The following is a 72089-nucleotide window of genomic DNA, read 5'->3' as shown; positions in this document are numbered from 1 at the left end:
TGGTCGAAGGTTGTTTTTGTGACTGGAAGCCTGTGTCCAGTGGGGTACTGCAGGGATCGGTGCTGGGTCCCTTGCTGTTTGTGGTCTACATTAATGATTTGGATGTGAATGTAAAAGGTATGATCAGTAAGTTCGCAGATGACACGAAAATTGGTGGGGTGGTAAATAGCGAGGAGGGTAGCCTCAGTCTGTAGGACGATATAGATGGGTTGGCAAGATGGGCCGAATAGAGGCAAATGGAATTTAACCCTGAAAGGTGTGAGGTGATGCATTTTGGAGGGACTAACAAGGCAAGGGAATAAACAATGAATTTGTAAGACCCTAGGAAAGACAAAGGATCAGAGGGACCTTGGTGTGCATGTACATAGATCCCTGAAGGCAGCAGGACAGGTGGATAAGGTGGTTAAAAAGGCATATGTGATACTTGCCTTCATTATCCGAGGCATAGATATAAGAGCAGGGAGGTTATGATGGAGCTGTACAAAACGCTGGTTAGGCCACAGCTGGAATACTGTGTGCAGTTCTGGTCGCCACACTATAGGAAGGATGTGATTGCTTTGGAGAGGGTGCAGAGGAGATTCACCAGGATGTTACCTGGGCTGGAGCGCTTCAGCTATGAAGAAAGACTGGACAGGCTGGGGTTGTTTTCCTTGGAGCAGAGAAGGCTGAGGGGGGACCTGATTGAGGTGTACAAAATTATGAGGGGCATAGATAGGGTAGATGGAAAGGAACTTTTTCCCTTAGTAGAGGGGTCAATAACAAGGGGGCATAGATTCAAGGTAAGGGGCAGGAGGTTTAGAGGGGATTTGAGGAAGAACTTTTTCACCCAGAGGGTGGTTGCAATCTGGAACTCACTGCCTGAAAGGGTGGTAGAGGCAAGAACCCTCACAACATTCAAGAAACATTTGGATGAGCACTTGAAATGCGATAGCATACAAGGCTACGGACCAAATGCTGGAAAATGGGATTAGATTAGACAGAGCTTGAAGGCTGGTGTGGACGCAATGGGCTGAAGGGCCTCTTTCTGTGCTGTATAACTCTATGGGGGAGAAATTGGGTGAGTAGCACCACCTGTTAGCGCGTAAAGAGGCAGTCAGTGGCTGTAGCGCCACTGGCTCCGTCTCCCACGATATTCAGTAGGGGCGCTAATGGTGGCGTTAGGATTTTGCACTGCGCCGCCACCGATGATGGCATCGGTGTGCGCAGCGCCCCATTCGTGCCTCGTTCGCGATATTTGGTAGCGAACGCCGCAGTTGCACCACTCGCTACCCGCGCCTGGTTCACGGGGCCTTAATGTGCCGGCGGCGGCACAAGTTAAGGTGGAGGTGCGGGGCGGCCGCATTTTTGGCGGCCGCCTGCCAGCACCTCCGTCCCCGGCCTCCTAACCGCCCCCCCCGCAGCATTGCCGGCTGTTTCCCGAGAGCCCGGCACTTCTCCTTGGTGCCGGGCTCATTTGCCGGCACTCGTGATCGGGGATCGTGCTGTTGCAGGCACCTCCCCCTTAACAGCGGGAGGAAGGCCTGCAGTACCGCAGCGTGCCGTGCCACAGCATGTGGCGCTGCAGCATGTTGCGCTGCGATAATCAGTTTCAACACCCTAAGAGGGACGTGGAGCACCTTGAGCCTCACCCCGTGTCCTTCGAGCGGCACTGAAACTGAATTTCTGGCGATCAGAATTACTCCGATCGCTGCGCTAAATCCTGCGCTTAGGCGACTTTTACGCCACTTTGGCGCCCCAACCCAATTTCTAGGCCTATGACTCTATGGCCTAGAATTTCACTATCGCCGCACCAGGTCTTTAGCGCCTGAAATTTAGCGCTCGCCCGGATTCCCGTAGCGCCCGCCTGAAATTCAGTTGCAGCGCCCCAAGACGGAGGCGGGCGCTATTGCAGGGTTTGGCCGCCTCGCTTGGGGCGCTGAAAGTCAATTTCAGGTGTCCAGCTGCCGCTGCGCCACCCGATGCGGTGTGGCAGGCTGGGGTACTGCAGGCCTCCTCCTTCTCTTAAGGAGGAGCTGCCTGCAGCCGTGAGATCGCCGCTGGATTCCCCCGGCAAATGAGCCCGGCACCATGGAGAAGTGCCGGGCTCGCAGGGGTCAGAGATCAATGCCGCGGGGGGGGGTGGTGTGGGAGTCCGGGGAGGAAGGAGCGGCCAAGCGGCCGCCGGGAAAGCGGCCGGCCGCACCTCCACCTTTACGCCCCGGCCTCTCGGAGCTGCAAGGCCCCGTTTTACAAACGCTGCTTGCGCCCGCTACGGGTGAGGCGGCGGCAAGTGAATTTAGGCGTTGGGCCGGCATCGCGTTGGAACTGGGGCGCTGCGCACACCGATGACGTCATCGGTGCCGGCGCAGCGCTACCGGCTAACGCCACCATTTGCGCTACACTGAATTCCAGGCTACCAACAGCGCCGGCGTTAAAGACCTCTTTAGGCGCTAAGTGGGCGCTAACACCACTGAATTTCTAGGCCTATGACTCTATGAGAAGATAGGAGCAGCAGTAGGCCATTCGGCCCCTCGAGCCTGCGCCGCCATTCAATGAGATCATAGCTGATCATCCAAATTCAGTACCCTGTCCCTGCTTTCCCCTCGTATCCCTTGATCCCTTTAGCCTTAAGAACTATACTCAACTCCTTCTTCAATATATTTAATGAGTTGGCCTCTACTGCCTTCTGTGGTAGAGAATTTCACAGGTTCACCACTCTCTGGGTGAAGAAATTCCTCCTCATTTCTGTCCTAAATGGCTTACCCCATATCCTTAGACTTTGACACCTGGTTCTGGACACCCCGACAATCGGGAACATCCTTCCTGCATCTATCTGTCCAGTCCTGTCAGAATTTTATAAGTTTCAATGAGATCCCCTCTCATTCTTCTAAACTCCAGCGAGTATAAACCCAATCGACCCAATCTCTCCTCATACGTCATTCCTGCCATCCCAGGTATCAGCCCTCCATGGCAATAACATCCTTCCTCAGATAAGGCGACCAAAACTGCACACAATACTCAAGATGTGGTCTCACCAAAGCCCTGTACAACTGCAGCAAGACATCCTTGTTTCTGTAATCAAACCCTCTCGCTACGAAGGCCAACATTGGTCAGATGGGCGGAACAGTGGCAAATGGAATTTAACCAGGAAAAGTGCGAGGTGATGCACTTTGGGGGGACTAACAAGGCAAAGGAATACACAATGAATGGAAAGACCCTAGGCAAGATGGAGGGTCAGAGGGATCTGGGTGTGCAAGTACACAGATCCCTGAAGGCGGCGGAACAGGTGGATAACGTGGTAAAAAAGGCATATGGGATACTTGCCTTCATTAGCCGAGGCATTGAATATAAGAGCAAGGAGGTTATGATGGAGCTGTATAAAACACTGGTTAGGCCACAGCTGGAATACTGTGTGCAGTTCTGGTCACCACACTACAGGAAGGATGTGATCGCGTTAGAGAGGGTGCAGAGGAGGTTCACCAGGATGTTACCAGGGCTGGAGCGCTTCGGCTATGAAGAGAGACTGGGCAGATTGGGTTTGTTTTCCTTGGAGCAGAGGAGGCTGAGGGGGGACATGATTGATGTGTACAAATTTATGAGGGGCATAGATAGGATGGATGCTGAGGAGCTTTTTCCCTTAGTAGAGGGGTCAATAACTAGGGGGCATAGATTCAAGGTAAAGGACGGGAGGTTTAGAGGGGATTTGAGAAAGAACTTTTTCACCCAGAGGGTGGTTGGAGTCTGGAACTCACTGCCTGAAAGGGTTGTGGAGGCAGAAACCCTCACAACATTTAAGAAGCATTTGGATGTGCACTTGAAATGCCATAGCATACAAGGCTACGGGCCAAATGCTGGAATATGGGATTAGATTAGGCAGGGCTTGATGGCCGGCGCGGACACGATGGGCCGTAGGGCCTCTATCCGTGCTGTATTACTCTATGACTCTATGACTCTATACCATTTGCCTTCTTAACCGCCTGCTGCATCTGCATGCTTACCTTCAGCGACTGGTGCACAAGGACACCCAGGCCTCTTTGCACTTCCTCTTCTCCCAATCTATTGCCATTCAGATAAGAATCTGCCTTTCTGTTTATGACACCAAAGTGGATAACCTCGCATTTATCCACGTTATATTGCATCTGCCATGCTTCTGCCCAATCACCCAACCTGACCAAATCATACTGGAGTTTCTCAGCTTCTTCCTCACAGCACACATGCCCACCCAGCTTTGTGTCATCTGCAAACACAGAGATATTACATCTATTCCCTTGTCTGGACCGTTAATATATATTGTGAATAGCTGGTGTCCAAGGACCAATCCCTGCGGTACCCCACTAGTCACTGCCTGCCACTCGGAAAAAGACCTGCTTATTCCAACTCTTTGCTTTCTGTCTGCCAACCAGTTCTTTATCCAAGTCAATACCTTGCCCCCAATCCCATGTGCCTTAACTTTACATGCTAATCTCTTATGCAGGAACTTATTGAAAGCCTTTTGAAAGTCCAAATACACCACATCGACTGGTTCTCCCTTATCTATTCTACCAGTTACATCCTCAAAAAATTCCAGGAGATTAGTCAAGCATGGCGTACCTTTTGTAATTCCATGTTGACTTTGTCCGATCCTGTCACTGTTTTCCAAGTGCTCTGCTATTACATCTGTTATAATGGACTCTAGCATTTTCACCAATACCGGTGTCAGGCTTACTGGTCTGTAATTCCCCGTTTTCTCTCTACCACCTTTTTTGAATAGTGGGATAACATTAGCTACCCTCCAATCCATGAGTACTCTTCCAGATTCCATCGAATGTTGGAAGATGATCAGCAATGCATCTACTGTTTCTAGGGTCACTTCCTTAAATACCCTAGGGTGTAGATTATCAGGTCCTGGGGATTTATCGGCCTTCAATCCCGTCAATTTCCCCAACACCATTCCCTACAAATACTGATTTCTTTCAGTTCCTCCCTTTCATCAGACCCTATGTTCCCCGACAACTTTGGGAGGTTATTTGTGTCCTCCTTTGTGAAGACAGAACCAAAATATCTATTTAATTGGTCTGCCATTTCTTTGTTCCCCATTATAAATTCCCCTGATTCTGACTGAAAGGGACCTACGCTTGACTTCACCAATCTTTTTCTTTTCACATATCTATAAAAGCTTTTACATTCAGTTTTTATGTTCCCTTGCTAGTTTACTCTCATATTCTATTTTCCCCTTCTTAATTAATCCATTTGTCCTCCTTTGTTGAATCCTAAACTGCTCCCAACCCTCAGGTTTACTGCTTTTTCTGGTCAATTTACATGTCCCCTCCTTGGATCTTATGCTATCCCTAATTTCCCATGTTAGCCACGGTTGAGGCATCTTTTTTGTTTTATTTTTATGCCAAAATGTGATGAACAAATTCTGTAGTTCATCCATGCGGTCTTTGAATGTTTGCCATTGCCTATCCACCATCAGCCCTTTGAGTGACATTCCCCAATCAATCCTACCCATTTCGGGCCTCATACCATCGTAGCTTCCTTTATTTAAATTCAGGACCCTAGTCTGTGAGTCAACTACTTCACTCTCCATCTTAATGAAGAATTCTATCATATTATTATTGCTGTGACCTAAGGGGCCTCGTACAACAAGATTGCTAATTAATCCTCTCTCATCACATAATACCCAATCTAAGATGGCCTGATCTCTGGTTGGTTCCTCGACATATTGGTCCAGGAAACCATCCCGTAAACACTCCAGGAATTCCTCCTCCACAGTATTGTTACTAATTTGGTTAGCCCAATCTATATGTAGATTAAAGTCACCCATGATGTCTGCTGTGCCCTTATTGCACGCTTCTCTAATTTCCCTTTTAATGCCATCCCCAACCTCCGCATTACTGTTTGGAGGTCTATATATCACTCCCACTAATGTTTTCTGCCCCTTGGTATTTCTCAGTTCTACCCTTACAGATTCCACATCATAAGAGCTAATATCCTTCCTTACAATTGTGTTAACCCCCTCTTTAACCAGCAATACTATCCCATCTGTATCCATTCTTCAACAAACCAGATTGAGAATCGAACTATAATTCACTTTTCCCAATGATAACTCGATCCACCGTTGGATAGACTGTAAGAGGGGACATAGAGATGGGGGCCAGCTCAGAAGGGAATGCCATTGCAACACTCCCGAGTAAACTCGCATATCCCAGTACAACAAACTCAGTGTCCCGCTACAGTATATCAGTACATTCTTGGGTCACTGTACAGCGCACTCACTGGTCCTGTTATTGCACACTCCTGGTCCCAGTACACCACATTCCCGGGTCCCGGTGCTCCACACTCCCTGGTGCTCGGATTCAAAGTCCGGAAAAATCAGGGGACCAGGCCACTTAACGGGCTGAGTGGTTTAACTGAAATGGAATAGACCTGCAGCAGTCCCAATTCATCACGGTTTATAGTTTTTCATAAAGGGCTATACTTTACATAAATCATGGAATCTTGATAAATTCTCACCAATATCAACCACACCAGAGATTATCATTCCACAATCTATGCTGTTTTTTGTGCCGAAGCTCATATATTGCTGTTGCAATCAATTGTCCAGCAAAACTTGACACTGTTAATTTAATCCAGCTGTGGGTTTAAACAGTGTGTTCAATGGGTTAACCATCGCTATTTTAAATGGGTTAGTACATGGTTTGTTGAATGCGCTAATATCCGTTATATTGGTTTAATATCCGGTGGGTTAAATGGGTTAATAGTGGACTGCGAGATGTTAACCTGACAGCTACAAGATTGCCCTAATAATAATTCCCCAGAAAGTAATTCCCACGTTTACAACTGTAAACTGTCCTTGTATTTTCCATAATCATGTTCTTCTTGCTCGATTCATACAACGACAACAATATCACACAATTTCTGATGAAATGTCATCGGCCTGAAAAATTAACTCTGTTTCTCTCTCCACAGATGCTGCCTGACCTGTTAAGTACTTCCAGCATTTTTTGCTTTTATTTCTGATGTCCAGCACGTGCAGTATTTTGCTTTTGAACAATATTAAATACTTGAATTTATATAGCGCCTTTAACACAGTAAAACGTCACAAGGTGCTTCACAGGAGCATCATCAGACACAATCAGACACCAGGGATATATTAGTACAGGTGGCCCAATGGATGGTCCAAGAGATAGGGTTTAAGGAGTGTCTTGCAGGAGTGGAGAGAGGTAAAGAGGTGGAGAGCTTTAGGATGGGATTTCCAGAGCTAAGCGCCTCAGCAGCTGAAGGCACAGCCAACAATACGGGAGCGATACGGGACATGCAAGAGGCCAGCATTGGAGGAGTGCATTGTTCATGTGGCATTGATGATCTGGAGGAGGTGTCAGAGATAGGCAGGGGTGAGGACCAGGAGCGATTTCAACAGAGGGATGAGAGTGTTTAATTCGAGACATTGCTGGACCAGGAGCTAATGTAGGTCAGCGAACACGGAGAGGATGTGTCAATGGGAATTGGTGCAAATTAGGATACGAGCAGCAGAGGTATGGATGAGCTCAAGTTACGGAGGTCCAAGTTGGGAGGCCAGCCAAGAGTGCTTTGGAATATTCGATTCTAGAGGTAACAGGCACAAATGAAAGTGTCAGCAGAAGATAAGCTGAGGCAGGGGCGAAGATAGGCAATGTTACTGAGGTGGAAGTAGGCAGTCTTGCAGATGAAGAGAATATGGGCTTGGAAAATCATCTCAGGGTCAAATATGACGCCAAGGTACTGAATAGTCTGGTAAAGTCTCCTATTATAACCTTTTTACCTTTATCAAATCTGCAAACCTTCCTCCTTTTCCCTTGCCTTTCTTACTTGAATACCCTGTAGCCAGGAATATGAAGCATCCAATACATTTTTCAGGGCTCATTATCACCACTACATTATACATTATATTTCCACGTGACTATTTGCACCATCAGCTCACCAACCTTATTATGGAAACTTCGTGCGTTTAAGGATATGCACTCCAAATCTAATTGAGACCTCTTTGTATTTTCTATGATCTCACTAAATGTTGTATTACTTCTAATCCTCCGCATCGCACTAGTTAACTTTGCCATGAGGATATTGGTCCCACCTCACTTGAGGTGCAAGGTGTCCATCTTGAACAGCCCCTCCTACCACAGAACTGGTCACAATTTCGCAGGAATCTGCAGCCTTCCCTGCTGCACCTTGTCTGTAGCCACGCTTTAACCTGCACTATCGTTCTGTTTCTACTCTCACTGGTGCGTGGCACTGGGAGTAATCCAGAGATTATGACATTTGAGATCCTGCTATTTAACTTCCTCCCTAACTACTTAAACTCTGACTCCAGGTCCTCAACCCTCTCCTTCCCTATGTCATTGGTTCAGACATGGACCACAATCTCCGGCTCCTCCATTCCAACCCGCACCCCCCACAGAATGTTCTGCACCCTCTCCATGATATCCCTTACCCTGGCACCAGAGAGGCAACATACCACACGGATGTCATGCCGATGGTAACAGAACTATCTATATGTCCCCCTGACGATCGAATCCCCAGCTACTGCTGCAATTACAGTTTGGATGCCCCCGTGTGTAGCCCTTTGCCTCACGGTGTCAGACTCTGGACTGCACTCCTTCGACAGGTTGTCAACCTTACTGGTATTCAAATTGGGGACAAATATGGGAAATTCCTCTCCGACACCCCCGGCGATCGAAAATTGTCCAGGAGATCACTCTGGCCCTGATAATTCCTTGCACTACCTACCTTTTGGTGCAGTTAATCTTCACCCCATCCAGAAACAGGTCTAGCTCTCGGTTGAAGGAGTTAGGTGAATCGGCGTCCCCTGCACGAAATGGCAGCCTGATCTGGAGATGCACAATTCCCTGGGAAAAGGACAACCTCCTGACATCTCACCTAGATCTGGCCTCACACATCTTAAAATTGTGACCCCTGGTCCTCCCTCACCTTTGTAATTGTAATATACTATCAACTGGAATATAATCTGTTCCCTTTATTATCTTAGAAACCTCAATCACATCACCCCTCAGTCTACGCTTCTCTAATGTGTACAGTTTCAACTCTTTTACCCTATCTTGATAGATAAGATGCTGCAAACGAGAAGATAATCTAGTGGCCATTGTCTGCACCCTTTTTAAAGCCTCCTTATCACCCACCATATGAGGAGTCCAAAACTGGACACAGTATTCCAAGTGAGGCCTGACGATGGTTTATACATGGACAAAATGGTCTTTATCGCCTCATAATCAATTGTCCTATGAATGAAACCCTGAACTACTTTTGGTCTGGCAATCGCTTCATGGCATTGCCCATGGACATTTAGAGATCAGTTGTATAGAAGTTCTCGACTGTAGTGATCGAGGCAGGTCTCATAGTCAATAATCCTGTGAATGTCCTCTTGGCTCTAGCAATCAATTCATGGGAATACCCATGAACCTTAAGAAATGCATTCACTGGAAACCCCAGATCTCTTGCTTGCCCCACTTGTTGAACTGATTTTTCCTAAAGGGTGTATGTATGTTAAGCATTCGCCCAGCACACGTGAAAAACACAGCACTTTTCCAAAACATACATCATTTTCCAGTCATGAGCCATTCACCCAACAACTGAAGAGCCACCTGAAGCAGTAAAAAATCATCTACTGCCCGGAAACTCTTGTAGATCTTATTATCATCTGCAAACTTTCAGATTGTGCCCCCAACACCTACATCCAGATCACAGATAAAAATAATAAAAGGCAATGGTGTCGACACTGAACCCTATGGGACACCATTGGTGACTGGTTTCCAAACAGATCCAAAACCATCGGTAAGTTATGTCTGCCTACAGCTTTCTAGGCAGTCCTCAATCTCGTTCAATATGTCACCACTAATAACAGAGGGGGAGCGATGGAGACTGGGGAATGGGGGCTCGGGTAATGATGGAGAGTGGGGAATGGGGACTCGGGGAGAGATGGAGAGTGGGGAATGGGGACTCGGGTAGAGATGGAGACTTGGAAATGGGGACTCGGGGAGAGATGGAGAATTGGAAATGGGGGCTGGGGGAAAGATGTAGTCTTGGAAATGGGGGCTCGGGGAGCGATGGAGAATCGGAAATGGGGGCTCGGGGACAGATGGAGAATCGGAAATGGGGGCTGGGGGAAAGACGTAGTCTCGGAAATGGGGGCTCGGGGAGTGATGGAGAATCGGAAATGGGGGCTTGGGGACAGATGTAGACTAGGAAATGTGGGCTTGAGGATGGAGATATAGACTGGGAATGGGGCTCGGAGAGAGATGGAGATTGTGGAATGGGGGATTGGGAGTGAAACTGATTGTGGATTGGAGGTCAGGGGAGAGAAGGGGTGGTCCACTGGTGGGGAAATGGGGTACTAGTGAACAGAAACCAATCATTCTCACGGGCAGAAGCAGATGGGAAGGGAGGAGGAAGCTTCTTGAACTGAGTGATATTAGACCATGGGACCCTTCATCTATGTGGCTATTGAGATAGGGACTAAAACATCATTTCAAAGGGAAAATGAGAAAGATTTGAAAAGGAGGAATATGAAATGATCTGGGGGGTTAATGAGTTTACAATAGTGAGTGCTCACACCGGGCCCCAATTGCCTCCTCCTGTGCTGCAATTCCTGCCATTTTATGAAAACTCCCGTTTATTGTATCCGAGTTCAGGGGGTGGTTTAGAAATGTTTGTAATGAGCTGAGCACCGGACGATGTTCTCTGTGAGCCCACGGCCCTCTGTGCCATCTCTCGGATTGGTTTAAGTCGCTCTGTGTCACAAAAATTTTGACGTGTGAAGAATAAGAACAGATCAGCTCTGAGAGAAGCTCGTGGTTCAGAGTTGTCAGAACTGAGTGCAATTTCAGTGAGTTGCCATCATTTATCGGTGTAATCAAAGTCAGTCCTTCCACTGGTTTCAGTTTTGTGAATTGGTCGCCAACATTGATTTTCCTCCACCCCACCCTCTGATATCCCTTCTCCCCCAATCTCAGTTCACCTCCTCCCCACCCTTGGTTTCCCCTCCTCCCCCACCCTCCATTCCCCTCCTCCCCCACCCTCCATTCCCCTCCCTCACCCCCCGGTTTCCCCTCCTCCCCCACCCTCCATTCCCCTCCCTCACCCTCGGTTTCCCCTCCTCCCCCACCCTCCATTCCCCTCCCTCACCCTCGGTTTCCCCTCCTCCCCCACCCTCCATTCCCCTCCCTCACCCTCGGTTTCCCCTCCTCCCCCACCCTCCACTCCCCTCCCTCACCCTCGGTTTCCCCTCCTCCCCCACCCTCCATTCCCCTCCCTAACCCTCGGTTTCCCCTTCTCCCCCACCCTCCATTCCCCTCCCCCACCCTCGGCTACCCCTCCTCCCCCGCACTCAGTTTTCGCTCTTCACCTACTCACAGGTGGCCTCCTCATTCTTGGAATTTGTCCCACTACAGCTGCTGGCATGAATCTTCGAGCCACAGCACTCACCTAAAATGGAGCTGACCTTTGTATGGTAATAGCATTTGTAGAAATCCTGCGATCAAATGTCATGTCATCAGCAGGTGACATGATAAAACCTCCATCAATGCATCAAACCAGATTTGGCACCACGACTGCCTCACTGTTACACCATCTGCTCTTGGTCAACACTGTTTCCTCCATGGCGACCTATTAGCACCTACTTTTCAAACAAAATTAACCCACACAAATACTCCCTCCCAAACACATAATGTGAGGTCCCACTACTCAATACCTGCCATGTCCACTTCTTACTTTATACATGCCACAATCGCAATCACTTCATATTGTAGGATTTCGCAATAATTTTGAAATTTTCTACAGCTCCGAAGATTTATTTTTGATTAAAGAATACCTGGGTAGAATACACCTTTAAAAATCCAGGGATCAAAAATGGCCATCAGATCTCATGGCAGAAGACACAACACAGCCTGTGTGCTGTGAAAAGGAAAATCAAAGATGGCTGTCCGACCTCGTGGCAGAAGACACAACACAGCCTGTGTGCGGTTAAAAGGAAAATCAAAGATGGCTGACAAAGGATTTTTTTTTTAAACCCAGCCCCTGAAGTAGAAAGGCATTTAAACCATCAATCAAATGCGGTTTGGGAAACTGCTACAATGTTGACTCAAATGATTAAGTGCTCGAGACTGTCAGCATGAACCAAGGAAATGTGTTTACATGAACCCTTTACTATATTGACTTAAGAGATTAAGCACTTGAGACTGCCAATCAATTGCGGTTGGGTGTGACCACAGGACAATGAGATTGTTTGCACTAACCTCCAAGGGCTGTTTACTCAGCAATTAAGGAAATAGACATGTTTTCTTCAAACGGAGGCAGCTTTATTCAACCCATCACAATGAATGGGGATACATTCAAAAACCCATCACAAGGGAAATGGGTAATTCATCCAAAACCCATCACAATGAATGAGACAGATCGATTCCCTTTTGTATAGCCCAGATACATCCGGATTTGGGCAGGAAGATTTCGGATCCAAATTGGGTTTAAGATGGCTTCTCAGGAAGCCATCTCTCTCTCTCTGCAGCCTCGCCTCCATGCCCTATCTACAACTCAGGAGCCCGCCCAAGGGAATAGAATACCAGCAGTTACTTTTAAACACTGGGGTATCTCCATTTCAGGGTGGTGAAGAATCTAAGACCACAGGGGCACGGAGCAGGCATTTCATTGGTGAGCATAGTTTTCCTGGCCCATCACAACGCAACTTAGATCGGTATTTAGGGGTGGGAACTAAGGGGATTTTGTTAAAACTGTAATTTTAGTCAATTTTCCCTCGTTGTGTCCGTTTTCTCCTCCCCTGTTAAGTAACAGTGTTGCACTAAGCAAAAGAGTGCTGTAGTGGACACTAAGGGGGAGAAATTGGGTGAGTAGCGCCACCTGTTAGTGCCTAAAGAGGCAGTCAGTGGTTGTAGCGCCACTGGCTGCGTCTCTGGCAATATTCAGTAGGGGCGCTAATGGTGGCATTAGGCATTTGTGCTGCGCCGCCACCGATGACATCATCAGTGTGCGCAGTGCCCCATTCGTGCCCCGTTCGCGATATTTGGTAGCGAACACCGCAGTTGCGCTGCTTGCTACCCATGCCCGGTTCAAGGGGCCTTACTGTGCCGGCAGCAGCGCAAGTTAAGGTGGAGGTGCGGGGCGGCTGCTTTTTCAGCGGCCGCCTGCCAGCACCTCAGCCCCCGGCATCCTAACCACCCCCCCCCCGCGGCATTGCTGGCTGTTTCCTGAGAGCCCGGCACTTCTCCTTGGTGCCGGGCTCATTTCCCGGCACTCGCGATCGGGGATCGCGCTGTTGCAGGCACCTCCCCCTTAACAGTGGGAGGAAGGCCTGCAGTACCGCAGCATGCCGTGCCGCAGCATGTGGCGCTGCAGCACGTTGCGCTGCGATAATCAGTTTCAGCGCCCTAAGAGGGATGTGGAGCGCCTCGAGTCTCGCCCCGTGTCCCTCGAGGGGCACTGAAACTGAATTTCTGGCGTTCGGTTTCACTCCGATCGCTGTGCTAAATCCTGCGCTCAGGCGACTTTTGCGCCACTTTGGCGCCCCAACCCAATTTCTAGGCCTAAGTGTACTGTGAGAAGTAAAGTGCTGTATTTAAGTAAAAGAGTGGTGCACTAAGCAAAAGAATGCTGTAGTGGACAATAAGTACTGTGAGAAGTAAAGTCCTGCACTAGTTAAAGGTGCTGGCCTAGAAATTCAGTGGGTTGCGCCAGCCGCTAACGCCATAAAAGGGCTATATTTCCGGCGCTAGACACTTAGGCCTAGAAATTCAGTTGGCGCCGCACCAGGGCTTTAGCGCCGGAAAGTTAGCGCCGGCGCTAAGTCCCACTGCGCGCGCCAAAAATTCAGTAGCGCCGCGCCCAAACGGCTGCCGGCGCTACTGAAGGGTGTTTGCGCCTGAAAATGGGCGCTACCTGCCGCATTGCGGCGCTATTCCGGCGCTGCGGCGCCCGATGCGGTGCGGCAGGCTGGGTAAGTGCAGGCCTCCTCCTTCAGTTAAGGAGGAGCTGCCTGCACCCGCCCGCTGGCCGGTAAAATCTTCACAAAAATGAGCCCGCACCTCGGGGAAGTGCCGGGCTCGCAGCCCAGAAGCATCTGTTCCGCGGGGGGGGGTGGAGGAATCCGGGGAGGGAGGTGCGGGCAGGCGGCCGTTGGGAAAGCGGCCGGCCGCCGCGCGACCTTAATGCGCCGGTGCAAACTCCTGTAAGACTCGGTTGCCAGAGTCTTATTTGCGGCTGCCACGGGCGAGGCGGCCGCAACTAAATTTCGGCGCTGGGGCCCGTCACCACGGCAACCGGGACGCTGCGCACACCGATGACGTCATCGGTGCCGGCGCAGCGCAACCGGTCTACCGCCGATGGTAGGGCCCCAGCGAATTTCTGAACCGGCTGTAAGTCCAGCGCAATGACCTCTAGCACCGCAAAATGGGCGCAAAGCCCACTCAATTTCTAGGCCTTAGCACCTGAACGCAGTCCGCTCTGCGCCGACGCCCAAATTCAGTTGACATTTAGCGCCGGCGCAAAGTGTTTGCGCCTGCTCAGGTGCGCGCGCAGCTTATGACGTCATATCATCGCGCAACGCTGTTTGTGCGCCCCAAACCAGAAATTCAGTGGCGCCCGCCCAATGTGGGCGTGGCGCTGCTAAGAACTGTGAGGTGGAACGCAAAAGAGGCCCTGTGGGCCTCGGGGAGCGCAAATTAAAGGGCACTAACATTGACCTATAAAGCCCAGCCATTTTGCTGCAATGACTTTACTGCTTTGGATTTCTGGACAGGGACCAAGGGACAGAGGTTACTGATTTGGGACAACATAGGAGAGGTAATTTTGGCTTCTGGCCAGTGCTTTGACATTTGATTCATTGTGATTTATCTGTTCTCAACTTTATTATGGGGGCTGTAAGGGGGGCCAACCCTCAGTTGCAGCTTTACGTGCGAAGGGCTCGCAGACGCTGTGAGAGAGGGCCAGCCATGCCTAGACGCAGAGGGGCCATCAGGCGTCGGCAACGTAGGCCTTACCCACTCAGGCAATACTGGCAGCAGGTGTCCTATCTCACCATGACTGCGGCGCATTGTGTGAAGAGGCTGCGCTTCAGAAGGGAGGTGGTTGCAGAGATCTGCCAGCTGCTTCACACAGATCTGCGTCCACAGCTGATGTGCAGGACGTCTCTCTCGGTGGAAGTGAAGGTCACAGTGGCTCTGAACTTTTATGCAAGCGGCTCCTTCCAAGCCGCTGCTGTGGACATAGCGAACATCTCCCAGTTCGCTGCGCATCGCTGCATCCGGCAGGTCACCGATGCACTTTACGCGAGGAGACACCAATTCATCTCCTTCCCCATGGCCCGACAGAGGCAGGAGCAGCGTGCAGTCAGATTTGGCAGGATCGCGGGCTTCCCCATGGTGCAGGGCGCCATTGACTGCACGCATGTGGCTATGCGGGCACCTATCCACAATGCCGAGGATTACCGCAACCGGAAGGGCTACCATTCCCTAAATGTACAGCTGGTGTGTGACCACAGGCAGCGCATCCTAGCTGTCAATGCCCGCTTACCAGGAAGCAGCCACGATGCATTCATCCTGCGCCAGACTACTGTGGCTGACATGTTCGAGGCACAGCCTCCACCAAGGGGATGGCTTATCAGGGACAAGGGCTGCCCTTTGTGTACATGGCTCATGACCCCGCTCCGTGCGCCCAGGACCCCAGCGGAGGAGGCATACAATGAAAGCCATCAAGCCACAAGGAACATCATCGAGCAAACGATAGGCATCCTCAAGCAACCGTTCCGCTGCCTGGATCATTCCGGAGGATCTCTTCAGTATTTGCCGGATAGAGTCTCCCAGTTCGTCGTCGTGTGCTGCATGCTGCACAACCTGGCTATCCGCAGGACTCAGGCACTGCCACCTGGCATTGCACCACCACCTCAGGAGGACGAGCAGGAGGAGGAGGAGGAGGAGGAGGAGGAGGACCAGCCCAGGAGGGAGCGACAAGGGCCAAGGGCCATCCGCCGGGGGCTTATTGATCAACACTTCTAGGCCCCCTGTCAGGGAATGGCCTGTGGCAATGAACGCACCTGAGGCAGCCACTCCGCAAGCCCTCAGCCGGTTAATGCAACAACCACTTCAAACATGACACCTGGACATGCTGAATAAATCAAAAGCTTTATTTCACAAACTCAGGGCCCTTCCCACATGAAACAGAAAAACAGACAAGACCCTCAAAAAACAGTCAAAAACATCTGTCACTCCCAAAACCTGGGGAGGACTAACAAAACTTGCCCATCCAAAAGGCCTTCAACAGCGGCCTTACAAAAATAAACCCCCCCCCCACAACAGAGACACCCCCATGAAAACAAAAAATTCCTTGATCCTCGGCCTTAACAAAATAATGCCCCCCACAACACAAGCCCCCCAATATAAAAGAAACCGCTCTCACCACACTCTAATGGGTGTGCCGAGAGGGCGAGTCCTTAGACAGGCTTCTCCGGCCCCTGGCCGACCTGCTGCTCCGCCTCAACCTGGGCCCTGCGGGTGTGGCGAGGCTGGGGGAAGGCTCATGAGGGCCACAAAGCCTGTCGGCAGATGCCCTTGGGGGTCGGCCTAGACGAGGCCTGGCCCGGGAGGGGCCGCCTGCTGACTGCTGCAGCTGTGGCTGGGCAGCATCAGTCTTAGCAGCAGCTCGTCGCACCTTGGCTGGGGGAGTGGCAGTGTCGGCAGCACCATTGGGGGCAAGCTGGCTGATGGCAGGTGCGCGCTGCTCGCCAGAGACACTGGCACTCGGCCGGGCTGGCAGTGTAGCAAGCGCAGCAATCTGGGGGAGGCCAGACCGCTGTGCTGCAGCAGGGCGGCGGGTGCCATGGCGATGCCTCCATGCCACAGCGAGTGTGGCAGAAATGAGTGCCCGAACTGCCCTGGTATATGCCCACATCAGCTCTGCCAGTGTCTGGACGGCACCACTCATCTCGCGAGTCGCGTCCTGCGCTGCCGCCAGTTGCTGCACACTTGCGTCTTGCGCTGCCGCGAGTTGCTGCACACCCCTGTCGTGCGCAGCGGCCAGTTGCTGGACACCCCTGTCGTGTGCTGCCGTGAGTTGTTTGAACCCCCTGGCCTGTGATTCCCCGAAAGCCACCACACTCTGAGCCAGGGACTCAATGGCATGAGGCATCTGTTCGACCACCCCCATGAGCTCTTGGTGGCGCCGCTCAGATGCCGCCGACATCTCATCGAGGACGCGCACCTCCTGGGCGAGGACCGTGTCCGGACTGGAGGGCAGACTCTCCCTCCGGGGAGAAGGCTGCCGAGCTGGCCGACCCTTCCTGCGTGCGTCGACCCCACTTGGGCCAGGTTCTGCCCTCGCCTCCAACTCCTCCCCCCTCTGGGCAGAAGGCCGGCATGCTGCCGGAGCCTTCCCGCATGCGTCCACCCTACTGGGACCAGCTTCGGCCCTCCCCTCCAACACCTCCCCCCTCTGGGGGGAAGGCTGGCGTGCTGCCGGACCCTTCCCGCGTGCGTCCACCCTACTGGGACCAGCTTCGGCCCTCCCCTCCAACACCTCCCCCTGGCTCTCCTGCAGGCCAGACGTCTCCCCTCCATTACCATCCCCTGGCGCGGAGGAGGGTTCCCCCGATGTTCCGCCTTCCTCCTGGTCCTCGACGTCCTCCTCCTCCAAGGGCCTGGCTCTCTGCGCTTCAGGGACCACCTCCTCCTCACCAGCTGAAAGCAGGAAGGCACAAGAGTAGCTTTAGAGTGAGGACAGGCCGTCAGCGAGGGAGGCCTGAGTGGTGCATTATGCGCATTTGTCGGTCAGTGGGAAAGGATGTAGATCTGAAGCGCGAGGGCAACGAGAGAGGTGCAACCGGTCATGTCCTTACCAGTGGGTACCAGTACAGGGTCCGCCTCGCCGATCACGACAGGGCCAGTCACCCGGCCACGCATGAGTCGTGCCATGCTCTCCTCCAGATCAGTGAGCGCCTGGTACTCGGGACGGCCTCCACCAGTGACAGCCTGGCTCCTTACATTGCTCGCCAGCTTGGCCTGCAAGAGAAAGGACGGCCTCTAAGTACAGTGTGGTGCCCTGTCGCTGTGTGCACTGCCTCCCATGGTGGAATAGCTTGGCCAGTGTGGTGCCCTGTTGCTGGGTGCACTGCCTCCCATGGTCGAATAGCTTGGCCAGTGTGTTAAGTGCAGAAAGTGCTATTGATAAACATGCAAGTGCCATTGCTGCGGGAGGAGGGCTGCCCATTAGGCCTTTGAGGTCCCTTTGCCCATAATGTGAGGTGCACATGCAAGGATGAGGGGGACACTGGAAAGGGTACTCACCTTCACCATCCGAGTGAGGTCGTTGAACTTCTTGCGGCATTGGTCCGCACTCCTGGGGACATCGCAGGTGGATGACACCCTGCGGGAGATTTTGCCCCAGGCTCTCCTGTACTGGCTCCTGGGAGCCTTCCTGCCACTGTCCGGGCACAGGATCTCTCTTCTCTTCTCCACACCATGAATGAGCACACTCAGAGCATGCTCTGAGAAACGCTGCGCTCGCTCACGGGCCCTCTCCATTGCTCCAGACGCTATTTTGGCACACCAGTAGTGCTGAGGCCTAGCTGCAGGGCTCCAGTATGCAGGGTGTGGCAGCAGTCAAAGTTGACCCTTCCCCCTTTAAGAGCTGGCCGGCGTCAGGGTGTCTGCTGTCAATCAAAACATGACCGCACCTGCGCTGCGCCCGGCTTCAGCGTTATTAGGCCGCATCACCGGCTTAGCGCCAGAACACAGCATTTCAACGCCAGTTTCAGCGCTCGGCCAAACTTAGGGCCAACTCTACTGAATTTCGGCGATGTGGCCTACACTTTCCGGCGGGCGCTAACTTTAGCGAGCGCCCGACTTTAGCGCCCCAAAAGTGTCCAGACTGAATTTCTAGGCCGCTGTATTTAATAAGAGTGCACTGTATTAAAGATGCTGGCCTAGAAATTCAGTCTGGACACTTTTGGGGCGCTAAAGTCAGGCGCTCGCTAAAGTTAGCGCCCGCCGGAAAGTGTAGGCCACATCGCCGAAATTCAGTAGAGTTGGCCCTAAGTTTGGCCGAGCGCTGAAACTGGCGTTGAAATGCTGTGTTCCGGCGCTAAGCGGGCGATGCAGCCTAATAACGCCGAAGCCGGGCGCAGCGCAGGTGCGGTCATGTTTTGATTGACAGCAGACACCCTGACGCCGGCCAGCTCTTAAAGGGGGAAGGGTCAACTTTGACTGCTGCCACGCCCTGCATACTGGAGCCCTGCAGCTAGGCCTCAGCACTACTGGTGTGCCAAAATAGCGCCTGGAGCAATGGAGAGGGCCCGTGAGCGAGCGCAGCGCTTCTCAGAGCATGCTCTGAGTGTGCTCATTCATGGTGTGGAGAAGAGAAGAGAGATCCTGTGCCCGGACAGTGGCAGGAAGGCTCCCAGGAGCCAGTACAGGAGAGCCTGGGGCAAAATCGCCCGCAGGGTGTCATCCACCTGTGATGTCCCCAGGAGTGCTGACCAATGCCGCAAGAAGTACAACGACCTCACTCGGATGGTGAAGGTGAGTACCCTTTCCAGTGTCCCCCTCATCCTTGCATGTGCACCTCACATTATGGGCAAAGGGACCTCAAAGGCCTAATGGGCAGCCCTCCTCCCGCAGCAATGGCGCTTGCATGTTCATCAATAGCACTTTCTGCACTTAACACACTGGCCAAGCTATTCGACCATGGGAGGCAGTGCACCAAGCAACAGGGCACCACTCTGGCCAAGCTATTCCGCCATGCGAGGCAGTGCACACAGCGACAGGGCACCACACTGTACTTAGAGGCCGTCCTTTCTCTTGCAGGCCAAGCTGGCGAGCAATGTAAGGAGCCAGGCTGTCACTGGTGGAGGCCGTCCTGAGTACCAGGCGCTCACTGATCTGGAGGAGAGCGTGGCACGACTCATGCGTGGCCGGGTGACTGGCCCTGTCGTGATCGGCGAGGCGGACCCTGTACTGGTACCCACTGGTAAGGACATGACCGGTTGCATCTCTCTCGTTGCCCTCGCGCTTCAGATCTACATCCTTTCCCACTGACCGACAAATGCGCATAATGCACCACTCAGGCCTCCCTCGCTGACGGCCTGTCCTCACTCTAAAGCTACTCTTGTGTCTTCCTGCTTTCAGCTGGTGAGGAGGAGGTGGTCCCTGAAGCGCAGAGAGCCAGGCCCTTGGAGGAGGAGGACGTCGAGGGCCAGGAGGAAGGCGGCACATTGGGGGAACCCTCCTCCGTGCCAGGGGATGGCAATGGAGGGGAGACGTCTGGCCTGCAGGAGAGCCAGGGGGAGGTGTTGGAGGGGAGGGCCGAAGCTTGTCCCAGTAGGGTGGACGCACGCGGGAAGGGTCCGGCAGCACGCCAGCCTTCAGCCCAGAGGGGGGAGGTGTTGGAGGGGAGGGCCGAAGCTGGTCCCAGTAGGGTGGACGCACGCGGGAAGGGTCCGGCAGCACGCCGGCCTTCTGCCCAGAGGGGGGAGGTGTTGGAGGGGAGGGCAGAACCTGGCCCAAGTGGGGTCGATGCACGCAGGAAGGGTCGGCCAGCTCGGCGGCCCGCTCCCCGGAGGGAGAGTCCTCCCTCCAGTCCGGACACGGTCCTCGCCCAGGAGGTGCGCGTCCTCGATGAGATGTGGGCGGCATCTGAGCGGCGCCACCAAGAGTTCATGGGGGTGGCGAACAGATGCCTCATGCCATTGAGTCCCTGGCTCAGAGTGTGGTGGCTTTCGGGGAATCACAGGCCAGGGGGTTCGAACAACTCACGGCAGCGCACGACAGGGGTGTCCAGCAACTGGCCGCTGCGCACGACAGGGGTGTGCAGCAACTCGCGGCAGTGCAGGACGTGGGTGTGCAGCAACTGGCGGCAGCGCAGGACGCGACTCGCGAGATGAGTGGTGCCGTCCAGACACTGGCAGAGCTGATGCGGGCACATACCAGGGCAGTTCGGGCACTCACTTCTGCCACACTCGCTGTGGAACGGAGGCATCGCCATGGCACCCACCGCCCTGCTGCAGCACAGCGGTCTGGCCTCCCCCAGATTGCTGCGCTTGCTACACTGCCAGCCCGGCCGAGTGCCAGTGTCTCTGGCGAGCAGCGCGCACCTGCCATCAGCCAGCTTGCCCCCAATGGTGCTGCCGACACTGCCACTCCCCCAGCCAAGGTGCGACGAGCTGCTGCTAAGACTGATGCTGTCCAGCCACAGCTGCAGCAGTCAGCAGGCGGCCCCTCCCGGGCCAGGCCTCGTCTAGTCCGACCCCCAAGGGCATCTGCCGACATGCTTTGTGGCCCTCATGAGCCTTCCCCCAGCCTCGCCACACCCGCAGGGCCCAGGTTGAGGCGGAGCAGCAGGTCGGCCAGAGGCCGGAGAAGCCTGTCTAAGGACTCGCCCTCTCGGCACACCCATTAGAGTGTGGTGAGAGCGGTTTCTTTTATATTGGGGGGCTTGTGTTGTGGGGGGCATTATTTTGTTAAGGCCGAGGATCAAGGCATTTTTTTTTTCATGGGTTGTCTCTGTTGTGGGGGGGGGCTTATTTTTGTAAGGCCGCTGTTGAAGGCCTTTTGGATGGGCAAGTTTTGTTAGTCCTCCCCAGGTTTTGGGAGTGACAGATGTTTTTGACTGTTTTTTGGGGGTCTTGTCTGTTTTTCTGTTTCATGTGGGAAGGGCCCTGAGTTTGTGAAATAAAGCTTTTGATTTATTCAGCATGTCCAGGTGTCATGTTTGAAGTGGTTGTTGCATTAACCGGCTGAGGGCTTGCGGAGTGGCTGCCTCAGGTGCGTTCATTGCCACAGGCCATTCCCTGACAGGGGGCCTAGAAGTGTTGATCAATAAGCCCCCGGCGGATGGCCCTTGGCCCTTGTCGCTCCCTCCTGGGCTGGTCCTCCTCCTCCTCCTCCTCCTCCTCCTCCTCCTGCTCGTCCTCCTGAGGTGGTGGTGCAATGCCAGGTGGCAGTGCCTGAGTCCTGCAGATAGCCAGGTTGTGCAGCATGCAGCACACGACGACAAACTGGGAGACTCTATCCGGCAAATACTGAAGAGATCCTCTGGAACGATCCAGGCAGCAGAACCGTTGCTTGAGGATGCCTATCGTTTGCTCGATGATGTTCCTTGTGGCTTGATGGCTTTCGTTGTATGCCTCCTTCCGCTGGGGTCCTGGGCGCGTGGAGCGGTGTCATGAGCCATGTACACAAAGGGTAGCCCTTGTCCCCGATAAGCCATCCCCTTGGTGGAGGCTGTGCCTTGAACATGTCAGCCACAGTAGTCTGGCGCAGGATAACTGCATCGTGGCTGCTTCCTGGGAAGCGGGCATTGACAGCTAGGATGCGCTGCCTGTGGTCACACACCAGCTGTACATTTAGGGAATGGTAGCCCTTCCGGTTGCGGTAATCCTCGGCATTGTGGATAGGTGCCCGCATAGCCACATGCGTGCAGTCAATGGCGCCCTGCACCATGGGGAAGCCCGCGATCCTGCCAAATCCGACTGCACGCTGCTCCTGCTTCTGTCGGGTCATGGGGAAGGAGATGAATTGCTGTCTCCTCGCGTAAAGTGCATTGGTGACCTGCCGGATGCAGTGATGCTCGGCGAACTGGGAGATGTTCGCTATGTCCACAGCAGCGGCTTCGAAGGAGCCGCTTGCATAAAAGTTCAGAGCCACCGTGACCTTCACTTCCACCGAGAGAGACGTCCTGCACATCAGCTGTGGACGCAGATCTGTGTGAAGCAGCTGGCAGATCTCTGCAACCACCTCCCTTCTGAAGCGCAGCCTCTTCACACAATGCGCCGCAGTCATGGTGAGATAGGACACCTGCTGCCAGTATTGCCTGAGTGGGTAAGGCCTACTTTGCTGACGCCTGATGGCCCCTCTGCATCTAGGCATGGCTGGCCCTCTCTCACAGCGTCTGCGAGCCCTTCGCACATAACGCTGCAACTGAGGGTTGGCCCCCCTTACAGCCCCCATAATAAAGTTGAGAACAGATAAATCACAATGAATCAAATGTCAAAGCACTGGCCAGAAGCCAAAATTACCTCTCCTATGTTGTCCCAAATCAGTAACCTCTGTCCCTTGGTCTCTGTCCAGAAATCCAAAGCAGTAAAGTCATTGCAGCAAAATGGCTGGGCTTTATATGTCAATGTTAGTGTCCTTTAATTTGCGCTCCCCGAGGCCCACAGGGCCTCTTTTGCGTTCCACCTCACAGTTCTTAGCAGCGCCACGCCCACATTGGGCAGGCGCCACTGAATTTCCGGTTTGGGGCGCACAAACAGCGTTGCGCGACGATATGACGTCATAAGCTGCGCGCGCACCTGAGTGGGCGCAAACACTTTGCGCCAGCGCTAAATGTCAACTGAATTTGGGCGTCGGCGCAGATCGGACTGCGTTCAGGCGCTAAGTGTCTAGCGCCGGAAATATAGCCCTTTTATGGCGTTAGCGGCTGGCGCAACCCACTGAATTTTTAGGCCGCTGTATTTAAGAAAAGGAGTGTTGCACTAAGCAAAAGGGTGCTGTAGTGGACATTAAGTGAACTGGGTTAAGTAAAAGTGCTGTATCGAGCACAGGTGTGTTGTATTCATTATTTTAAGGTTTTTTTTTTTGTTTCAATAAATACTGGTCTGTTTTGCACCCAACTACGAGTCTCGTTTCTGTGTACATCGCTACCGAATAAGTCCGGTGGTCAGAACCAGGAAAGGGGAGCGCTTTGAAACCACACGCGGCTCTGGAGCAGCTCAGAGGCTTCTGACTGGCCAGGGACAATAACCCCATTCCCGCTAATAATTCCTGCAAAATGGTGACTGCGGCCAGACCGTCGGCAACGGTGTGTGATGTAGCAGATGGTGGTTTGGGTCTGGAGAGAGCAGCAGTTATTGGTTTTCTTTTTATCCCACTGGTTTGTTTGTGGTTAGATGCCTGCAGGCTTGGGGAAGTTACCCGCAGGATTAGCGAATCTAGAGCAGAGAGTTGGGATAGGGAAAGGGAGGTTGAAGAATACCAGGCCAAGATAGAGCACCTGGTTTAGTGAGGGCAAAAGCCACACGAGGCACCAGTCAGAGTACCTGAAGTGCCTAGTTGCAGAGGCCAAGAGCAATGAGATTAGGGTGCGGGAGAAGAATGCTCGCCTCATAAAAGAAGTAAAAGAGCAGGAGGAAAATGTTAGGGATGTAAAGGCAGCATATAAGCTGGTCTGCGAGCAAGGGTTTGAGGAAGCAGATCATGGCCCCTGTAGGGAAGAGATAGAAAGATTGAATATGGCTTTAAAGAGGGCAAAGGGGATGATATGTCTGATCAGCCCGAAGGCAGGTCAGTCGGATTTTACCTGCAACCCAAGTAAAGCCGTCCCATTGGCAACACCCAGGAAAAGGCTGGTCAGGAAATCAGAGATCCCACGACTGCCACCCACGGCCCTGAGCTTTCAGGAGCTCTGGCAACAAAGGGGGTGGAGGATGAGGTGGTAGATGAAGCACAGCAGGCCCCACTAGATAGGCTGGGACCATGACCAGCGTACCCCCTCCGACAACAGAGGTACGGTCCTCCCGTTGATGAAGATGACGCCGGGGCCATCCAGAATCAGTTTGTGGTGCGGTATGGCACCCACCAGCTCAGGGACATGGTTAGCCACATCCCCAAGCTCACTAAAAAGACAGACCCCTCTCTGCACTTCAGGGAGATAGAGCAAGCAGCTTGTGTAAATGACTGCGATGACACAGAGCAAGCAAAAATGCTGCAGTATTCCCTGGCAGCTGACCTCCTCCAGGCCCTATCTGGTGAGTGCAAAAGGGGGCAGAGGTAATATGAGGGTCTCAAGAATGAGGTATTGGAGGCCATGGGACTCAATGATGGTAGCCCATTCGCCCGGGTAGAAAGAACAGTGCAGCTCCCAGGGGAGTCCCCGCAGGTGTTCGCAGACAGGCTGTGGCCAGTCTACCAGAGTGCATGCCCAGGAATGCCAGGGACGGCAGCACTGGACCCAGTCCAATTGACTCATGGCTCCGTTGTCTCATGACAAGCAGCATACCCCAGATCCAAGCCCAGGTAGTGGCTTGGTTCGACCCCCGAAACCTCCAGACCACCGAAGAAGTGGTGATCCACCAGCTCAAAGTAGCATTCAGGACCATGAGGGGTATCGAGACGCCCCAACCCAAGGGAAGGGTCCATGAGGTTAAACCTGGGAGCCAGAGTAATAAACAGTGGCACCAGGAGGGGAACCATCCCTCCCAGGCTAGGTTAAACCGCTATGGGTGCGGGAAAGACGGTCACTGGAGAATAGACTGTAAGAATCCCTGGAAGGATAGTAAGGGAAAGGATCCCACAGCCCCAGCCCAAAAGGCAGGGCCAGATATACCTTCCGCTGCGATCGAGTCATTTTTACAGTCCCTACGATCTCTTCTGACTGGCCAGGGGAGAGTAGCAGCCACCACCGGTGCTTTGACCCCGTCTGCCCCACCCCACTCCCAGCAATGACTAGAGCCAGTGCAACCTGTGGACCTGTGTCCCCGCGATAATGCTGAGGGGAGCAGGCCCTATGTTGAGATGGGGGTGAAGATGGTGCAGGGGAGATATTCAGTGGACACTGGAGCCTCCAGCATGGTGGTCCACTCGGAAGACCTGACCAATTCACCCCGGTCAAATGAGGTCCCATTTAGCTTAACGGGACCCACAGGGAAACAGGCAGCTGGGAGTGAACCTGAGAATAGAAATACTCAGCTCACAGTGGGTACAAGCTCACAGGCTGCAAAGGCAGGCACTGTGGCTTGTATTAGGGGAGGAGCCATACATGACCAATGTAAGTTGTTTAAGCATGGGGGCAGGGAAGGAGAGTTCTGGGACCCCTGTAGAGCAGGTCCGGTAGCAGTAAGCCAGGACAAGGAAGGCACACAGGGGATAGCTTTGGCCCCGGACCAAAAAGCAGGTCCAAGCCCAAGTCTCCACCTTTAAGGCTGCCCCGGTAAGGGAAAAGGATTTGGAACAGAATTACTGGCAGGCTGCCAGTTATATTAAAAAATGCAGGTTGTTTAAGCAGGGGGCAGGGGAACAGGCAGCTGGGATTGTACCCGAGATTGGAAATACCCAGCCTGCAGCGTGTACCCACACACAGACTGCACATGCAGGCGCAGTCGCGTGTATGAGAGGAGAAGTCACCCAGCACTTGGCCTGAGCGAATCCGCCTCTCTTGTGGGACTCCAGGGAGGAGCCTGAACCAGGTTTTAGACCTGAAGGGGAAGGCTCTCAGCCACCGGCAGCCAGTGGCAAGGGATTGCCTTTCCCCAGCCCAGGTTTGGGAAGGGAGGGACATGAGGGAGGAGGTCCCCAGTCAGCAAGGAGTGTGACACGGGCGAAGGGTCTGCCCGCCGGGGTAGCTCCACCAGCGACACTCCCTAGGAGGTCTCTTCAGGTACCCCAGCCCAAGAAAGTATGGTCACCAGCTTTCCAATGGAACAGGGCGGTCTCCCAAGTCAGGGAGAAGCCAAAAGGCAGAAGTCACCAACCAGCAGCCCTAAGCTGCGAGGGACCAGAAATTGGAATCGGTCTAGCCATGCCGCAGGGAGCAGCCTGTGGCAGCCCAAACAATGATTAGGCTGGCCACCCGGAGACGGGCAGTGCTTTGTATAGCTTTTCCAAGTAATATTGATAGAGGATTAAGGTAGAATGTGTTAATTTTAAAATTTTTATATTGTAATTCAGTAGTGGTAATTATTAGTGCATTACTTTTAAGTATGGAACCGTTCCAGAGTGTCTATGTGAGTCGAGGTCGCGGGACCTGATCACACTCCCCTGAGCCAGGGGACCTGGCTAGATGTTTTCTTTTTAAAGTATTTTTCAGAGTTCCGGGAGGTACAGAGGACCAGGGTGTTTTTGGATGCTCAAGGAAGGAGCACCCCAGCCCACGATGGGAGGAGTCTGCAGGAGGCAGATGCCCACAACATTTAAGCTGCTATTTGGAAATCCAGATTAAGATGGAGAGTTTACAAAAGCTTGTTAATTATTTTATATTTTGTATTATGTACTGGTCCCAACTCCAAGGGAAATAATGCGTGAATTTAGTTCCTAAACATAAGATTGGACTACTTGTTTGGAGTTAATGGAATACACTGCATAGGCCTATGAATTGTTGTGTTTGCAGAGTGTGAAAATTTGAAATACATTTATGGCTGAAGAATAGTGCCATTTAATAAAGTGTCAGGCAATTGCATTTTAATTTTAAAAAAGGAAGCTCGTTTTCTTCCATGTGTATTTTTAACAGATATGTTGGCTTGGTGATAATCCCATTGAAGAGGTTGTATCATGTTAAAACTATTGCACAAGTGGTGCAGGGGCATTGGACCACCTCCATGTATTGATTATTTAACTAAACTTGTCTTTCTGTCGATAGATGCCTACCGTGTACTGCGATTCTCTCTGGGTAGGGGAGACAGAGGTGTTGGGGGGTCAAAGATACATCTAGCTAAGTATAAGGGAAGGTTGTTTGTGGGGGGTCAGAAATTATTGCTCACCTTTGGACAGGATACTACAAGCAAGTTTTAGTATCCGATGGGGGACTGTAGGGTTTCACAATATTTTCGAAATTTTCTACAGCTCCGAAGATTTTTTTTGATTAAAGAATACTTGGGTAGAATACACCTTTAAAAACCCAGGAATCAAAAATGGCCATCAGACATTGTGGCAGAAGAAAAGGCTTCTGTGTGTCTGTGAAAAGGAAAATCAAAGATGGCTGTCCGACCTCATGGCAGAAGACACAACACAGCCAGTGTGCTGTGAAAAGGAAAATCAAAGATGGCTGTCCGACCTCGTGGCAGAAACACAACACAGCCTGTGTGCTGTGAAAAGGAGAATCAAAGATGGCTGTCCGAACTCATGGCAGAAGAAACAACACAGCCTGTGTGCTGTGAAAAGGAAAATTAAAGATGGCTGACAAAGGATTTTTTTTTAAAACCAGCCCCTGAAGTAGTAAGGTATTTAAACCGTCAATCAAATGCGGTTTGGGTAACTGCTACAATGTTGACTCAAAAGATTAATTGCTTGAGACTGTCAGCATGAACAAAGGAACTTTGGTTACACAAATGCTTTACAATATTGACTTAAGAGATTAAGCACTTGAGACTGCCAATCAATTGCAGTTGGGTGCGACCACAGGACAATCAGATTGTTTACACTAACCTCCAAGGGCTGTTTACTCAGCAATTAAGGAAATAGACATGTTTTCTTCAAACGGAGACAGTTTTATTCAACCCATCACAATGAATGGGGCTACATTCAAAAACCCATCACAAGGGAAATGGGTAATTCATCCAAAACCCAGAGTGCTGTAGTGGACACTAAGTGTACCGTGAGAAGTAAAGTGCTGTATTTAAGTAAAAGAGTGTTGCACTAAGCAAAAGAGTGCTGTAGTGGACACTAAGTACTGTGAGAGGTAAAGTCCTGCACTAATTAAAGGTGCTGTATTTAAGTAAGAGTGTACTGTATTAAAGGTGCTGTATTTAAGAAAAGGGGTGTTGCACTAAGCAAAAGAGTGCTGTAGTGGACATTAAGTGTACTGGGTTAAGTAAAAGTACTGTATCGAGCACAAGTGTGCTGTATTCATTATTTTAAGTTGTTTTTTTTTGTTTCAATAAATACTGGTCTGTTTTGCACCCAACCACGAGTCTCGTTTCTGTCTACATCGCTATGGAATAAGTCCAGCGGCCAGAACCAGGAAAGGGGAGTGCTTTGAAACCAGCTGACTGGCCAGAGAAAATAAACCCATCCCCGTTAATAATTCGTACAATATCAGGCAGTGTGCCTCACACTTATTTTGGAAGATTGAGCTTATGGTGTTGAGATGATGCAGGGATATTACAACCTATTCTGTGTTCTAAAACCAACCTCTCCCTGTGATCCTGAATGATCATCACATGCACAAAGTGTAGGGATCATCAGTGTTATCAATCGGTGGGACGTCCAGTGTATGAATTGGAGGGTCTGTCATTGGCAATAATGCAGAAAAAACTCCCACGACACTGTCCCATCAAACAGTCCCGGGGCATATATAGCAATGGTTAGATACAGAGTAAAGCTCTCTCTACTCTGTCTCATCAAACAATCTCATTGCCGATAGAGCATGTGTTCGTTAGAGAGTAAAACTCCCTCTAAACTGTCCCATCAAACAATCTCATTGCAGATACAGCACGGGTTAGTTACAGAGAAAAGCTCCCTCTACAATGTTCCATAAAACACTCCGAGGGCAGAGACAGCAATGGTTCGATGCCCTCTCTCCAATAAGTTCACTGCCCTCCTGTCCTCCTTTAATCGCTCCCTCCAAATAAACTGCCCAACATATAATCACAGCTATGCCCTCGAACTTTGGCTCTCTGCTGCCATTGTGTCGATCATAGTTAAGGCCATCCCTGATCACATCCTTCTATCCCTCTCCACCCACAACCCCCTCGCCCTCCGAACCCCAATTCCTTTTTTCCACGCCTGGCAAAATCTCTCCCCCCAAATCACTTTCATATTCTCAACTGGCCAGCCTTTGTCTCTCCATTCACCACAATATTTCTGCAGCTGCTGAATTAGTTCTACTTTTTGTGGAAATGTCATACCTGGGCAATGTTCCACTCTGTCAGGTAGATGCCGGTGTTGTAGCTGTACTGGGCAAGCTAGGCTGGAGGCGCAACTAGTTCTGGAGCATAAGGACTCAGGGATGTATTTAGGACCCATAGTCTCTGCTGTATCCAGAAGGCTCAGCCGTTTATTGGGCTTCATAAATAGAAGTATTGAATACAAAAGTAGAGAAGTTATGCTGAACATTTATAAAGCGCTGGTTAGGCCACAACTGGAGTTTTCCGTCCAGTTCTGGTCACCACACTTTAGGAAGGATGTGACGGACCTTGAGAGGGTGCAGAGGAGATTTACCAGAATTGTTCCGGGGATGGGGGATCTTAGCTCCAAGGACATGTTGGAGAAGCTGGATTTGTTTTCATTAGAGCAAAGGAGGTTGAGGGGTGATTTTATAGAGGTGTACACGATTATGGTTTGGATAGGCTATACGGGGAAAGGCTGTTCCCGCTACTTGATGGTACAAGGACTAGGGGAAACAGGTTTAAGGTTTTGGGCAGAGATACAAGGGGAAAGTGAGGAAATACTTTATATGCAGCGAGTGGTAATGACCTGGAATTCACTGCCTACGGAAGTGGTGGAAGCAGAGGATCTCAATGTTTTCAAGGGGACACTGGATAGGCACTTGAGGGAAATAAACTTGCAAGGCTACGGCGATAGAGGGGGGAATGGGACTGACTGATGGATTGCTCTACCGAACCGAATGACCTCCTTCTGTGCCATTATGCATCTATGGCTCTATACCATGTGGACTCAATCGAATTGACTGAAGATTGGCATCTGTGATGGTGGGGACCTCAGGAGGAGGCCGAGATCGATCATCCAATCGGCACTTCTGGCTGAGCTGAGATAGTTGCCAATGCTTCAGACTTGGCTTTTGCACTGACGTGCTGGGCTTTACCATCATTGAGGATGGGATTGTTCAAAGACCCTCCTGCTCCCGTTATTTGTTTAATTATTCACCACCATTCACGAGTGGATGTGGCAGGACTGCAGAGCATTTATCTGATCCGTTGGTCATGTTACTGCTTAGCGCTGTCTATAGCTTGCTGCTTCCAATGTTTAACATGCATGTAGTCCTGTGTTGCAGCATCACCAAATTGGCACCTCATTTTAGGTATTCCTGGTGCTGCTCCTGGCCTGCTCTTCCACACTCCTCATTCAACCATGGTTGGTCACCTGGTTTGATGGCAATGGTAGAGTGCGGGATATGCAGGACCATGAGGTTACCGATTGTGGTGGAATACAATTCTGCTGCTGCTGATGGCCCACAGCGCCTCATGGGTGCCCAGTTTTGAGCTGCAAGACCTGTTCTGAATCTGTCCCATTTAGCATGGTGGTAGTTCCACACATCACGATGGAGGGTGTCCTCCATGTGAAGACAGGACTTCATCTCCCCAAGGATTTACTGGGGTGACTTTTCAAATAAGACACAGATAATTGAAGGGAGTATTCCAACAAGTTCAACTTTATTCGGTCCACTGTCCTGAATGAAAATGATTTTTGCAATTTGTAAAGACTGGAAAACGATATTTCTTACAGATCACGTTTCATTGAAGATTCTCTTCTGTACATGGTTATTTTTGAACAAGTGCATTCATTATCCATTCAGCCTCTGCGGCTCCCCCTTCTCATTACCCACCAACCCAAACATCCCGCAAACCCTCCCATCGGAATCTACACCGGAACCTTATCTCTCTCCAGTTACTCACTTCTGCCTCCGTGTCCATTCAGACCACATTCCTTCAAGGAGACCCACCACCAGTTTGTATATAAACCTTGCCTATTTCCAGCTCGAGAACATCTCCAACCTCAATCCTGACGTCATTTCATCCACCACTGAAATTCACAGCCGTGTTTGTTTCTCCTTCGAACTTGGCAGGCAATCAGAATCTCAGGGTCATGCAGCGACTGAAACGAGCTGTTCCACCAAGCGATTACACAATTTGTGTTTGGTCTCCCCATTTTTGCATGTCCTGTGCTGGCAAGGGAAGGTGCTGTGAGAAGAAGAGGGCATGTTGGGGTAATTAAAGAGTGGACCAGTGTTTCCAGGAGGGAACATTCGTTTTGGAAATAGATGGAATGGGGAAGTTGTGTTTGGTAGTGGCATCATGCTGGATGTGTTGGAGCATGATCCATTGAATATGAAGTCTGGTGGGGAGGAAGGTGAGGGGAACCATATCGTGGCTTTGGGAGTAACAGCAAGGGGTGAGAGCAAAAGTGTGGGAAATGAGGTAGACATGGTCGAGGGCCAGACAACTACGATGCAGGTGAACCCTCGGTTGAGGAAAAGAGAAGACATATCGTTAGAAGGAGGCTTAGAGGGGGCAGAATTCTTAAAGTGCATCCAGGAGAGCTTTTTGAGCCAACATGTAGAAAGTCCTACAAGAGAGGGGGCGGTACTGGACCTAATTCCAGGGAATGTAGCCGGGCAAGTGGTGGAAGTGTCAGTAGGAGAGCATTTTGGCGACAGTGACCATAATTCGGTGAGATTTAAGGTGGTCATGGAAAAAGACAAAGACGGCCCGGAAATAAGGGTTCTAAATTGGGGAAAGGCCGATTTTAATATGATAAGGCAGGATCTGGCCAAAGTGGACTGGGAGCAGCTACTTATAGGAAAATCCACATCAAAGCAGTGGGAGACTTTCAGAAGGGAAATAGAGAGAGTACAACGCCAACATGTTCCTGTAAAGGTCAAGGGTGGGACCAACAAGCAAAGGGAACCTTGGATGACAAGGGATATAAAAAAATGCATTAGGAAAAAAAGGGGGCTTTTGGCAGTTACAAAAGACTAAAGACGGAGGAAGCCCTAGAGGAGTATAAAAAGTGCAGGGGCATACTTAAAAAAGAAATTAGGAGGGCGAGGAGGGGCCATGAAATAACACTGGTGAGCAAAATAAAGGAAAATCCTAAGATGTTTTATAAGTATATTAAGGGCAAGAGGATAACCAGGGAAAGGGTAGGGCCCATTAGGGACCAAAGTGGCAATCTGTGTGTAGAGCCAGATGATGTAGGCGGGGTTTTAAATGAATTTTTTGCATCTGTATTCACTATGGAGAAAGACGATGTAGACATAGAAATCGGGCAAGGGAACTGTGACATACTTGAACATATTAGCATCGAGAGGGAGGAGGTACTAGCGATTTTAGCAGGCCAAAAAGTGGATAAATCCCCAGGCCCGGACGAGATGTATCCCAGGCTGTTGTGTGAGGCAAAGGAGGAGATTGCAGGGGCTCTGACACAAATTTTCAGAACCTCTCTGGCCATAGGGGATGTACCAGAGGACTGGAGAACAGCTAATGTAGTATCTTTATTCAAGAAGGGTAGCAGGGATAAACCAGGGAATTACAGGCCAGTGAGCCTAACATCTGTGGTAGGGAAATTATTGGAAAAAATTCTGAGGGACAAAATTAGTCTCCACTTGGAGAGGCAAGGATTAATCGGGGATAGTCAGCATGGCTTTGTCAAGGGTAAATCATGTCTGACCAATCTGATTCAATTTTTCGAGGGGGTGACTAGGTGTGTGGATGAGGGAAATGCTGTGGATGTGGTTTTCATGGATTTCAGTAAAGCTTTTGACAAAGTCCCGCATAGGAGACTGGTCAAGAAGGTAAGAGCCCATGGGATCCAGGGTGCCTTGGCGCGTTGGATCCTAAACTGGCTGAGTGGCAGGAGGCAGAGTGTGATGGTCGAAGGTTGCTTTTGTGACTGGAAGCCTGTGTCCAGTGGGGTACCTCAGGGATCGGTGCGGGGACCCTTGCTTTTTGTGATCTACATAAATGATTTGGATGAGAATGTAAAAGGTATGATCAGTAAGTTTGCAGATGACACAAAAATTGGTGGGGTGGTAAATTGCGAGGAGGAAAACCTCAGGCTACAGGACGATATAAACGGGTTGGTCAGATGGGCGGAAAAGTGGCAAATGGAATTTAACCCTGAAAAGTGCGAGGTGATGCATTTTGGACGGACAAATAAGGCAAGGGAATACACAATGAATGGTAGGACCTTAGGAAGTACAGAGGGTCAGAGGGACCTTGGTGTACATGTACATAGATCCCTGAAGGCAGCGGAACAGGTAGATAAGGTGGTTAAAAAGGCATATGGGATACTTGCCTTCATTAGCCGAGGCATAGCATATAAGAGCAGGGAGGTTATGATGGAGCTGTACAAAATGCTGGTGAGGCCACAGCTGGAGTACTGTGTGCAGTTCTGGTCGCCTCACTATAGGAAGGATGGGATTGCTTTGGAGAGGGTGCAGAGAAGATTCACCAGGATGTTACCTGGGATGGAGCGCCTCAGCTATGAAGAAAGACTAAACCGGCTGGGGTTGTTTTCCTTGGAGCAAAGAAGGCTGAGGGGGGACCTGATTGAGGTGTACAAAATGATGAAGGGCATAGGTAGGGTAGATAAAGAGGAACTTTTCCCCTTAGTAGGGGGGTCAAAAACAAGGGGGCATAGATTCAATGTAAGGGGCAGGAGGTTTGGAGGGGATTTGAGGTGGAACTTTTTCACCCAGAGGGTGGTTGGAATCTGGAACTCACTGCCTGAAAGGGTGGTAGAGGCAGGAACCCTCATAACATTCAAGAAGCATTTGGATGAGCACTTGAAATGCCATTGCAAACAAGGCTATGGACCAAATGCTGGAAAATGGGATTAGACTGGACAGGGATTGATGAGTTGCTGATTCTCGAGCTTACATTGAGCTACATTGGAACAATGCAATAGGCCGAGGACAGAGAGAACAGAGTGGGAGTGAAGCGGTGATTAAAGTGACAGGTGACCGGAAGCTCTGGGTCACCCTTACGGACTGAACGGAGGCGTTCTGCAAAGCGGTCGCCTAATCTGCGTTTGGTCTCCCCAATGTAGAGGAGACCGCATCGTGAGCAGCGAATACAGTATACTAGATTGCAAGAAGTACAAGTAAATCGCTGTTTCACCTGGAAGGGGTGTTTGGGGCACTGGGCAGTGCTTCTGACATGTCTTCCTTTTTCATCAACCGAGGACTCCCCCCTACTGTGGTTGACATGGCCATTGACCGTGTCCCTTCCATTTCCCGTCCTTCTGCACTCACCCCTTCCCCTCCCTCCCAGAACCATGATAAGGTTAATCTTGTCCTCACCTTTCACCCCACCAGCCTCCACATTCAACTGATTATCCTCTGCCATTTCCGCCACCTCAAGCGTGATCCCGCCACCAAACACATCTTCCCCTCACCTCCCCTTTCAGCATCCCAAAGGGACCGCTCCCTCCGAGACACCCTAGTCCACTCCTCAATCACCCCTAACAGCCCTTCCCCTTCCCCTGGCACCTTCCCGTGCAAGCGCAGGAGATGCAACACCTGCCCTTTTACGTCCTCCCTTCCCACTGTCCAGGGCCCCAAACACCCCTTCCAGGTGAAACAGCAATCTACTTGTACTTCTTGCATTTTGGTATACTGTATTCGCTGCTCACGATGTGGTCTCCTGTACATTGGGGAGACCAAACGCAGATTGGGAGACCACTTTGCCGATCATAGAAAAATAGAAGATAGGAGCAGGAGTAGGCCATTCGGCCCCTCGAGCCTGCTCCACCATTCAATGAGATCATGGCTGATCATCCAAATTCAGTACCCGGTCCCTGCCTTCTCCCCATATCCCTTGATCCCTTTAGCCTTAAGAAAAATATCCAACTCCTTCTTGAATATATTTAATGAATTGGCCTCAACTACCTTCTGTGGAAGAGAATTCCACAGGTTCACCACTCTCTGGGTGAAGAAATTCCTCCTCATCTCTGTCCTAAATGGCTTACCCCTTATCCTTAGACTGTGACCCCTGGTTCTGGACTCCCCCGCCATCAGGAACATTCTTCCTGCATCTAGTCTGTCAAGATCCTGTTAGAATTTTATAAGTTGCAATGAGAACCCCTCTCATTCTTCTAAACTCCAGCGATTATAAGCCTAATCGACCAAATCTCTCTTCATGCGTCATTCCTACCATCCCAGGTATCAGTCTGGTGAATCTTCGCTGCACTCCCTCCATGGCAAGAACATCCTTCCTCAGATAAGGTGACCAAAACTGCACACAATACTCAAGGTGTGGTCTCACCAAGGCCCTGTACAACTGCAGCAAGACATCCTTGCTCCTGTACTCGAATCCTCTCGCTATGTAGGCCAACATACCATTTACCTTCTTAACCGCCTGCTTTACCTGCATGCATTCCTTCAGCGACTGGTGCACAAGGACACCCAGGTCTCGTTGCACTTCCCCTTTTCCCCATCTATTGCCATTCAGATAATAATCTGTCTTCCTGTTTTTGCCACCAAAGTGGATAACCTCGCATTTATCCACAATATACTGCATCTGCCAAGCATCGGCCCAATCGCCCAACCTGTCTAAACCATACTGGAGTTTCTCTGCATCCTCCTCACAGCACACATGCCACCCAGCTTTGTGTAGTCTGCAAACTTGGAGATATTACATCTAGTTCCCTCGTCTAGATCGTTAATTTATATTGTGAATAGCTGGGGTCCTGGGACCAATCCCTGGGGTAACCCACGAGTCACTGCCTGTCACTCAGAAAAAGACCAGTTTATTGCAACTCTTTCCTTCTTGTCTGCCAACCAGTTTTCTATCCAAGTCAATACATTACCCCCAATCCCATGTGCTTTAACTTTGCACGCTAGTCTCTTATGTGGGACCTTATCGAAAGCCTTCTGAAATTCCAAAAACTACACATCCACTGGTTCTCCCTTATCTATTCTACCAGTTACATCTTCAAAAATTTCCAGTACATTAGTCAAGCTCGATTTTCCTTTTGTAAATCCATGTTGATTTTGTCCGATCCTGTCACTGTATTACAAGTGTGCTGCTATTACATCTTTTATAATGGACTCTGGCATTTTCCCCACTACCGATGTCAGGCTTACCGGTCTATAATTCCCTGTTTTCTCTCTACCACCTTTTTTAAATAGTGGGGTTACATTAGCTACCCTCCAATCCATGGGAACTCTTCCAGAGTCTATATAATTTTGGAAGATGATCAGCAATGCATCTATTATTTCTAGGGCCACTTCCTTACGTACCCTAGGATGTAGATTATCAGGCCCTCTGGATTTACTGGCCTTCAATCCCGTCAATTTCCCTAACACCATTTCCCTACAAATACTGATTTCATTCAATTCCTCCCTCTCATTAGATCATATGATCCCCGACATGTCTGGGAGTTTATTTACGTCCTCCTTTGTGAAGACAGAACCAAAGTATATATTTATTTGGTCAGCCATTTCTTTGTTCCCCATTAACAATTCCCCTGCTTCTGACTGCAAGGGACCTACGATTGACTTCACCAATCCTTTTCTCTTCACATATCTATAGAAGCTTTTACAGTCAGTTATTATGTTCCCTGCAAGCTTACTCTCATATTCAATTTCCACCCTCTTAATTAATCCCTTTGTCCTCCTTTGCTGAATCCTAAACTGCTCCCAATGCTCAGGTTTGCTGTTTTTTCTGGCCAACTTATATGTCCTCTCCTTGGATTTTATGCTGTCCCAAATTTCCCTTGTTAGCCACGGTTGAGTCACCTTTTTTGTTTTATTTTTATGCCAAACAGGGATGAACAATTTGTGTAGTTCATCCATGCGATCATTAAATGTTTGCCATTGCTTATTCATTGTCAACCCTTTAAGTAACGCTCCCCAATCTATCCTAGCATACTCACACCTCATACAATCATAGATTCCTTTATTTAAATTCAGGACCCTAGTCTCTGAGTCAACTGCATCACTCTCCATCTTAATGAAGAATTCTATCATATTATGATCTCTCCTCCCCAAGAGGCCTCACACAACAAGATTGCTAATTCATCCTTTCTCATTACGTAATACCCAGTCTAAGATGGCCTGATCTCTAGTTGGTTCCTCGACATATTGGTCCAGGAAACCATCCCGTATACACTCTAGGAATTCCTCCTCCACAGTATCGTTACTGACTTGGTTAGCCCAATCTATGTGTAGATTGAAGTCAACCATGATAACTGCTGTGCCCTTATTGCAGGCATCTCTAATGTCCCGTTTAATGCCATCCCCAACCTCAGCATTACTGTTTGGGGGCCTGTATACACCTCCGTTCAGTCTGAAAGGGTGACCCTGAGCTTCCGGGCGCCTGTCACTTTAATTCACTGCTTCACTCCCACTCTGATCTCTCTCTCCTCGGCCTGTTACATTGTTCCAATGTAGCTCAACGTAAGCTCAAGGAACAGCACCTCACCTTTCGATTAGGCACTTTACAGCCTTCTGGACTCAACATTGAGTTCATCAATTTCAAACTACAACCCCTGCCCCCATTTCACATGCTGTATGATTTAGCCATTCGCATTTGCAACATTTTATCTTTCCTGCCTCTTACAAAAGTTCCTTCAATTTCTTCCCCCGTTCCCACCACCCCGCCCCTGTCTCTGCACCTGCTTAATATCTGTTACATCTCGAGCTTATTCCGGTTCTGATGAAGGATCCCAGACCTGACACGTTCACTCTGTATCTCTCTCCACGGATGCTGCCTGGCCTGCTGAGTATTTCCAGCATTTTCTGTTGTTATTTCAGATTTCCAGCAAACCGCAGCATTTTGCTTATGGCCCAGAAATTCGGGTCCGCATGCGTAGGCCCAACGATAGTGCCAGTTTCGTGCATGCACTGTGCATGCGTGGGAAACCGGAACTTCCGTTCCCGTGAAAGAAGGGGATCAGTGGTGTAACGCATGCGCCAGAGAGGCAGCGCGTGCATATCAAACTTACGGTTTTTTTCCAGTTTTCTCCGGGATGGTAAGTCTCCAGCAGTTACACTTTTAAAAAGCAGGCACAAGACCTGCTTTTAACAAGGTAAGTAAGAATTAATTAAAATTAAACCATTTTTTCCACAGGTTTATTATTTTTAAATATGTTAAACATAGAAACATAGAAGATAGGAGCAGGAGTAGGCCATTCGGCCCCTCGAGCCTGTTCCACCATTCAATGCGATCATGGCTGATCATCCAAATTCAGTACCCTGTCCCTGCTTTCTCCCCATACCCCTTGATCCCTTTAGCCTTAAGAAAAATATCCAACTCCTTCTTGAATATATTTAATGAATTGGCTTCTACTGCCTTCTGTGGTAGAGAATTCCACAGGTTCACCACTCTCTGGGTGAAGAAATTCCTCCTCATCTCTGTCCTAAATGGCCTACTCCTTATCCTTGGACTGTAAAGAAGGGTATGCTTATTTTTAGCTCCGTTAGGAAATGTAATTATTTTTTCAAAATTTTAAATTATTGTTCAAAATAGTTATTTCATGTAATTTATAGTTATTTTAAAAATGTTATTTTTTAAAAATGTATTTGAAGTTTTAGTTATGTTTTGGGGCTTATACCATTTATAGGTTTGACAGCTCTTCCTGTCAAATTTATGAATGAAGCATTCCCTGCTACCATTGGCTCTCCGTGGCCCACGTGATCCCAGGGGACGCACCCCTGGGATACGCAAGCACTGCGCGCCGGCAGTTGGAGGAGGCCCAGGATCGGAATCCCACGCGGGCCCACAGCTCAACAGCCGGCACGCTAGGTAAGTGCAGGTTACACCCGCGGGAAGCCCCCGACCTGAATTTCTGGGCCATTATATTAGTCATTGGTATTCAAATTGGGGGCAAATATGGGAAATTGCTCTCCGACAAGCATGGGCGATCAAAACTTATCCATGAGATCACTTATAGTTATAATTATCACTTGTAATTATCCCTGATAATTCCTTGCAGTACCTACCTTTTGGTGCAGTTAATCTTCACCCCATCCAGAAAAAAGTCAAGCTCTCACTTGAAGGAGTTTGGCGAATCGGCGTCCACCACATGAAATGGCAGCCTGATCTGGAGATGCACTATTCTCTGGGAAAAGGACAACCTCCTGACATCTCACCTAGATCTGGCCTTACACATCTTAAAATTGTGACCCCTGGACATCCCTATTTCATTGGAACAAACTATCAACTGGAAGATAGTCTGCTCCCTTTATTATCTTAGAAACCTCAATCAGATCACCTCAGTCTACTCTTCTCTAATGTGTACAGCCTCAACTCCTTTTGCCTTTGTTGATAAATAAGATGCTGCAAACGAGAAATTAGTCGAGTGGCCATTCTCTGCACCCTTTCCAAAGACTCATTATCACCCACCATATGAGGAGACCAAAACTGACAAAATATTCATAGTGAGGCTTGACCTTGGTTTATACAGGGACAAAATGGTATGTATCGCCTCATAATCAATTGTCCTATGAAAGGACCCCTAAACTTTATTTGGTCCAGCAATTGCTTCACGGCATTGTCCATGAAGCTCAAGAGATCATTTGTATAGAAGCTCATTGCTGCAGTGATCGGGGCAGGTCTGACAGTCAATAATCCTGTGAATGCCCTCTTAGCTCTAGCAATCGATTCATGGCCATGCACATGAACCTTAAGAGATGCATTCACTGGAAACCACAGATCTCTTGCTTGCTCCACTTGCTTGAATGCGTTTTCATGAAGGGTGTATATATGTTAAGCATTCACCCTGCCCACGTGAAATTCACTGCAATTTTCCAAATTGTACATCATTTTCCACTCATGAGCCACTCTCCCACCAATTCAAGAGCCACCTGAAGCAGTAAAAAATCATCTACTGTCCGGAAACTTATATAGATCTTAATATCAGCTGCAAACTTGGGGATTGTTCCCCAACAACTACATTTAGATCACAAATAAAAATAATATAAGGCAACGGTGCCAACACTGAACCCTGTGGGACACCACTGGTGACTGGTTTCCAAACAGATCTAAATCCATCTTTAACATACTTCTGCCTACCTCTTTCGAGGCAGTCCTCAATCTAGTTAAACATGTTACCTCAAATAACAGAGGGGGTGTGGTGGAGACTTGGGAATGGGGGCTCGGGGAGAGATGGAGAGTGGGGAATGGGAATCGGGGAGAAATGGAGACTCAAAAATGGGGGATTGGGGAAAGAGATGGAAACTGGGAATGGGGGCGCGGGGAGAGATGGAGATTGTGGAATGGGGGATTGGGAGTGAAGGTGATTGTGGATTGGAGGTCAGGGGCGAGAATGGGTGGTCCACTGGTGGAGAAATGGGGAACTAGTGAACGGAAACCAATCATTCTCACTGGTAGAACAAGGTGGAAAGGGAGGCAGAAGTGTCTTGAACTGAGGGCTATTAGACCGTGGGACCCTTCACCACGTGTGGCTATTGAGATAGGGACTAAAACATCATTTCAAAGGGAAAATGAGAAAGAATTGAAAAGGAGGAATATTAAAAGATGGGGGTTTTAATGCGGTTACAGTAGCGAGCACTCGCCCCGGGGCCGAATGGCCTCCTCCTGTGCTGTAAGTCCTGCCATTCTATGAAAACTCCCCTTTATTGTGTCCGAGTTCAGGGGATGGTTTAGAAATGATGACTATGAGCTGAGCTCTGGACGATGTGTTCTGTGAGCCCAGGGCCCTCCGCACCAACTCTCAGGTTAGATTAAGTCACTCTGTGCCACCCAGGTTTGACCTGTGAAGAATAAGAACAGATCGGCTCGCTCAGAAGTTCCTGGTTCAGAATTGTCAGCAATGAGTGCAGCTTCAGTGAGGTATCATTATTTACTGGTGGAATCAACATTCCTCCTTCCTCTGGTTTCAACTCTGTGAATCGCTCTCCCCATTTCACTTTTCCCTCTTCCCCACTGTCGGTTCTCCTTCACCCCACATTCGGTTCCTCTCTGCCACGCTCGGTTTCCCCTCTGTTTTCATTCCCGGCAGTGGCGCTATAAAGAGAGAGGCAGCGACAGGAACCTTCACAATAGAAGAAAATCAAGGAGTGACATCGCAGGGCAGCCAGTAGGTGATTTATTTGGTGAGAATGAGTTTTTTAGACTCTAAGCTGGGGAAGTGTGTTAAACTCAGAGCTAGGAAGCAGCAACTTGCTATTACATTACTTTACCAAATTTCATGAACACACATAAGGCTGCTGGACCTGACAGCATCCCTGGATGGGTACTCAAGGAATGTGCTGATCAGCTGGCTGATGTCTTCACCGCCATCTTCAATCTGTCACTGGCCCAGGCAGTAGTCCCTACATGCTTCAAGACCGCCACCATTATTCCTGTGCCAAAGCAAACGGCTGTGACGTGTCTGAATGACTATCGACCTGTCGCACTCACACCCATCATAATGAAGTGTTTCGAGAGACTGGTCCTGGCTCACATCAAAGCCAGTGTTCCCGCCTCTCTTGACCAACACCAGTTTGCCTATCGCGCAAACAGATCAACGGAGGATGCAATCACAACTGCTCTTCATTCTGCACTGAAACACTTAGACGGTAAAGAGACCTACTTCAGAATGCTGTTCATAGACTACAGCTCAGCATTCAACACCATCGTCCCCAGCAAGCTGGCCACCAAACTCCACACTCTTGGCCTGAACACTTCCCTTTGCAACTGGACCCTGGACTTCCTAACTAACAGACCCCAGTCTGTCAAATTAGGTAACTACACCTCCCCCCACTGACCCTGAATACGGGGGCCCCACAAGGTTGTGTGCTGAGCCCCCTCCTCTACTCCCTCTTCACCCACTGTGAACTGTGTGGCTGTTCATGGTTCCAACACCATCATCAAGTTTGCGGATTATACCACGGTGGTAGGCCAGATCACCAACAACGATGAGCCAGCCTACAGGTAGGAGGTCCAGTACCTCGTGAAGTGGTGCGCCGACAACAACCTGGCCCTTAACATCAAGAAAACCAAGTAAATCATTGTGGACTTCAGGAAGTCTAAAGGCGGAAGACACACCCCCATTTACATCCAAGGGGCTGTGGTGGAAAGGGTGGGCAGCTTTAAGTTCCTCCGAGTCCACATCATGGAAGACCTCTCCTGGTTCCTCAATACCTCCTCTTTGGTGAAGAAGGCCCAGCAGCACCTATATTTCCTAAGGAGGCTGAAGGGATGCAACCTGTCACCCCGGATCCTCTCTAACTTTTACCACTGCACAATAGAGAGCATCCTGACGAACTGTATCACAGTGTGGTATAGCAGCTGTACCTCCTATGACCGGAAAGCCCTGCAGCGGGTAGTCAAAACTGCCCAATGCATTACCAGCACCCGGCTACTGACCATTGAGAACATCTACCAGAAACGCTGTCTACAGAGGTCATTGACCATCATCAAAGACCCTACCCACCCCAGCCACAGTTTGTTCACCCCCCTGCCATCTGGGAGACGCTACAGATGCATTCGCACCCGCACGACCAGATTCAGGAACAGCTTCTTTCCCAGGGCTGTCATCCTACTGAACTCTGCTAATAAACTCTAAAGCCTGCACATCTGTCAATGCACTTTATTATGTTTATGTTTATGTTACAAGCCAAATGTATGTTAAATGTCTTAATCAAAATGTACACTCTCGGGAGCCGCAAGCTTACATTTCGTTGTACTGCACTTGTGCACTAACAATGACAATAAAGTTGATTATTATTACAAAATTAAACTAGAGTAACCAATCAATTAATAAAACTAAAATAATTGTTGAAAAACGAATTAAAATAATTAATTATCTTATCAACTAACCAAATAAATAAAGAAGGTTAACTAGACATGTCAGGGCAGGTGATGTGCATGTGGGAGTTTGTAGAGATCAGCGAGATCCCGATCACCCACATCTGCGGTAAGTTTCTGCAACTCGTGGAACTTCGGCTCAGAGTTGTTGAGCTTGAGTACGAGGTGCAGACATTGCGGGGCAACAGGGTGGGGGGAATTCACAGAAATCACAGAAACCCCACAGTGCAGATAGAGGCCATTTCGGCCCATCGAGCCTGCACCGACACATATCCCACCCGATCCCCGTAACCGCACGTATTTAATCCCTCTAACACTCAGGGTCAATTTATCATAGCCAATCAACCTAATCCGCACATCTTTGGATTGTGGGAGGAAACCGGAGCACCCGGAAAAAACCCACGCAAACACGGGGAGAATGTGCAAACTCCACACAGACAGTCACCCGAGGCTGGATTCGAACCCGGGTCCCTGGCGCTGTGAGGCAACAGTGCTAACCACTATGCCACCGTGTGTGTGAGTCTCTCAGTGTGTGTGAGTCTCTCAGTGTGTGTGAGTCTCTCTCAGTGTGTGTGAGCCTCTCAGTGTGTGTGAGTCTCTCAGTGTGTGTGAGTCTCTCAATGTGTGTGAGTCTCTCAGTGTATGTGAGTCTCTCAGGGTGTGAGAGTCTCTCACTGTGTGTGTCTCTCTCGGTGTGTGTGAGTCTTTCAGTGTGTGTGAATCTCTCAGTGTGTGAGTCTCTCAGTGTGTGTGAGTCTCTCTCAGTGTATGTGAGTCTCTCAGTGTGTGTGAGTCTCGCAGTGTGTGTGAGTCTCTCAGTGTTTGTGAGTCTCTCTCAGTGTGTGTGAGTCTCTCAGTGTGTGTGAGTCTCTCTCAGTGTGTGTGAGTCTCTCAGTGTGTGTGAGTCTCTCAGTGTGTGTGAGTCTCTCTCAGTGTGTGTGAGTCTCTCAGTGTGTGTGAGTCTCTCTCAGTGTGTGTGAGTCTCTCAGTGTGTGTGAGTCGCTCTCAGTGTGTGTGAGTCTTGTTTTGATTTCTTTGTGGGTTCAATAAAGACTCATTTCTGAAAGAGAATGTTGTTTAATCTAAAGTCTTGTTCAAGACTTTCTACAGCTTTTTACAGAACACACTATGCTGTGATGCATCTAGAATGAAACTGAAAGTGTAACTCCTCTGTACTGCTTGTCTCTCATATGACCTCTGCTGGTCAGGCACAAGTAATCAAAAACACAGACAAATATGCTGTAAGGCATAAGTAATCAAATACAGACAAATATCATCACTATTTGCTGATATCATCACTATTTGCTTATATCATTACATCTCCCTTTCTTAAAACAGAAGTATTTTACTTTTAACTAACAACATTTAATGAACTTACATTATCATTATCATGATCAAGGTTTTTTACCCTTGCTTTGTGTGTTCACATGAAATATGTCAATACACTAGAACTTGAAGAAAGAATAAGATAACATTACTTCCTTCTTTAACAATAGTCCTTAAATTTGCTCAATGAGTCTCTCAGGAGGCTTCACACATCTTGAGGATTTTCTGATTGATTGTCCTTGAATCTGAGTTGTTGCCTCAGATGATTGGTTCTCAGCTGTGTGATCAGGTTGTTCACCAGTATCAGTCTCTTGACCTGCTGTGGCTGGTCCCATGAGAAGATCTCGACGATTTCTTCTCAGAACAGCACCCTCATCTGTCTGAATGGTGTATGATCTTGGTTGAACTTCACTCAGGACAGTTCCCTTCTGAGTCCATGTGTTTGTTTTGTCTTTCAACCTTACTTGGTCACCAGTGTGGAGTTCAGGTAGGTTTTGTGTTCCTCTGTCATAGTAGTACTTTTGCTTTTCTTTCTGTTGCTCTTTGAACTTCCTCACTTTCTCCCCCTCTTTTGTTTTCAGGAGGTTCTCCGGGATGGGTAGGTTTGACCTTAGCCGACGTCCCATCAGGAGTTGGGCTGGTGACATACCGCACTCGAGCGGCGTTGTGCGGTATACAAGCATGCTTTGGTAGAAGTCAGTTCCACTGTCTTTTGCCTTGTACATCAGTCTTTTCACTATCTGGACCGATTTTTCCACTAGTCCATTGGACTGTGGATAGTGAGGACTTGACGTTGTGTGGACAAAGTCCCACTTTTTGGCAAAGTGTCGGAAATTTGCATTGTTAAACTGGGGTCCGTTGTCTGTGAAGACCTCGCTTGCCACGCCATGTCTGGAGAATATGGCTTTCATACTTCTTATCACAGCTTCTGCAGTGGTGGTGTACAGCCTACAAACCTCTGGATACAGGGAGTAATAGTCTGTGACGACAAGATAGTCCTTCCCTTGACATACGAATAGGTCAGCGCCTACCTTCTGGTAAGGTCTGTCTGGTGCTGGGTGTGGCTTTAGTGGTTCTACCGGATTGCTTGCTCGATATTTCAGGCATATTGTGCAGTTTGACACCTCATTTGTCACATCTTGGTTGATTCGTGGCCAGTACATCACCTCTCGTGCTCTTTTCTTACACTTTTCGAATCCCAGATGTTCTCCATGGATCTTTTTTAGCATCTCTCTTCTCAGACTCTTTGGGATAACTATTTTACTTCCTTTGTAGATGATGTCTTCGACCACTGATAGTTCCGCCCTGCAGTTCCAGTACTCTGCTATATCAGGTGAGCAGTCTTGCTTCATGTTGGGCCATCCATCCAAGATGCTTTTTCTCAGTCGTCTCATTGTTTCATCTTTGTTTGTCTCAGTCTTTATGAGCTCCATTTTTGCATCTGCTATGGGCAGTGCACTTGTGATCATGTCCACGTAGGCGTTCACTTTTTCATCCATTGTGGTGTTTGCGGGCTCACTTGGGTCAACAGCTCTGGACAACGTGTCTGCTGTATACATCAGCTTACCCGGTGTGTACGCAACATTCAGTTCATCATAGACTGTCTCTATTTCACTTTCCACAACGAGGACTCTCTTTACCAGGTTCAGTCTCTCACAGGCTTTTAAACCTAGTATGGCTTGCACATCCTTTGGCACCACGATTAATGCTAGCGTGTGCTCTCTGTCCTTGTGTGTTACTTTGACAATGCATTTTCCTTTCACTGGTATATCAGTACCTGAGTATCCGGTCACTTTCACTTGTATTCCATGTAACTTTGGCCTGGGTCTAATTCTCTTAAAATCGGTCTCTGATATCACATTAACTTGTGCTCCAGTATCCAATTTAAATGGAATGTGTATGTCATTCACTTTTAGTGTCAACATCCAGTCTCTTTCTTTTTTGTTTTCAGACACAACATCTACATTGAATTCCTCTATCTCGCTTTCATCTACTGTATGGACCTTGCTTTGTTGCGCTTGGTTCTTACAGCAACGGGCATAATGGTTGTTTTTGTTGCATCTATTGCATGTTTTACCATATGCTGGACACTTTCTTGGTGGATGCTGTGTACCGCATCGACTACATGACTTCCGATTGTCTCTTTCATTTTCGTTTGCTGGCCACGTCTCTTTTTTCACATTGGCGCTCTCTTTGTTAAACGGTTTGCATCCGTTCTTTCTCACTGCATCCACGTTGCAGCTATTGTCACTGAACAGCTCCTTTGCCTGCAACTTCACAGTCTCTGTAACCCTACACAGTGCTATGGCTTTTCGCAGGTCTAGATCTTGCTCTCTTAGCAGTCTTTCCCTTAGACCATTATCTGGAATACCACACACCAGTCTGTCTTTTATCAGCGAGTCTGTCAGTCCCCCAAATTCACACGATTTGCTCCGGTTTCTCAGTTCAGTCACATACTGATCAATAGTCTCGCCGAGTTTCTGTACACATGTGAAAAATTTGTGCCTCTCAAAGGTCACGTTGCGTTTAGGTATGCAGTAGGCCACAAACTTTTCCATTATTTTATCTAGCTTCATTTTGTCTCCATCAACAGCGAATGTGAAGTTATTATACACCTCCAGTGCTTCATCACCCACGACATGCAAGAACAGTGACGATTTCTGTTTATTACTTTTCTTGTCAGCTCCGATTGCCGCTGAATACAACTCTAAACGTTGTTTGAACCTTCTCCAATTTTCAGCCACATTACCTGTTAATTGAAGCGTCGCCGGTGGGTGTAAACCTTCCATTTTTTCACTTCGTTAGCTATTCTCTAATGGTAAGCAATGATGTTCTCTTCTGGCTTGCTAATATGTGGAGAGCTGATTTCGCTTACTTGCCAGAACTGCTTTCACTGTCCCATCAAGTTGCTAACTTCAGATTTTTTCTCTTTCAGCCACTTCTGACATCATGTTTTGATTTCTTTTTGGGTTCAATAAAGACTCATTTCTGAAAGAGAATGTTGTTTAATCTAAAGTTTTGTTCAAGACTTTCTACAGCTTTTTACAGAGCACACTATGCTGTGATGCATCTAGAATGGAACTGAAAGTAAAACTCCTCTAGACTGCTTGCCTCTCACATGACCTCTGCTGGTCAGGCACAAGTAATCAAAAACACAGACAAATATGCTGTAAGGCATAAGTAATCAAAAGCAGACAAATATCATCCCTATTTGCTGATATCATTACAAGTCTCTCAGTGTGTGTGAGTCTCTCAGTGTGTGTGAGTCTCTCAGTGTGTGTGAGTCTCTCAGTGTGTGTGAGTCTCTCTCAGAGTGTGTGAGTCTCTCAGTGTGTGTGAGTCTCTCTCAGTGTGTGTGAGTCTCTCAGTGTGTGTGAGTCTCTCAGTGTGTGCGAGTCTCTCAGTGTGTGCGAGTCCCTCAGTGTGTGTGAGTCTCTCTCAGTGTGTGTGAGTCTCTAAGTGTGTGTGAGTCTCTCTCAGTGTGTGTGAGTCTCTCAGTGTGTGTGAGTCTCTCTCAGTGTGTGTGAGTCTCTCAGTGTGTGTGAGTCTCTCTCAGTGTGTGTGAGTCTCTCAGTGTGTGTGAGTCTCTCTCAGTGTGTGTGAGTCTCTCAGTGTGTGTGAGTCTCTCAGTGTGTGTGAGTCTCTCAGTGTGTGTGAGTCTCTCTCAGTGTGTGTGAGTCTCTCAGTGTGTGCGAGTCTCTCAGTGTGTGCGAGTCTCTCAGTGTGTGCGAGTCTCTCAGTGTGTGTGAGTCTCTCAGTGTGTGTGAGTCTCTCAGTGTGTGTGAGTCTCTCAGTGTGTGTGAGTCTCTCAGTGTGTGTGAGTCTCTCAGTGTGTGTGAGTCTCTCTCAGTGTGTGCGAGTCTCTCAGTGTGTGCGAGTCCCTCAGTGTGTGCGAGTCTCTCAATGTGTGTGAGTCTCTCAGTGTGTGTGAGTCTCTCAGTGTGTGCAAATCTCTCAGTGTGTGCGAGTCTCTCAGTGTGTGTGAGTCTCTCTCAGTGTGTGTGAGTCTCTCAGTGTGTGTGAGTCTCTCAGTGTGTGTGAGTCTCTCAGTGTGTGTGAGTCTCGCTCAGTGTGTGTGAATCTCTCAGTGTGTGTGAGTCTCTCAGTGCGTGTGAGTCTCTCAGTGTGTGTGAATCTCTCAGTGTGTGTGAGTCTCTCAGTGTGTGTGAGTCTCGCTCAGTGTGTGTGAATCTCTCAGTGTGTGTGAGTCTCTCAGTGTGTGTGAGTCTCTCAGTGTGTGTGAGTCTCCCTCAGTGTGTGTGAGTCTCTCAGTGTGTGAGTCGCTCAGTGTGTGTGAATCTCTCAGTGTGTGTGAGTCTCTCAGTGTGTGTGAGTCTCTCTCAGTGTGTGAGAGTCTCTCAGGATGTGTGAGTCTCTCAGTGTGTGTGAGTCTCTCAGTGTGTGTGAGTCTCTCTCAGTGTGTGAGAGTCTCTCAGTGTGTGTGAGTCTCTCAGTGTGTGTGAGTCTCTCTCAGTGTGTGTGATTCTCTCTCAGTGTGTGTGAGTCTCTCTCAGTGTGTGTGAGTCTCTCAGTGTGTGTGAGTCTCTCAGTGTGTGTGAGTCTCTCTCAGTGTGTGTGAGTCTCTCAGTGTGTGTGAGTCTCTCAGTGTGTGTGAGTGTCTCAGTGTCATAGAGTCATAGAGTCATAGAGTTATACAGCACAGATAGAGGCCCTTCGGCCCATCGTGTCCACGCCGGCCATCAAGCCCTGTCTAATCTAATCCCATATTCCAGCATTTGGTCCGTAGCCTTGTATGCAATGGCATTTCAAGTGCTCATCCAAATGCTTCTTAAATGTTGTGAGGGTTCCTGCCTCCACAACCCTTTCAGGCAGTGAGTTCCAGACTCCCACCACCCTCTGGGTGAAAAAGTTCTTTCTCAAATCCCCTCTAAACCTCCCGCCCTTTACCTTGAATCTATGCCCCCTAGTTATTGACTCCTCTACTAAGGGAAAAAGCTCCTCAGCATCCATCCTATCTATGCCCCTCATAATTTTGTACACCTCAATCATGTCCCCCCTCAGCCTCCTCTGCTCCAAGGAAAACAAACCCAATCTGCCCAGTCTCTTTTCATAGCTGAAGCGCTCCAGCGCTGGTAACATCCTGGTGAACCTCCTCTGCACCCTCTCTAACGCGATCACATCCTTCCTGTAGTGTGGCGACCAGAACTGCACACAGTATTCCAGCTGTGGCCTAACCAGTGTTTTATACAGCTCCATCATAACCTCCTTGCTCTTATATTCAATGCCTCGGCTAATGAAGGCAAGTATCCCATATGCCTTTTTTACCACCTTATCCACCTGTTCCGCCGCCTTCAGGGATCTGTGTACTTGCACACCCAGATCCCTCTGACCCTCCGTCTTGCCTAGGGTCTTTCCATTCATTGTGTATTCCCTTGCCTTGTTAGTCCCCCCAAAGTGCAAATTACCTGGACACTTTGTGGCAGGAGGCAGTCACACCCTTCAGACAGAGTAGTACTTCAGAGTTGATCAAAGACCAGGGACAGGTGCGTGATACCGCGAGTCAGGAAGGTATAGGGATCGAGGATGCAGTGATGGAGGAGCCTCGGCCGCTGGCTTTCACCAACAGGTATGAGGTAATATAACTGCAGGGTAGATGAGCAATCTGACCATGGCACCATGGTGCTGGAGGCCATTCAAGTGGGGGAAGTTAAAAGGAAAGTGTTAGTGTTTGGGGACAGCACAGTCAGTGGGATAGATACAGTTCTCTGCAGCCATGACCGGGAGTTCTGAAGGTTGTGTTGCCTACCTGGTGCCAAGGTAAACGGTGTCTCCTCGCGGGTGCAAAAGAATTTGAAGTGGGCGTGGGAGGATTCACCTGTAGTGGTCCAAGTATGAACTGAAGTAATAGGTAGAACAAGGAATGAGGTTCTGCTGAGAGAGTTTGAGGAGCTAGGGTCGAAACTAAAATGCAGAACCTCACAGGTATAATCTCTGGATTGTTACGTGAGCCACGCTCAAATTGGCATAGGGATAAACATATTAGAAGGTTACATTCCTGTCTCATAGAGTGATGTGGGAGGCAGGGATTTCATTTCATGGGGCACTGGCCCCAGTACTGGGGAAAGAGGAAGCAGTTTCATGGGGACGGGCTCCACTTAAACCGGGCTGGGACTAGTATCCTTTCTAATCGAAAACTAGGGCAGAATGTAGGGCTTTAATCTAATGAATGTTGGGGGTGGAGTGTGGGAGGAATGCGGAAAGGGTAAATTCAAAAGCAGTAAGAAAAATGTCAAGACTGTAGAGCAAAGTAGTGATCTGGGTAAAGATAAGCAGAGCGGGTCAGCAAGGGACAGAACGATTAATAAAAGTAATAGGGCATTAGTGACTTAAGTGACATCAGGGAAAAATAGAGAAAAAGTTCAAGCTAAAGGTATTATTTCTGAATGCTCGAAGCATTCACAACAAAATAGAAGAATTGATAGTGCAGACAGAAATAAATGGGTTTGTTTTAATAACCATTACAGAGACGTGGTTGCAGAGTGACCAAGGTTGGGAACTAAGTATTCTAGGATATTTGACGTTTAGAATAGACAGTCGCAGTGGAAAAAGAGAAGGGGTGGCCCTGATCAGAAAGGAGAAAATAAAGACAGTAGAGAGAAAGGATCTTGGCTAAGCCAAGACAAACTGTAGAATCAGTTTGGATGGAGCTAAGAAACAGCAAGCGGGAGAAAATAGTAGTGGGAGTATTCTATCGGCCCCCTAACAGTGTTTGTAGTGGCAGGCAGTGTATAAACCAGGAAATTAGAGCTGCATGCAACAAGGTTAATGCAGTAATCATGGGAAACTTTAACTTCCATATAGACTGGGAAAACCAAATTTGCAGAAATAGTGCAGAGGAAGAGTTTTTGGAATACATTCAAGACAGTTTTCTATATCAGTATATCAAGGAACCTATGAGGGAATTGATCATTTTAGATCTAGTACAGTGCAATGAGACAGGGTTAATTAATAACCTTATAGTAAAGGAGCCTCTAGGGAGCAGTGATATTAATATGATAGAATTGTATGTTGATTTTGAGAGTGATTTATTTAAGCCCGAAACTAAGGTCCTAACGCTGTACAAAGCGAACTACGTAGGTATGAGAGAAGAGTTGGCTAAGGTCGGTTAGGAATCTACATTAAAAGGTACGACAGTAGAAAAGCAATTGCAGACGTTTAAAGGAATAATTCATAATTCGCAATGAACTTTCATTGTCTTAAGGAATAAAAACACAACGGGAAAAATGGTCCAACTATGGCTAACAAGAGAAATTAAAGATATTATTAGATTAAAGGAAGAGGCTTATAATGTTGCCAAAAAGATAAGTAAACCTGAGGATTGGGAGGATTTGAGAAGTCAGCAAAGGAGGACCAAGAAATTGATGAAGAGAGGGAAAATAGTATATGAGAGTAATACTGTGAAAGACAAAAAGCAGACAGTAAAATCTTCTATAGATATGTAAAAAGGAATATATCAGCGAAAGTAAACGTGGGTCCCTTACAGGCTGAGAGAGGAGAAATTAAATGGGGAATAAGGAAATGACAGAAACATTAAACAAATATATTGCTTCTGTTTTCACAGAGGAAGACGCAAAAAAACTCCCAAAAATAATGGAGAACCAAGGGTCTAGCGAGAATCTGGAACTAAAAGAAAGTAGTATTAGTAAAAAAAAAGTACTGGAGAAATTAATGGGACTGAAAGCTTATAAATTCCCTGGACCTGATGGCCTGCACCCTAGCATTTTAAAAGTGGTGGCTATAGACACACTGGATGGATAGGTTGTCATCTTCCAAAATTCCGTAGATTCTAGAGCGGTTCCCATGTATTGGAAGGTAGCAAATGCAATCCCACTATTTAAGAAACGAGGGAGAGAGGAAAATGGGGAACTACAGACCAGTTAGCCTGACATCAGTAGTAGGGCAAATTCTAGAATCTATTATTAAGGATGTGGAGACAGAGCACTAGCAGAAAAATAACAGGATTTATGACAGGGAAATCATGTTTGCAAATCTGTTAGAGCTTTTTGAGATGGTAACTAGCAGAAGAGTTAAGTGGGAACCAGTTTATTTGGATTTTCAGAAGGCATTCGATAAGGTGACACACAAAATGTTATTAAGCAAAATTAGGGCACATGGGTTGGGGACTAACATAATAGCATGAATTGAGGATTAATTACCGGACTGATAACAGAGAGTAGGAATAAACAGGTCATTTTCTGGTTGGCAGGCTTCAATAGTGGGGTACCGCAAGGATCAGTGCTTGGGCCACAGCTATTCCCAATCTATATCAAAGATTTGGATGAGGGGACCAAATGTAATAAATCCAAGTTTGCTGATGACACAAATCTAGGTGGGAATGTAAGTCTGAGGATGATGCAAAGAGGCTTCAACGTGATATTGACAGGCTAAGTGATTGGGCAAGAAATGGACAAATGGAATATAATGTGGAGAAATGTGGAGTTATCCACTTTGGTAAGGAAAGTAAAAAAAGTGTATTATTGAATGGTGAGACATTGGGAAATGTTGGTATGCAGGGGGACATGCATGTCCTTGTACACTTATCACTGAAAATTAAAATATAGGTACAGCAAGCAATTAGGAATGCAAATGGTATGTTGGCCTTTATTGAAAGAGGATTTGAGTATAAGAGTAACGGCGTCTTACTGCAATTATATAGGGCCCTGGTGAGATCAAATCTGGCATATTGTGGACAGTTTTGGTCTCCTTACCTAAGGAAGGATATACATGCAATAGAGGGGGTGCAACGAACACTCACCACACTGATCCTGCGATGGGGGGATTGACCAATGAGGAGAGATTGAGCAGACTCGGCCAATATTATCCAGCGTTTAGAAGAATGAGAGGAGATCTCATTGAAACATACAACATTGTTACAGGGCTTGACAGGGTAGAAGCAGGAGTGATGATTCCGCTGTCTGGGGAGTCTAGAACCAGTGATCACTGTCTCAGAATAAGGGATCGGCTATTTAGGACTGAAATGAGGTGATATTTGATCAATCAAAGGGTTGTGAATCTTTTGAATGTTTTACCCCAGAGGGCGGTGGAGGATCAGTCATTGAGTATATTCAACACAGAGAATTATAGATTTCTGTATATTAAGGGAATCAAGGGATATGCTGTAGGAATTAATAAGGGGGGGTGTGATCTGGGGTTATTGTCTCTGGTCAGTCAGAAGTATCTGAGCTGCTCCAGAGCCCCCTTTGCGGTTTCAAATCGCTCCCCTTTTTCTGGTTCTGACCGCCGGACTTATTCAATAGCGATGTAGACAAAACGAGACTCGTGGTTGGGTGCAAAGAAAACCAGCATTTATTGAAATAAAGAATAAATCAAAAATAATGATGAATACAACACACTTTTGCTTAATACAGCAGACTTTTACTCAATGCAGCACACTTTAACTTAATAGGGGAGGAGAAAACTGACACAGCGAGGGAAAATTGACTATAATTACAATTTAACAAAAATCCCCCTTAATTCCCACCCCTAATACCTATCTATGTTGCCTTGTAATGGGCCAGAAAATCTATGCTCACCAGTGAAATGCCTGATCCGTGCCCCCGCGGTCTGTATTCTTCACCGCCCCGAAGTAGAGATACCCCAGTATTTAAAAGTAACTGCTGATATTCCACTTCTTTGGGCGGGCTGCTGAGATGTTCTACTCTAGGCAGGGCACGGAGGCGAGGCTGCAGAGAGAGAGAGAATGGCTTCCCGAGAGGCTATCTATATACCCCAATTGGGAGCTGAAATTTCGTGCCCAAATCCGGATGTATCTGGGCTATACAAAAGGGAATTGATCTGTCCCCATTGACTGTGATGGGGTTTAATGTATTCCCCATTCATTTGCTCAGTTTAAATGTCTTACTGAATTTCAGTCAACAGCACTCAAATGGTTTGTAAACAAACCCATTGTCCTGTGGTCAGTCCAACCGCAATTGATTGACAGCTTTAAGTAGTTATGCCTTTGTGTCAACATTGTAGCGAGTTCTGTAAACAAACACCCATTGTCCTGTGGGTGAAATTTCCTAAACTGCAACTGATTGACAGTTTCAATTACTTCGTGCATTCACACAGGCTGGCGATTTCAAGTCCTTTTTGTCAGCCCGTGCTTGAAGAGATACAGGCAGACTGTCTTTTATCTTCTGCCACGAGGTCTGACAGCCATTCTGATACCCTGGGGTTTAAGGTACATTCCACACAGGTTTTCTTTCATCAAAAAAAACAATCTTCGGGTCTGTAGAAATTTTGGAAATTCTTGGGAAACCTTACAGTCCCCCATCGGATACTAAAACTTGCTTGTAGTATCCTGTCCAAAGGTAAGCAATAATTTCTGACCCCCCACAAACAACCTTCCCTTATACTTATCTATATCTATCTTTGATCCCCCGACACCTCCATCTCCCCTACCCAGAGAGAATTGCAGTAAACAGTAGGCATCTATCGACAGAAAAACATGATTAGTGCAATAATTCAAACACGGAGGGGTCCAATACCCCTGCACCACTGATTATTTACAATAATTCAAGCATGGAGGGGTCCAATGCCCCTGCACCACTTGTGACATAGTTTAACACGATACATCTTTAATGGGATTACCACCAATCCAAAACATATCTGTTAAAAAAACAAATGCAAGAAAACGAGCTTCCCGTTTCCTTTTCTTTTATATAATGCAATAGCCTGACACTTTAATAAATGATACTATTCTTCAGCCATAAATGTATTTCAAATTTTCACAATCTGCAAACGCAACAATTCACAGGCATACGCAATTTGTTCAATTGACTCTAAACAAGTAGAACAATCTCACAGTTAGGAACTAAATTCACACGTTATTTCCTTTGGAGTTGGGCCCAGTACATAATACAAAATATAAAATAATTAACAAGCTTTTTGTAAACTCTTAATCTTAATCTGGGTTTCCAATAACAGTTTAAACGCTGTGGGCATCTGCCTGCTGCAGACCCAACCCTTTGTGGGCTAGGGGTGCTCCCTTCCTCGAGCCTCCAAAAACACGATGGTCCTCTGTACCTTCCGGAATTCTGAAAAAGACTTTAAAAAAAACATCTTGCCAGGTCCCCTGGCTTGGGGGAGTGTGATTGGGTCCCGTGACCTTGAACAACACTCTGGAACGGTACCATACTTAAAACTTATACTCTAATAATTAACACTACCGAATTGCAATATAAAATTAAAATGAACACATTATAACTTAATCCTCTATCCATATTACTTGACCAAAGCTATATGCAAGCGCGGCCTGTCTCTGGGCGGCCAGCCTAATCCCTGTTTGGGCTGCCACAGGCTGCTCCCTGTGGGCTGGCTGGACTGATTCCAACATCTAGTCCCTCGCAGCTTATGGCTGCTGGTTGGGGACTTCTGTCTTTTGGCCTCTCCCTGACTCGGGAGACCGCCATATTCCACTGGAAAGCTGGTGACCATACTTTCTTGGGCTGGGGCACCCGAAGAGATCTCCTAGGGAGTGTCGGTGGGGGGGCTACCCTGGCGGGCAGACCCTTAGCTCTGCTCACACTCCTTGCTGGCTGGGGACCTTCTCCCCCAGGTCCCTCCATTCCCAAACCTGGGCTAGGGACAGGCAATCCCTTGCCACCGGTTGCCAGTGGCTGCGAGTCTTCCCCTTCAGGTCTAAAACCTGGTTCAGGCTCCTCCCCGGAGTCCCACAAGAGAGTGGGAATCGCTCGGGCCAAGTGCTGGGTAACTTCTTCTCTCACACACATGACTGCACCTGCGTGTGCAGTCTGTGTGTGCGTATGCGCTGCAGGCTGAGGATTTCTAATCTCAGGCACAATCGCAGCTGCCTGTTTCCCTGCCCCTGGCTCAAACAACCTGCATTGTTTAATATAACTGGCAGCCTGCCAGTAATCCTTTTCCCTTACCATGGCAGCCTTAAAGGTGGAACCTTGGGCCTGGACCTGCTTTTGGTCCGGGGCCAAAGCTATCCCCTGTGTGCTTCCCTTGTCCCGGATTGCTGCTACCGGGCCTGCTCTACAGGGTTCCCAGAACTCTCCTTCCCTGTTCCCCTGCTTGAGCAACTTACACTGGTCATGATTGGCTCCTCCCCTCACACAGGGCACAGCGCCTGCCTGTGCAGCCTGTGAGCTTGTACCCGCTGTGGGCTGAGGATTTCTGACCTCAGGTTCACTCCCAGCTGCCTGCTTCCTTGCCTCTGGCTTAAACAACTTGCACTGATTCACATGGAACCATTTTGTGTGCCGGGGCAGTTTTATTGCATAGACCATGGGGCTGGCTCTATCGACTATACTATAGGGTCCCATGTACAGTGGCTCTAAACTCCCCACCCGGGCGTAGTTCCTAACCATGACTTGGTCCTCTATCTCCCACTGATGACTCTTGTTAGGCTCGAGCACCAACCAGTTGTTCCGATGCTGCTTCCCCATGCTACCTGCTGCCTGCCCATAAATCTGTTTTAGGTGCTCGAGGAGTTCTCGGGCAAAATTATCCCGATTTATTTCTCGAAGGTGCCCTTCAGTAAGGACTGGGGCTAGGACATGGTTGGGGGTCCACATAACCTTACCGGTCATGCGTTTGTGCGGGGTATACCCTGTACTCTTGGACTGGCTGGCCCGGATCCCCATGAGGACTAGAGGCAGGGCTTCTGCCCATTTTTGGGGTGACCCCACTGTCTTCTTCCTCAACCATTCTTTAATGGTGCACTTCATGTGCTCCACAATCCCTGAGGACTGGGGATTGTGAGCTACATGCCACTTCCCCTGAATACCAAGCAGCGTGAGGGTGTCCTGCATGACCTGGCCAGTGAAGTGGCTTCCCTGGTCGGACTCCACAAACTGAGGGAGTCCCCACCACGAGAACACCTCCCGTACCAAGATCTTTGCAGTCCCCAATGCTGTGGCTGTTTTACAGGGGAAGGCTTCCACCCATTTGGAGAACACGTCAACCAGGACGAGGCAGTATTTGTAGCCTCCCTGGGTGGTGGGCAGGGGCCCAATGCAGTCGATCTGGTTCGACTGCCATGGTCCCTCTACCCTCCTAATGTGTCCCATGGGTACCTTCCTTCTGTGGGGGTCGGGGTTATTTGCAGCACACACGAGACAGCTAGCACAGAACTCGTGGATATCCGCCCAGAGTCCTGGCCACCATCCCATCTGTTCCACCCATTGCCAGGTGGTCTCAGGCCCGGGGTGCCCCGCTCCTGGCCCCTCATGGGCCAGTTGAAGGAACTCCCTCCGGTGTTGCTGAGGCACTACCCACTGTTCCTCTCTGAACAGCATGCCTTCCCTTATGGAGAGGGGGGCTGCGCCATAAGGGCCGTCTAACTTCCTGCCCTCCATTACTGCACTCATGATGACTTTCAGGACAGGGTCCTGGGCTTGGACCGTCTTAAGATCTGGGGCTAACACTACTCCTAAGCTCCCGTGGGTCCCATCCCTGCCTCTAACTGCCGCCATGGGCCTGGACTCATACGGGTCCCAGAAAGTGCCTGATGTGCACCCTCCTTGGCCAACATGTCGGCTTGCTGGTTACCCTGGCTGCGGTGTTCTGTGGAGGAATGGGCCTTCACTTTGTGGATGAAGACCTCGCCTTCCTCCCCCATGGCTGCCAGGATTTTCTCCAGCAGGGGCTTTACTGTTAAAGGCCTCCCGTTGGCGGAGGTCTACCCACAACGGGACCAGATGGCCAGGTATCCCGTACATGAGGTGCAAGTGAACATGCTGTCAGAGCAAATCGTGTACGGGGTAGGGAAGATTTCGGGGTGGGTAACCACGTACATCACCGTGGACAGTTCAGCCTGTTGGGCGCTCATGGTGCTGGGGAGCTTGATTGCCAAAGCAATGTTTGCCATTGGGTCATAGACTCCACAACCCGTGAGTTGTTCGCCAGCAGATACCATGCTGGAACCGTCTACATAGATCTCGGGGCCAGAGGGATGTATCCCGGCCCGTAAACCTATGTTCACCTCCCATACCCCTTCTATGGAACACCGATGGGCTGTTCCAGGATATACCATATTGGCTACGAGCTTTGGCTCGCAAAGGCCCCTTACCCTCAGATCCATCTGCGAGAGGAGGAGGGTCCAGCGTGCAATGCAGGCACTGCTCACCGTCCCATCTTTAATCCTCCCATCCAGAAGCATCTGGGTGTGTGTGTGGTGTGTGAGGAGGGTGATGTGAGAGGTGCCTGTGAAAATCAAAGATCTTTTCACAGCCCAATGTGTGGCCAAAAGATGCCGTTCACAGTTGGAGTATCTCCCCTCCACATCCGTGAGGACTCTGGAGGAGTAGACCACGGGCCTTAGCCTGCCATGCCGCTCCTGGAGCAGCACATCACTGAGACTATCCCCACTGGCTACTACCTCCAAGAAGAACTCTTTCCCCCCATCTATGGCCCCTAGAGCTGGTGCGGTCTGCAAGTCTCCCTTGAGTTTAACAAACGCTGCCTGGCAGCACTCATCCCAAAGCCGCTCCACTCCCTTATAAAGGAGTCGGAGCAGAGGGGCTGCTGTGGCTGCATAGTCCTCAATGAAGTCTCTGCAGTACCCCATTAGCCCTAGAAATAACCTCACACCCCTGACTGTGTTAGGGACCGGTAACTCTTGTACCACTTCCCTCCTTGCCTTATCTATGGCCCTTTCTCCAGCACATATGGTCAGTCCCAGGAATTTGACCTCCTGCTGGCCGATCTGCGCTTTCTATGGGTTTACCTTAAAACCCCTTTTCCTGAGCAGCTCCAGCAGTTCGGCTAATAGTGGGCCATGCTCCTCTCCTGAATCAGTGAATAGGAGCAGGTCATCCACGTATTGAACCAACTGTGTGGGCAGGCTAAAATCTTTTAAACTGTCTGCCATACACTGGTGGAAGATGCTGGGGCTGTTATGAAAACCTTGTGGCAGGCAGTTCCACGTGTACTGTTGCCCCTTAAAGGTAAAAGCAAACTTGTACTGATCCTCCCTCCTTAAAGGGATGGCCAAAACCCGTTAGAAATATCCAGCACCGTGAAAGTGGTTGCAGATGCTGGAATACTTCCATCAGGTCGGCAACTGCTGCCACCATGGGTGCACAGGCTGGGATATTGCTGTTAAGCACCAAATAGTCCACCGTGGCTCTCCACATATTGTCCGGTTTTCTGACTGGCCAAAGCAGAGAGTTAACATGGGTGGCTATGGGCTTCAACACTCCCTGCTGCACCAAAGAGGATATGGCTGCCTCCATGTCAGGTTCTGCTTCTTTGGGGAAGTTATACTGCTTCTGGGGCCGGGCCATGGGGTCCCCGCCCACTCTGGCCTCAAACACTGTGTTCCTCCTGCAGTCGTGTTTATGCATGGCAAACGCAGCTAGATTAGCCTGCACGACTGCCTGAAATTCCCCCGGGACACCGTCGACCATGAGCCCGAGGTCGTAACCTTCTTTAGGCTTCACCATACACAGGGTCCCCTTCCTTGCTCGAGATGAGCACCACACCTCTCTCTTCACCCGTGTTTGCTCCCCACACCCCACAGGCAATGATTGCTGAGGTCCACGAGGACCCCGTGGCCCACCAGGAAGTCGGCTCCTAGGATCCCCTTCCCTCCCTCCACCTCCCACCTTGCCATGATGCACGTCCATTTGGTCCGGATCGTGCCCAGGTGGATTGAGAGCAGTTTGGAGAATACTCCCGCCTGCTCCTTACCGGTGAACCCCGATAAGGTGTATGGAACCCCGCTAGACAGAAGTGAGGCGGTGGGACTAGCTGCGTGGATCACAGTGCATGATGCTCCCATATCCAGGAGATAGGCCCCTTTAACCTTCTCCACATCCATCTGTACAAGCGGTCTCTTCCATCCGTCATACCGGAGGTCACACAGGTAGACAGGCTGCGCTGGCTCTAGTCATTGCTGGGAGTGGGATGCGGCAGACGGGGTCAAAGCACTGGTGGTGGCTGCTACTCTCCCCTGGCCAGTCAGAAAAGACCGTAGGGACTGAAAAAATGACTCGATTGCAGCGGGAGGACTATCTGGCTCTGCCTTTTGGGCTGGGTCTGTGGTATCCTTTCCCTTGTTCTCCTTCCAGGGATTCTTACAGTCTTTTCTCCAGTGACCGTCTTTCCCGCACCCATAACAATTTAACTTAGCCTGGGAGGGACGGTTCCCCTCCTGGTGCCACTCTTTCTTACTCTGGCTCCCAGGTTTAACATCATGGACTTTTTCCTTGGGTTGAGGCACCTCGATACACCTCATGTTTCTGAAGGCTACTGTGAGCTGGCGGATCACCGCCTCTTCGGTGGTTTAGGGGCTTCGGGGGTCAAACCAAGCCACGACCTGGGCTTGGATCTGGGGTAGGCTGTTTGTCATAAGACAACGTTCCAGTGGGTCAATTGGACTGGGTCCAGTGCTGCCCGCCCTGGCATTCCCGGGCATGCGCTCCAGTAGACTGGCCACAGCCTGTCTGCGAGCGCCTGCCGGGACTCCCCTGGGAGCTGCACCGTTCTTTCTACCCGGGCGAACGGACTGCCATCATTGAGTCCCAAAGCCTCCAATATCTCGTTCCTCAGACCCTCATAATCCCTCTGTCCCCTTTTGCACTCACCAGATAGGGGCTGGAGGAGGTCACCTGCCAGGGAAAACAACAGCACTTTTGCTTGCTCTGTGTCACCGCAGTCATTTACACTAGCTGCCTGCTCTATCTCCCTGAAGTGTAGAGGGGTCTCCCTTTTTAGTGAGCTTGGGCTGCGGCTACCCATCTCCCTGAGCTGGTGGGTGCCATACGGCACCACAAACTGATTCTGGATGGCCCCTGCGTCATCTTCATCAATGGGCGGACCGTACCTCCATTGTCGGAGGGGGTACACTGGTCCTGGTTAGGAAATCTACATATTATAAGGGGTTAATTTCAAGTGCTTGCTGTGTAAAAGTTTTCAGACTTGACACAGGTAAAGAGTTGATGAGTAACTAGAGCTATTGCACGTACCTGGATTACAGCCAAGAACAGATGTCTGCCCACCTAATGAGAATGTAGAAGTGAAACAATGGGTTCCGTTTGAAGTACCCAGTGACCTAATAACGTGTTAGACCTAGTCTCCAGATACATGATTAAGATTAAGGAGGACCTCCGGTTACACGATTCATATCCTGTTATATCTTAATCATTGACTTATGTGACCAGGATCCTTCTGTCAATATGTCATAAGACCTAATGATTAATCTAAAATGTATCCTGATTGAGGAACAAAGGAATGTCAATTAAACTTGTTTGTTACACTGTATAAATATGGAATGCTTACGCTGTATCATTGGAATAGTAGCCTCACCCCTTGAGTAGAGGTGCTGATTCCCCTTGCAAGTGAAATAAAAGGCCTGTCCGTCTGACGAATCCAAGAGTGTATTGAGTCATTACCCAGAACTAAGAAAAAAGGCACTTCTACACTGGTCCCGACCTATCTAACAGGGCCTGCTGTGCTTCCTCTACCACCTCATCCTCCACCCCATTTGCTGCCAGAGCTCCTGAAAGCTCGGAGCCATGGGTGGCGGTCGTGGGACCTCTGATTCCCTGACCAAACTTTTCCTGGGTGTTGCCTATGGGACGGTTTTATTTGGGCTGCTGGTAAACTCCGACTGACTTGCCTTCGGGCTGATCAGACATATCATTCCCTTTGCCCTCTTTAAAGCCTTATTCAAGCTTTCTATCTCTTCCCTACAGGGACCATGATCTGCTTCTTCAAACCCTTGCTCGCAGGCCAGCTTATATGCTGCCTTTACCTCCCTAATCTTTTCCTGCTGCTCTTTTACTTCTTGTATGAGGTGGGCATTCTTCTCCCGCACCCTCATCTCATTGCTGTTGGCCTCTGCAACTAGGCATTTCAGGTACTCTGACTTGTGCCTCGTGTGGCTTTTGCCCTCACTAAACTGGACCACCAGGTGCTCTATCTTGGCCTGTTATTCTTCAATCTCCCTTTCCTTATCCCAACTGCCTGCTCTAACTTCCCTAAGCCTGCGGGCACCTAACCACAAACAGATCAGTGGGATAAATAGAAACCCAATAACTGCTGCTCTCTCCAGACCCAAATCACTGTCTGCTGCACCGCATACCGTTGCCGATGGTCCTGCTGCGGTCGCCATTTTGCAGAAATTAATAAGTGGGGGTGTGATCTGGGGTTATTGGCTCTGGCCAGTCAGAAGTATCTAAGATGCTCCAGAGCCCCCTTTGCAGTTTCGAATCGCACCCCCTTTTCTGGTTCTGACCGCCGGACATATTCAGTATCGATGTAGACAAAACAAGACTTGTGGTTGGGTGCGAAGACCAGCATTTATTGAAACAAAGAATAAATCAAAAATAATGATAAATACAACACACTTTTGCTTAATACAGCAGACTTTTACTCAATGCAGCACACTTTAACTTAATAGGGGAGGAGAAAACGGACACATCGAGGGAAAATTGACTAAATTACAATTTAACAAAAATCCCCCTTAATTCCCACCCCTGATACCTATCTAGGTTGCCTTGTAATGGGCCAGAAAATCTATGCTCACCAGTGAAATGCCTGATCCGTGCCCCCGCGGTCTGTATTCTTCACCGCCCCGAAGTAGAGATACCCCAGTATTTAGAAGTAACTGCTGGTATTCCACTTCTTTGGGCGGGCTGCCGAGATGTTCTTCTCTAGGCAGGGCACGGAGGCAAGGCTGCAGAGAGAGAGAGAATGGCTTCCCGAGAGGCTATCTATATACCCCAATTGGGAGCCGTAAATTTCGCGCCCAAATCCGGATGTATCTGGGCTATACAAAAGGGAATTGATCTGTCCCCATTGACTGTGATGGGGCTTAATGTATTCCCCATTCATTTGCTCAGTTTAAATTTCTTACTGAATTTCAGTCAACAGCACTCAAATGGTTTGTAAACAAACCCATTGACCTGTGGTCAGTCCAACCGCAATTGATTGACAGCTTTAAATAGTTAAGCCTTTGTGTCAACATTGTAGAGAGTTCTGTAAACAAACATCCATTGTCCTGTGGGTGAAATTTCCTGAACTGCAGTTGATTGGCAGTTTCAAGTACTTCGTGCATTCACACAGGCTGGTGATTTCAAGTCCTTTTTGTCAGCCCGTGCTTGAAGAGATACAGGCAGACTGCCTTTTGTCTTCTGCCACGAGGTCTGACGGCCATTCTGATACCCTGGGGTTTAAGCTATATTCCACCCAGGTTTTCTTTCATCAAAAAAAACAATCTTCGGGGCTGTAGAAATGTTGGAAATTCTTGTGAACCCTTACAATGCGGATAGTGCAGGAAAGTGGAGATGAGATAGAAGGTCAGTCATGATCTTATTGAATGGCGGAGCAGGCTCGAGATTCTGATTGGTCTACTCCTGCTACTACTACTTATGTTCATATATATTCTTATGAAACCGGTAGTACCACGGTCTATTGGTAAATCAGTGCTAGTTAGTGAGATGGAGGCATTGTAGAATGGATATCACTAAGGTCGATATGTGAATTGATGTATCTTATTGAGGTGAACGCATGTAAAGGAAATAATGTTCAGCGAGTCACTGCTGTTCAGAATATTGAAGGTATATTGAAGTGAGTTGTCTTGTACCGGCAGGCACTTGCAGAGGATTACATAGGATACAAAGCACAGAAACAGGCCATTCAGCCCAAAGAGACTATGTCAGCGTTTACGTTCTACCGTCCTTCCTCATCTAACTCTATCAGCACAACCGTCCATTCCCTTCCCCCACATATCCTTGTCTAGCCTCCCCTTACAGGCATCTATACTATTCACCTCAACCACCCCCTGTTGTAGCGAGTTCCACATTCTTAAGAATCTCTGGGTAAATAAGTTTTTTGCTGAATTCTCTCTTTGATTTCTTGGTTCATACCTTATATTGATGGCCACTAGTTTTGCTCTTCCACGCAAGTGGAAACAAAATCGCTGTGTCTACACTCTGAAAACGTTTCACAACCTTAAATACCTGTATTAGGTCACCCCTCAGCCTTCTCTTTTCAAGAGAAAAGAGACCAGCCTGTTCATCCTTTCCTGAAATGTGTAACCTCACATTTCTGCTATCATCCTTGTAAATATTTTTGCACCTTCTCCAGTTCCTCTACATTCTTTTTATAATATGGCGAACATTATTGTACACAGTTCTCCAAGTGTGGTTTAACGAAGGCTCGATAAAGGATTAATATAATCTCTCTATTTTTCGATTCTATACATGTAGGAATAAACCTCAATGCTTGCTTATTTATGGTCTTATTAACCTCCATCGCCCTCTTTTAGTGATTTGTATATTTCTACTCCGAGATCCCGTTGCTCTTCTATCCCATTTAGATATATAATTTCCAAGTAACATGTGGCCTCCCTATTTTTATTACCGAAATGTAGCATCTCATATGTATCTGTGTTGAAATTAAGTTGCCACTACCTCAGTGCTAAGTGAAGTGGTCAAGTTGTGGTCATATACTTAATCAAAGAACTGATTGACCACAGCCAAAGTAAGAAATGTATGAGCAACGAGGGAAAGGCGAGTGTTGGTCGATCAAGGTAAGAAGTGAGAAGACAAAGAGAGCTCTAGAGCTTGGAATCAGCAACTAGGCAATATCACTAGTTAGGAATTGTCTAAAGGTGAGTCACGCTTATGGGGTTAGTCTCATAAGAACATAAGAAGTAGGAGCAAGAGTAGGCCATACGGCCCCTTGGGCCTGCTCCACCATTCAATAGGATCATGGCTGATCCGAACCTAGACTCACGTCCACTTCCCTGCCCTCTCCCCGTAACCCCTAATTCCCTTATCTGCTAGGAAACTGTCTATCTCCATTTTAAATGTATTTAATTTTGCAGCTTCCACAGCTCTCTGGGGTAGCAAGTTCCATAGATTTACTACCCTCTGAGTGAAGAAGTTTCTCCTCATCTCAGTTTTGAAAGGGCAGCCCCTTATTCTTAGATTATGCCCCTTAGTTCTAGTCTCACCCATCAGTGGAAATATCCTCCCCACATCCACCTGATCAAGCCCGCTCACAATCTTATATGTTTCGATAAGATCGCCTCTCATTCTTCTGAACTCCAATGAGTAGAGTCGTAACCTACTCAACCTTCCCTCATACATCAACCCCCTCATCTCCGGAATCAACTGAGTGAACCTTCTCTGAACTGCCTCGAGAGCAAGTATATCTTTTCTTAAATATGGAAACCAAAACTGCACGCAGTATTCCAGGTGTGGCCTCACCAATACCCTGTATAACAGCAGCAAAGACTTCCCTGTTTTTATACTCTATCCCCCTTGCAATAAAAGCCAAGATTCCATTGGCCTTCCTAATCACCTGCTGCACCTGCATACTAACTTTTTGTATTTCATGCACCAGGACCCCCAGATCCCTTTGTACTGTAGCACTTTGCAGTTTCTCTCCATTTAGATAACTTGCTCTTTGATTTTTTCTGCCAAAGTGCATAACCTCACACTTTTCAACATTATATTGCATCTGCCAAATCTCTGCCCACTCACTTAGCATGTCTATGTCCTTTTGCAGGTTTTTTATGTCCTCCTCACTCATTGCTTTCCCTCCCATCTTTGTATCATCGGCAAACTTGGATATGTTGCACTCGGTCCCTTCCTCCAAATCGTCAATACAGATTGTAAAGAGCTGGAGTCCCAGCACTGACCCCTGCGGAACACCACTAGTTACTGATTGCCAGCCTGAGAAGGAACCATTTATCACAACTCTTTGTTTTCTGTTAGATAGCCAATCTTCCACCCATGCCAGTATATTACCCCCAATCCCGTGATTTCTTATCTTGATCAGTAATCTTTTGTGTGGAACCTTGTCAAATGCCTTTTGGAAGTCCAAATACACTACATCCACTGGTTTCCCTTTATCCACCCTGTATGTTACATCCTCAAAGAATTCGAGCAAATTTGTCAAACATGACTTCCCCTTCATAAAACCATGCTGACTCTGTCCTATTAAATTATGTTTATCCAAATGCTCTGTTACTGTTTCCTTAATAATGGACGCCAACATTTTGCCAGCCACAGATGTTAGGCTAATTGGTCTATAGTTTCCAGCTTTTTGTCTACTTCCCTTCTTAAATACATTAGCAGTTTTCCAATCTGCTGGGACCTTTCCTGAGTCCAGGGAGTTCTGGAAAATAATCACCAATGCATCCACAATCCCTACCGCCACTTCTCTCAAGACCCTAGGATGTAGGCCATCAGGTCGGGGGGATTTATCCACCTTAAGTCCCATTATTTTACTGAGAACCATCGCCTTAGTGATTTTAATCATTTTTAACTCCTCCCCCCCCCCCCATTGCCCCCTGTTTATCCAGTGTTGGGATATTTTTAGTGTCCTCTACTGTAAAGACTGATACAAAATATTTGTTCAGCGTCTTTGCCATCTCCATGTTCCCCACCACTAGTTTTCTGATCCCATCCTCTAAGAGACCAACGTTCACTTTAGCCACACTTTTTCTTTTTATATAGCTGTAGAAACTCTTGCTATATGTTTTTATACTTTTTGCTCGTTTACTTTCATAATCTATCTTCCCTTTCTTAATTAATCTTTTAGTTATTGTTTGCTGGCTTTTAAATGTTTCCCAATCTTCTATCCTCCCACTAGATTTGGCTACTTTATATGCCCTTGTTTTCAGTCGGATACTATCCTTTATTACTTTACTAAGCCACGGGTGGCTTTCTTTTCTTTTACTCCCCTTTTTCCTCAGTGGAATATATTTATCTTGAAAGATGTGAAATATCTCCTTGAATGTAGACCACTGCTCTTGTACCGACTTACACTTTAATCTGTTTTCCCAGTCCACTTTATTCAATTCTACTCTCATACCTTCATAGTCTCCTTTATTTAAGCTCAGTATGCTGGTTTGAGATCCAACTCTCTCATCCTCAAACTGAATTTGGAATTCAACCATATTATGGTCACTCATTCCAAGGGGATCCTTTACTAGGACATTTTTTATTAATCCTGTTTCATTACACAGGACCAGATCTAAGATTGCCTGTCCCCTGGTTGGTTCAGTAACATACTGCTCAAGGAACCCGTCCCTAATACACTCTATGAACTCTTCCTCAAGGCTGCCATGCCCAATTTGATTAGTCCAGTCAATATGAAAGTTAAAATCCCCCATGATTATAGCTGTTCCCTTATTACAAGCCCCAACTATTTCCTGATTTATACTCCGACCAACAGATTTGCAACTGTTAGGAGGCCTATAGACTACGCCCACGAGTGACTTTTTCCCCTTCCATCGAATATCGATAAAGCCCTGAAATTTGGCTGTGGGATGGTGGAATAAAAAGATTGGATGCACTAGTCTCAATTGCCTCTCCATTTTAATATTAACCTTTTATTTTAAATTGTAGAAGTGCCTAAACTACAACAGTGACTACATGTTCTTTAATTCATGCTTCTTACTTGTCTTTCTTTCTTTTTGTATTTTTCTCATGCTTTCCTTCTTTCTACATAATATAAAGCTTCTGACTGCTTTCAGAAACTGGAATAGGTGTGTCCGGTGGACTATTGATCAGACGATGGGATATGAAATCCTAATAACAAAGCAAATAACTGTAGATGCTGGAAATCTGAACTAAAAGCAGAACATGCTGGAAACACTCAGCAGATCAGACAACATCTGTGGTAGTTGCACAGCAGGGACTGGAAGGAATATATACTTTAAATTCATAAGTTTCCTTTTGTCTCATTTTGTTTTTGGCTAATGTTCTGTCTTGTTGGTGCCCCTCTAAAAGCGGGCATGTTTGATCGGCTTATTATTGATGACACTGGAGCATCCCATTGTCTCCTTATACTTTTGTTAATGAAAAGTCACCTGTGGAAATTCTTGTTAGGATTCTGAGACTTGTCTGAGTGTATGAAGGTGCAGCATTTATCCTGGTCTTCGGGGCTTTATCTAATTGGAAATTCCACTCTTGTTGTTAAAAGTCTTGGAGTGAAAATTGTTGACACCATCTATTTGTTCAGTGACTGTAATTAAACCCAGTCAGCAGGGGAACCGAATTTCTGAACAGATGGATTCTTTCTCCTATATATAGGGGAATTTTCTCAACATGCCAGTCGGAGGATTGATCCCAGCATCACCAGCAACCATCCAATCATCGATTCTAACAGAAAGGCGTAAAATGTCTCTTGATTTTCTAATCAAGCTCAAGATTCTGTGGGCGATTAATGACATACAAAAGATTTACTATCCGGTCCTGGCTGCGGCTGGAGTCCCAGGTAAGTTATTACCTGCAGCTGGTACTACAGGGATTGGAGATTAACAGTATGTAGCATCTTAGTGCATGTGTCCAGCTTTTTATTTTATTAATTTCCACACATTGCGACAGCGAGTAAACTTCAATAATACCGTGTTGGCTGTAAAGCACTTTGTGGTGTCCTGATGTAGTGAAAGTTGCTGTACGAATGCAAGTTATTTCTTTCATTCTCTCTTAAGCTCTTTCTCTCTTGTGTGTGTTTGTATATCAATGACTTAGATTTCAATGTAGGGAACATGATTAAGAAGATTCCAGATGATGCAAAAATTGGCCCTGTAGTTGATAGTGAGGAAGAAAGCTGTAGACTGCAGGAAGAAATTAACGGCCATTCAGGTGGGCAGAAATTGGGTAAATGAAATGCAATCCGGAGAAGTATGTGGTAGCGGATTTGGGGAGGGCTGACAAGGCAAGAGAATACACAATGAATGGTAAGATACTGAGCTTTGTAGAGGAACAGAAGAACATTAGACTTCCTATCCACAGATCCCTGAAGGTAGTAGAAGAGGTCGTTAAGCTAGTTAAGAAGGCATACGGGATACTTCCTTTATTAGACAAGACATAGAATATAAGAGCAGGGTGATTCTGCTTCAACTGTATACAACATTAGTTTAGCCACAGCTAGAGTACTGCATGTAGTTCAGGTCTGCACATTACAGGAAAGATGTGATTGCACTAGACAGGCTGCAGAGGAGATTTATGAGGAGGTTGCCAATCCTGGAGAATTTTAGCAATGAGAAAAGATTACAAAGGCTGCGGTTGTTTTCTTTGGAACAGTGGAGGCTGAGGTGAGACTTGATTGAGTTGTATAAAATTATGAGTGGCCTTGATAGAGCAGATAGGAAGGATCTATTTCCCAGCGAACAGTATATAGCGCCCTCATTATACTGTCCCCTACCATGAAACCTTCCTTTTCACTGCCCCCACTTGCATGTCCTCCTGTGCCACAGTAATGTGATCAGTTTGCTCATCCACCCTGCAGACTTTGCCCTCATCCGCACAGGCAACAAGAGTCTCGTACGTGTTGGACAAGGGCAAAGGCTCAGTCTGCACCAGTACTGCAACTGTGTTGCAGTCCCATCCTCAAATCCCTGACCACTAATCAGACGTGTAACTCTACCTAACCCAAAGGGTGAGACAGCCACATGGATCAAAGTGTCCAAGTAATGCTCCCCCTCCCTGATGCCCCACAATGTCTGCACCATGGACTCGAGTTCAACAAACCTGAACTGAAGTTCTGCGAGATGCAGACATTTACTGAAAACAGTGCCGTCCTGTATTGCGATGCTCTCCACAAAAACTCACACCTGCTGCAGTTGAAGCACACCACTGTCACTGCCATCCATATTTTCCCTGTTTTATTTATTTAAGTTATTAAAATTTATATACTTCATTAACTTAGCTTATTGTTTAGTATTTAACTCATTACAAGTTATAGGTAGAATAACTTAAATATTTACCTGTAACACAAAGCACTACAAGTATTGTTGGCTAAAAGCAGCACCTCATTCCCCCTTGGTTCCGAATTCTCATTCGCTCCAAATTCCCAACTTTAACACGCTGTTTAGAAGCACTCTGTTTAAGCCCATTCTGCCCAGACCACTCTGTAGACCTATTCCCTTACATTACTTGAAACAAATCAAAGTACTCTATGTGACCGGTGTTCGGTGAATAATTTCCATTTTCTCCAATTGCTCACAGTTAACGTGGTGACGATTGCGATCCTGTCTCGGGGAAAGTGCAGTCTCTCCAAATGTGTCACTCACTACCTGGTGGCCATGGCAGCGGCAGATCTACTGGTTGTGTTCCTCGATCTGATATTAAGGCAGATTCCTATTGTTCATTGGGAACTGTTCATGTTTGTATGGTATATTAGAGTTTGTAATATTCATGCCGTCCTACTTCATGCTGCAACAGACTGTTCTGTCTGGTTCACCGTCACTTTCACCTTCGATCGATTTGTGGCCATTTGTTGTCAGAAGCTGAAATCTAAATATTGCACTGAGAAAACGGCGTCTGTTGTTTTAGGAACAGTGACTGTGCTGAGCTGTTCGAAGAATATTTTCTGGTATTTTCTGTATAAAGGTAAATACTGGCTTTCTAACGATCCCTGGTTCTGCGATGTGCCAGTCAGTGTATATCAGTCACTGGCCTGGGCCATCGTTGAATTAATGCATTACATTTTAACGCCATTTGTTCCATTTCTTTTGATTCTACTGTTCAATGCATTGACGGTCAGACACATTTTAATGGCCAGCAGAGCCCGCAGGAGACTCCGGGGTCAGAGCAGTGGTGAGAGTCCCAGTGACCCAGAGATGGCAAACCGAAGGAAATCCATAATTGTACTGTTTCTTATATCAGGGAATTTCATAATACTGTGGGTGGTGTTCATGGTTTGTTCTATATGGAGACGATTGGATTATTTGGGATATTCTGTTTCTCTGCCCAAATTTGTCACGGAAATTGGCTTCATGCTCCAGCTCCTGAGTTGCTGCACGAACACTTTTATTTATGCAGTGACCCAAAGGAAATTCAGGGAGGAGTTGAGGAACGGAGTGAAATATCCTATTGCAATGATGGTCCAATTAATTAGATGAGGACACCAAACACTTTCTGTGATTATCCTGCATTTTTGTTTCATAATCTGTAGAATCGACTGTCGGGCTCCTTTAATTCTTTGGCCCGGATTTTGCGGTGGTGTTGATGGTGAAACTGTTTGAGTTGGAGACACCCTAAGGACAGCACTACAATCAATTTAACATTGAGAAAGCGAAGGTTTTCACCACAGAAATCCAAAGATCTTTGTGGGCAGATTTCTTCAAGGTCAGCGGTGATCAAAGTTCCTTCACCGCTGACTGCAAATTCCAGGCCTGTATATTTTTTGAAACATTTCAAACTCTGCTCCCAATTAAATGTTAATTAACATCATAGTTCAAGATCATGTAGCCTTTTTTCCAAGGGTGGGACCTAGATATGAGTTATTTACAAAGGTGCTTTGAGCAGATACTTGCCCAAGAGCGGTGAGCTGCTTCACACAGTCCCATGCTGAGCTTGCACTCTAGGGGTGTTTTGGGAATGAGCGCTTGTTGTGATTATTTCACCAAAATAGACCAATCGTGCAAAATGTCCCATTGTTCAAGGGGTGATTGGCACCTCAGTGTTGACAACTTTCTCAGATTTCTGCCAGTATTTGAAGGAAGCCTTTTTTGAAAATCAAGACAGACGCCTGAAAACAGTCAAGGCAGGAGGAAGACTGTGAAGGATATCTGCACTCTCACTGGGACAGATAGAGAAAAGGAATCAATATTTGTACATTAATTCCAATCAAACCCATGCGT

At 48.2% G+C, this 72089-nt stretch overlaps 1 protein-coding gene across 1 annotated transcript; it reads left to right on the top strand.

Annotated features, from left to right (window-relative positions):
• Positions 1 to 70473: 70473 nt before the first annotated feature.
• Positions 70474 to 71361, top strand: LOC147090018 (putative G protein-coupled receptor 139). Its single transcript, XM_085977114.1, has one exon. The coding sequence runs from the start codon at positions 70530 to 70532 to the stop codon at positions 71346 to 71348; it is 819 nt and encodes a 272-aa protein (XP_085833240.1). The 5' UTR covers positions 70474 to 70529; the 3' UTR covers positions 71349 to 71361.
• Positions 71362 to 72089: the final 728 nt, after the last annotated feature.

Source organism: Somniosus microcephalus, unplaced genomic scaffold (genome assembly GCF_052327205.1).
Source record: "Somniosus microcephalus isolate GS21.2 unplaced genomic scaffold, FLI_Smic_1.0 unresolved_chr4, whole genome shotgun sequence".
In the NCBI taxonomy this organism is placed as follows: Eukaryota; Metazoa; Chordata; class Chondrichthyes; order Squaliformes; family Somniosidae; genus Somniosus; species Somniosus microcephalus.
This window is presented reverse-complemented; position numbering and strand designations above follow the sequence as displayed.

What these genes read in the sequence shown, in the direction of transcription:
- LOC147090018 (XM_085977114.1), top strand. Translation starts at nt 70,530, where the DNA reads ATGGCAGCGGCAGATCTACTGGTTGTGTTCCTCGATCTGATATTAAGG.